The sequence below is a fragment of the Brachypodium distachyon genome, chromosome 4 (assembly GCF_000005505.3).
Source record: "Brachypodium distachyon strain Bd21 chromosome 4, Brachypodium_distachyon_v3.0, whole genome shotgun sequence".
Taxonomy (NCBI): domain Eukaryota; kingdom Viridiplantae; phylum Streptophyta; class Magnoliopsida; order Poales; family Poaceae; genus Brachypodium; species Brachypodium distachyon.
Genome location: NC_016134.3, coordinates 29733730 through 29801846, shown reverse-complemented (window position 1 = coordinate 29801846; position 68117 = coordinate 29733730). Strand labels below are relative to the sequence as shown.

Sequence of the window (68117 nt, the reverse complement as noted above, 5' to 3'; positions counted from 1 at the left end):
GAGTCATATACTGCTCTACTTCTTGCATCCGCCCAAAAGACATTCTTAAGTCGGGATTCATCATCAACATCCATAAGACTAAAAAACTTTGGATTGTCGGATTGCATTTTCATAAAATAATCACGAACGGCCTCAGCATCACCACTTCCAAATTTCAGTCTTCTTGTTTTCTCTAGATAATTGCGACATTCTTTCTCACCAAAGGTCAGGTTTTCATGACCATCCGCTGCCACAACAAGAGAATTGAAATTCTTGTTTACTCGTATTCCAGCCCGGTCATTCAACTCAAGCCTTCGCTTAACATTAAAGTTCAACCTTTTGTTGCATCTAAATAACCGAGATGTATGTGGACTTAATGTATGATTATGATCTGAAATGACCGTTGAAAGATGAAACGTTCCATCTGGACCACGAACAATATTAACTTTAGCTTTACATCCTAACCCAGCAGTTGGATTTGGCTTCAACATATTCTTTGAGTTGGACTCTGTTTTACCATGACAAGAGCAACAAAGTGTTAGATACTTTAGCTGTCCATTATCATCTCTGTTTGAGCTTCTTCTCGTCACACCAAACCCTTTAGCCTTAGCGTAATTTTTGTAGTACTGTCGCACATCATTCTCAGTATCAAAGGTCATCCCCAATTCAGGATCTTCAAGTATCACATCTACTTGAGGTTCACCTTGGTTCTCTTCAACTCTCACGTTGTTTTTCTTTTGTTGCTCAATGCCATCATCATCGCTTGAAATGGACATGTCACTTGATTCATGAACATTACCAGTTTGATCATCCATTCCTACAAAACATAAAGAGCTAAAACATTAACGATATTATGCTAAGTGTGATCAATAAAACCAGATGAAAGATGCAAAAACGATTACATAAATACTATAATTACCTGCTAATGCTAATGTTGAAGATGTACCTGTTTGCAGCCCTGGTCAATCTGAGGTTGTCGCTCGCCGTCTTGCCAGTGCACGTCGAACAAAGCGCTCGCCGCTGCTCGTCGAGGTGCACGGCGTTGGTCAATCTGAACGAGGACAAGCTACTGTAATCGCTTCTGTACACATGATCAACGGCAATGTCGATCGATCATCAAGCGTTGAAAGCGATACAAGAAAACACGAAAGGAGGAACAAACCGTGAAACAAACCGCTGGCCGCCGATCACCGAGGTGCTCGTCGCGTCGCTGGTCAATCTGAACGAGGACAAGCAACTCGTCGCCGCTCCTAGATAGATGATCTGTCGATCGATCAACAGGTATTGAAATTTATACGGAAAAAGACGGCAGTCGGTCGTGCTAGTAGAGATGGCGCAGTTCTCATCGCATGAAGGGAGGCGGCGCCCTGGTCAATCTGAACGGAAAGACAGGAGAGTTGTTTAATTAGCGGAACTGTCTTTTTATTTAGTATTTTTCGTTTTTCTTTTACTTCAACGCCACGTAGTACTTTTTTTCCTACTCAGCCCGTAACATTCCGTAAATTGCCTGTACGTGTAGCATTATTGATTTTACTACGGGTAAGTAAGACCTGAGAAACGATTATTTGTGCGAGGCTAGCACACTTTTTTTTTCTTTTTTGAGGGGACAGTAGTACACTTTTATACTGGGTGCGGCGGCACTTGTGGAGCTAATGGCACATGTTGGGCCGCGGGAGCCCAATCAACTGCTGCGGTGGGCACAATTGCTTTTTTCTTTTTTGAGGGGAGGGTGGGCACAAATGCTGATCTGCATACTCCTACCGACCGGCCCAGAATGAAGTTGCAGCGTGTTCGCTGAAATCGTGTCCAGCCCAACGAGCAATGCCTTGAGTTTGGATTAGGCATGCGACAAGTCTCGGGCCTGCTAACAAAATCATCTCTGATATTTAGTGTTGACTGCAAATTGATCTAATTATCAGCTCCTGTAATTCGTGCAGTGTCATCATACTTTATCCTCGTACTTATTACTTACGTGCTCGTATATGGAAACCCTAGCCGTCGCTGTTGAAGAAAATTTCGATTTCCAGTGGTTCCCCTCGTCTCTCACTGCCGATTCGGCGTTGAGAGATGGGAGGTACCACGGATCAACGTCTGACATCAGTTTTGCTATTTTTTGAATTCTGATTAAGTTTGTGTGTTCTTCGTGGTGGCATCTTGACGTATAGAAGATGCATGTCCTGCCTCCGTCCTCATCGGTTAGACGATGCGAATTGTTCTTTTTCTGCCTCCTCCGCCCGCTGGCGGTGGCCGGGAGGTCTTCAGTACAACTGCCAATTTGCAAACAGAGTTTGACAGTGGCATTTGTTGAATTTGCAGGAGTTTTGTTCAAAAGAGGACTTTTTTTTCAGATTGAAAACAGAACATTTTTGTGCTATCTGGTATACCAAGAGGGCAACGAAGGCTGGATCATCTCATGCTCACCGATCCATCCATCCCAACAACGTCACACCATCATGACTAGCCCAAACATAAGACTACTAATTAAACGGGCGCAAATGTACAAAAAGCTCATACATATTTAGTTAAGATTGAGTCGCGAATAATTACCCTCGACGAATACGGTTCAAACTACTACGTAACATATTTTTAAATGTACCATCATATCGCTTCTGCCGTCTTCTTCTTCATGGTTTGGTGAAGACTTGGACGTTCCTCCACCGAGATTCCATGCGGTGCGACGGTTGGTGGTGCGACTGCTTGTACACTCCGAACTTAAAGTAGTGCGGGGCGTCCTGCGACCCATGGCCTGGCGACTGAAGCCTCTCGGTGCCATCGACAAACACGGTGACCTTGCGGGCGGCAATGTCATGGACCACGTTGAGCCGGACCCACCGGTCGTAGATGTCATCGGCGAGCACCCTCCGCAGGTCGTGGTAGAAGGTTAGTTGGCCATCGTACACGTGCAGCATCAGCGTCGTCGCCTGCCGCTCCGGCTTCGCCCCGAATATCTGCATGATGGACGCGCCGGATGTCCCTGTCGGCACGTACACCTCGCCGGTGAACTGCCACACCCCTGACCTGTACACCACCTACAAGCACGCAGGTCGAGAGTCGAGTCGGTCACGAAAGGAATTAGCACCCTGCCCACCTGACAAGGTTTTCATGAAGAAAAAGAAATATAGAGAGAGTGCGGCGATACATTGATCTTGGTCTCGGTGCGGGCCCCGCCAGGGTGGTTTCTGCGGATGGACTTGTCCGTGGAGAAGACCCACATCCGCCGCACGTCGCCGGTGTGCTCGTAGCGGTCCCCGAGGGTCACGTCGTAAGGCTTCTGCACGATAAACTGCGACTCCGTCAGCCTCACCGGTCTAAAACCGGCGGTGAGCGGGTCCTGCCGACATCACCGCCCCGAGCCGCCGCCGTGCCGACGACCACCGCCAGCAGCAGCAGGGGCGGCAGCAGAGCGCACAAGCTGGAACAAGCCATGAAATCAAATCTAGCTAGTGATCGGAGGTAATTCCTGTGAACTGTCGGACGAAGCTAGCCGATGCTGTATTTATGCAAGTGATTGAGGACGTTGTAATAAACGGTCGTGCGTGCCTGTTTACTGTCAGGACAGTCTTCGTTCATCGGCCAGTCAGTGCATGCTCCTGTCGATTTGCGTGTGATCAAAATGATCATTGTGTACTCAAACGGAATAACTCTTGTCTTATGCCACTGAAGAATTCATTGGTCCAATGAGACGCCCAGAATGTGAGGTAGCACTCAGTAGGTGAAGAAATAATTGGTCCAATTAGACAGAATGGGAGGTCGTACTCACTAGGAGTACATCATAATAAAATCCATCGAATAAGGCTGCATTTGGCATTAACGTTGATTATGATAATCCAGCATTTTCATTCAAGTTTTGGCTATTTTTTGTTTGGCTAACCAACTTTTTTTGTTTTCGTATGTATCTTTTCGTATCAGATTATAAAATAAGTTCAGCATAACACAGTTTAGCAATGCCAAACTAAGCTAAGTCACTGTAGAATGCTACTCCCTCTCCTTTCCAAACTATAAGATGTTATAGATTTATGTGAATCCAAATTCTCGTAGTTTGATTGAGTTTATAGAAAAATGTACCAACATCTACAAGTCTAAGTAACTTGATTAAAACAAGAATGCTCCCTCTGTGCCTTGAGTGTTTCAGTTTTTTTTTCCTTTCCCTCTTTTCTTTTCTATACCCTTTGCTCCCGGTCGACTTTGTCGACCTTCTTTATAAGAATAGCACATCGTGTTGTTTGGTCGAAATAAAGTAGTCCGATTAAAACCGATTAAGTTCTTAGTAGCAGGGATAAAGTAAACAAAATACACAACACTTTTTAAATTTGAGGTAAATGCACCATCAGTTTATTAACTTGGTGCGTATGTGCAGATTAGTCACCGTACTTGCAAAATGCTAAATTCGAGTGTTACAACTTAGCATGTATGAGTGTGCGCGGTCAAAAATACGAATTCGTATGTTTCAACGCTGACGTGAACAAAAACGATTCGACTTATTTACAAAGAACACCCTGAATTAATACGGGAGGGGATAAATTGCAAAATCACGACAAATAAAAAAGCGATGTTTCCCTTCTTTCCTCCTCAAAATCCCTAGCCCGAGGTGTCCCAGGCTTGTCACGGCCGCACTGCGCTGCGTGCACGACCCAGACTCCTCCGCAGACCCAGACTCCTTGGCCCCAACGCCCGACCTCGCCGCCTACCTCCTGGCTCTGCTCCTTCGCCTCCTGAAGCTCCTCTGCAGCATCGCATCGACAGGCATATTATCACCGAGATGCTCTCGCGTGGAACGGAGATGCAGGGGAGGCTTTGGAGGAAGGGATGTGAGTGCGGCAGCGGGCGGGGAAGACGAGCGGTGCACGGGACGTCCAGGAGATGCGCGGCGACGCAGGCCTGCATGCGCGCTGGAGTTGCGGTCGGCTTCATGCCAGAATTGGAGATGGGCGGCAGCTACGGTAGGGAGAGGCAGAAGAGAGACATAGAGCTTCGGGGGAGAGGAAGGGGAGAAAAGAAGATGGGGGCAGATGGGGCGCTCGGGAGGAGGACTAGGCCGGGGGGAGCGATAAGAAGGGAGGGTAGCGAGGGGACGGGAGGAACAGTGACGCCTGTCCGGCCATGGACGGGACAGAGGCAAGTCAGGGTGACGTGGGAATGACGTTGTGCACAGTGGGGAAGACGCGGGTGGGGGCCGCTTGGCAGAGAAAGAGAAGACGGGTACGGCGCTCGAGTGAGTCGACATCGAGTCCAACTACCTCCGCAGCATCGCATTTACCTATATCTTCCGACGCAAGTACTGCAAGCTCAACGAGTACATTGTAGGCATAGGGCTCCATCGTCAGAACGCCGGTCACCTGCCTCCTTCACCGCCAACTTCGGGACGAAGTCGCTGCAGGACGCCTTCTTGGAGTGCTCACTATCGGGTTTCGATGCAGGCTCACCGACAAGCACGCCGTGGCCACGGACGGCCTTGTGTTTGAGGATGTGGTGAAGATGATGTGTTACATGTTGAGACCAGAAAAGGAGGGCCTATTTGTAAATATTCCATGGCCACATGTCCACGTGGTCGTCCATGTCAGCGTCCAAGCCTACAGATTCATATTGTTGACCTCATGCGCTCATACGTGCCAAGTTGTTGCACTCGAATTTAGCATTTTGCAAGTACAGTGACTAATCTGCACATACGCGCCAAATTAATAGACCGACGGTGCATTTACCACTTTAAATTTTACCGGTGCCATTGCATATTTTCAAGAGCATTTTGCTATTTCTAAAGAGAAATAACAAAATACAATTGGTGCCATTTGACAGCAACAACTATGTGCTACCTCTGTTGCTGCTTCTTACTCTAGTATACTTATTTGATAGCGTAGGTTCTAATATGTAGATTTTTGTGGAATGGTTCGGTTCTGGTAGGATGAGACACTTTCGTGACAAAAAAATTGCAGTAATCAAAGTTTAGGAAAATGTTTTGCAGAAATAAAGAGAACATACTTACTATTGCACTACTACAAAACACAACATATATGACGAGTCATCAGTGACGGGCCCTTTGCGCCCATCACTCATGACCTTCATCAGTAACGGGCACACCACGCCCGTCACTCATGAGTGGTCATCACTTTTTGTCAGGCTACTGTTCTCCTATTCTGTCGAATCTATGAAGTAAGACATTGATTTTGCAATAAGATCCATTATATTCATTGCATAATAAGCTCCTTTGAAAAGCATTGGCGCACGTGTAAACGAGTTGCTCTACCGAACTGAGCTATAGCCCTTATCAGAGATATCTTAACATATAGATAATTTATTGTCAAGATGAATATTCTCTAATGCCAGAGGGTATCTCTTTAAATATGTATATGTTTAGTATATAACATACCAATAAGGAAGCGTTATTGCTTAGAAAAGGGATTCGATATATAATCAATCGAAGTAATGGGTCTTCCTTTGTGATCATAAATTGCCTACTTAACTCAGTGGTTAGAGTATTGCTTTCATACGGCGGGAGTCATTGGTTCAAATCCAATAGTAGGTAGGTAGGTAGAAAAATTACTAGATAGCATTGGGCTTATTTCGCTTCGCTATCTAATAACTTTTTCTACCCCTCTTCCCTTTATCTTTGTATCAACTATAAACCATTGGATTGTCTTCAATTGGATGGGGGAATCCAATTGACAGCCTCGATTCGTATCCTAGCTCGTCTGAGAGCTAGTTTCGCTTCAACCAATTCTTTTGTACCCTCAGCTTTACTCAAGTTATCTTCGGCTATTTTAAGTGCCTGTTGAGCTTCTTCCGGATCAATATCACTACCCAGTTCCGCATCATTTCGCCGTTTCGATTGTTACTGATACTGAGCCCGCTAAGCCACATATAGAGGGGCGCCTCGCTGGTCGGTCTACCGAGCCAAGAAAGAGCACAGGTAGTAGCCAAGGGAGGGATACTTTATCTTGATTCAAGTGGAATGCCAAAAGAAGCAATGGGCTCTCGATCGTAATACAATAGATGGGTCAGGAGCGGCTCAGAAATTGCTATCTTAATTTCCCCTATCTTAACTGAATTCGATTTTTGAAAAATCGATCCAATTTGTTTTTGGGTTAAGCAGAAGAAGTTAATTACTTAAGTTTCAAACCCTAATTTTTATAACTAATGTGACGGGTGCGCACATGACCGTCACTGATGAGGAGTCATCAGTGACGGGCCTTGCACTGATGACCACTCATCAGTAACGGGTGAAGGAGGCCCGTCACTAATGGTCAAATGTCAAAATTTGCAAAACTCTCAAAAACACTCATCAGTGGCGGGCCAGCATCTAAGCCCGCCACTGATGCACCGTTGATTTTTCAGTGCAAAAAAAGCACACGATCCGTGTGCTCCCTCCCTATTGGTTGAGCAACAGGGCAATCGGATCGACTGGCCCACCCTCCCATCCCCTCCCGAACTTATCTCATGTGCGTGCCCCAATCTCCTCCCTCCCTGCCCGACGCCCCAGTCTCCTCCCTCTCTCCCTTCTCTTCTCTTCTCAATCCCAAGCGCTGCAAAGCCCATCCCCTCCCCATTCCTCTACACCAACCCATGGCGCATGGAGCAGCAGCAGTGGGGGCGCATGGAGCAGAAGCGGGGGCCGGATCCGTCGGCCCCGCGTGGAGGAGCCGGCCCCTCGCCCCCGTTGAATCCGGCCTTCTTCAGCCGCCGCCGGTATGTCTCTCACCCTCTCTCTCTCTCTCACCCTCTCTCTCTCGCAGATTGTTGGTGGCCAGCCTCCCTGCCTCGTTCCGCCGTCGCCGGATCCTGCAGCCCCGGCGCCAACCGGCCATTTTCCCGTCTCTGTGTAGAAGCAGATCGAGATCGAGGAGCGCCGGCCATTTTTTCTTGATTATTTTTGTGTTTTTTCATGTTGTAATCCTTGATGCTTGATCTGTGATGTGTGATTTGTTCTCCGATTTGTGTGATTTGGGATTTGTTGGGGTACGCTGGAAAATGTGCAGGCCACTGGCCTGCTTTTTCTTTAATCAGGAAAATAGTATCACTGTCGGTCCTGCTAGTTGCCCGCCACTGATGGGGATATCATCACCTACCAGCTAGTGACGGGTAGTGTTGGTAAGCCGTGATAAACAAATTATTTCGAAATCGACTTTTTTTTTCCGAATAACCTGTGACTTTATTCAAACACGAGAATTATTACGGGTACAATGCTTTGAATCATAGACTCTAGAAATTATAAGATAACTCATATAATTAAGAATTACATTGAAAATCTTTTAAAGGCATCTTCTCCTTGATTTTCAAACTTTGCAACATGAAATTCTGTTGAGGTTTCAACATAGAGATTTCAATCAGACTGTAGCAGTAACATCGTTACTGGTATCTCTGGACGAACTTGACTATGTTCAAAGGTTTCAAAAAGTCTCTTGAGTCGCTCGTTCTAAAAGATCAGGAAACGTATTTGAGTCAGAGACGATCCCCTAAACGAGTAGTACACTTGTTGGGTCGCGGCACTTGTTGGGCCAACGGCACATGTTGAGACGCCGCAGCCCAATCAGCTGTTGCGGTGGGCACAGGCGCGTCCTCCTTCTACCGACCGGCCCAGAATGAAGTTGAGGCCGGCGTGTTCGCTGAAATCTTGTCCGGCCCAACCCAGCAAGATTACACAGCAACGCCTTGGGTTTGGATTAGGCATGCGACGGGTTTGGGCCTGCTAACAAAGCCATCTCTGACTTTTAGTGTTAAGCTTGCGTTTGGATTAGCGTTTCCCCCAACAAATCATGTGGCTTTTCCTCGAGCGAATTAAGCAAATTAAAGTGGGCTGTAAAAAAAAAAGCAAATTAAAGTGGAGTACGTTCCATGGGAACTGAAGGCTAAAATCTAAAAGTTAGATGCAGATAGGCAGGGTAGCTTGGATGATTAATAAAGTTGAGCACACATACATAGAGATTATTACATCATATACTCGCTGTCTGGGAGCTTATTCAGCAGCAGTACGTAGCACAACACACCGAAGCTGCAGATTAAACACATGTACAGAGACCTCGTATACCCACGGCCTGGCCCGCGCCTCAGAAAAACACACACGCGCACACACACACAAACAAACTTCGGCGCCAGCGAGCTTACGTGGAGTATCGATCGGCGGGTCTAGCGACGTCGCTTAGCCGAAGAGGTGGTGGCCCTTCTTCTCGCCGCTGACCTCCTGGGCCTCCTTGTGGTCCTTCTTCTTCTCATGGTGCTCGTGGAACACGAACCCTCCGGCGCCCACCGCCGCCGCCGCGCCGACCTCCTCCGCGATCTTGTGCCTGTGCGCGTTTTCCGGGTCCTTCTTTGCCTCGTGCTTCTCGTACTACAATAAAATCAAACAATCAATTTAGCACCGTTGTTGTCGTCGTCCAACAACACTTAGTATATATAAGATGATGACGTGTTCATGTGTATCGTACGAGGGCGAAGGCGCCGGCGGCGACGGCGCCCATCTCGCCGAGGTGCTCCTTGTGCTTGTGGTGCTTCTCCTCCTTGGTGATGCGCTCGTACTCGCCGTCGGCGCCGGTTGGGGTTACCACCGTCTCCGCCGAGTACCCGTACTCGTCGACGGCGCCCGTGGTGGGGTTGACGACCACGTCGGTGTCTTCCTTCTTGTGGTGGAACAGGTGGTGCTTCTTTTCCTCCGCCATGGCCGCCGGTTGATCAAAAGCTCGAGGAGCTAGCTACTGAGCTGGCTTGTACACCTGTGTGTGTGTGTGTGTGTGTGTGACAACTGACAGTAGGATGCTGTGTGCTTGGTTTGTGTAGCCTTCCTTCTGGCCGGGTTTTATAGCCAAGATAGGCTTCTTGGCTGGCTACTTGGGTGATTAATGGCACGATTTGACTTTGGTAAAAGACTGTTATTAATTAGCGTGGTAACACTGACAAATCAAACAGCCACGTGTTTCAGTCTTATTGGATATAGAACTGGGCCCCACGTCTTGGATGGACGGTGCGGCGCCCCACCGCCCATCTGGCGAAATTGCAGCTTGGGTAGCTTTCGGATGAGCAATCAAAGGCTTTGAATTCTGTCGGCATACATACACTCTACGTACACGTACGTATGGGATGATGGTGACGTGGCATCTGCTTGCGCCATTTCCCTGGTCACCGCGTCCACGAACTAGCAAATGAAGCAGAAAATTAATACTCCATAGACCATAGCTAGCTAATTCTACGAGCTCCTTTGAAACTACCCATGTTTCTGGGAAATTTTAGCCAAAGAGCCAAATAAAAATCGATCGGTGATGGTGAAAAACTATACTCCATACAATGAAAAACTACATGTAGGCAAAGAAGAGTAATTTGCAACTAGTGATTCCTAGACATCTTTAAATTTCAGGAAAACAATAAAAAAGAATTTTAAAATATCTTCAAACTTCAAACAGAATTTTAAAACTCTCCACGGATGATAATTAAGGTCCGGAATTTTATCTACAAGTCAGGAAACTAACTAAAAGTCAGGGGAAACCAGCAATTAGTTAATGGATACGGGACAAGTTTTGACAAAGATAGCAATTGCCTATAGCTGAAGTAATCTCCATCTATTGGAGGTTGGGAGAAAATGGAGCGAATCTGATAAAGTATTAGCACTTGATCATAAAGTTGATTCAGTACTGATCGTGATGCCAAACAACTGATTAAAGCCCATATGTACATGCATAATTTTCACCGCTAGCCTTGTGCAATTTCTCTCGACACAGGACAAGGCAGACAAACAAAATAGTCTTCTATCAAGACTACAACAAAAATGAAAATAAATCTTCGGCTGTAGGCTTAGTATTTTTTCTAGCTTCCCAAAAACGTTTAAAAAAAATCTGTCTTTTACACGTATTTCATATACTCTTTACTTTTTTCTGCAAAGGTGTATACGATTTAGGCTCAATTTGACATTGCTAAACTGTGTTGCACGGAACTTATTTTATAATCTGTTGCGGAAAAATACACGCGAAAGTAGAAAAAAGTTGGTCAGTCAAACACGAAAATAGTGAAAAACGGATGAGAAAAACAGGATTATGAGAATCCATCACGATGCCAGACGCAGCCTTAAATCACGGGTACATACAGATTGTGGGCCAGTTGAATGAGCACACAGAAAATAGATGGTCGATCTTTACGAAGGAGACGCTTCGCCTATATACACATATCATTAGCAATCTTAAACTCTTAATAAACTCTTGTACTCAAAGGTGGTGTTGTTGCTCTTTAGTGATGTGATTCGATCGTAGGCCATTGAGGCCAAAAGAGGTATGGTTTTACCTCCTGCAGAGACATACAGGCCAGATGGTAGTTAAGCTAGGTGCTTCTGATCCAGGTCAGTTTGGCATCAAGAGGATTCACATATATGGCCGTGTTTTATGTGTATCCAAGAAATTAACTTCAACTCATGTGGTTAATTGGATCATACCATCTCGATCAATCGAGGTATTAGCACGCATATAAATGTCGACACTGCTGATCCAATGCCAAAAAGAGAACCTAATATAATTAACCAAATCAAATCACGATCATTTCGTGGCCCGTCCCTTGCTTGCAAAGCAATCTCAATTATTCGGATAGTCCACATGGGGCAATAATTAATTAGTGCAGATGTGAATCTGCAACCACTCCATGATCGCTGCACGTATATCCATCTTGTCTGTACGATCGATTTCGGAGAGGACGTGAGTGCGTTTTTTTTTTTGAGAGGACGTGAGTGCGATGCATATCGATCTCTCTCCCTGAGCGGACGGTGCATTGTGGGCTTTGGCGGTCTGGCCTGCTTCGCAGACCTGGCCGCATCGGCCCAGATGGATGGGCTGACCCTGACCGGCTGCTGGCCCATCTATGTTTTTTTTCTTGATTATATTTATTTCTAAAAAAAATATGCTGCCTTTTTTTCGAAAAGGGACCCAAAATTTTCGATTGCAGGCTTATATCGATTTTGTGCCACTCACGAGACAAACAACGTATATATATGCACGAAATTGATTTATTTCAAAGGCACCTTTTTATTCCTACTAACAATTATCGCACGTGCAGCAGATCAGGACTGCACTAGCTATAGTCGTCCGACGGTTCATCTCAAGCGTGCTTGGCCGGCGCCGGCGCCGTTATCGTAGTCGCAGGAGACGGCGGAGGCGGAGGCGCCCCGGAAGAGATCTCGGCGTCGCAGAAGCCGCGTAGGACGTCGGCCTCGCGGGCCGTGAATCCGACGGCGTCGAGCATGGCGGGCCAGCAGTGGGCCGTGACGGTGCGGATGGCGAGGCAGCAGGGGCGGCCCAGGTAGGACTGGCCGTTGAGGAAGAAGAGCACCATCTCGTCCGTGCACGCCCGCAGCTCCGCCACGGCCCCCCAGCACTCCGCCAGCCAAGACCACCCCCCTTGCTGCTGCTCCCCTTCTCCGCCCGCCGTCTGCGGGAAGGAGGAGAAGGACGCCGAAGCCAGGCGGACGCGGTCGGCCAGCGGCGGCAGCGCCGGGCCGGAGGAGACACTGGCGGCGGTGGCGCCGGAGACGACGAGGAGGGTGGACGCGAGCAGAGGGATCAGGAGGGCGGCGGCCGCCATTGGTGACGAGGTCTGAGATCGAGGGATACGTTGGCGGCCTTGCTGGGTGTTTGGGATGCGTTGGTACGTACGTACACTGGCTTGGGCGGCTGGGGCCGGGGGTTTATATATGAGTGGTGCCGGGCGGCACCGCGGCAGAAGGCTGAAGGCAGAAGGCCCGGGATTGAAGAAGGCGTTTTCAGGGAGGCGTGCGGGCGGACTGATGAATTGGATTTGATGGGCGTATTATTAATTAGTCCATGCATATTCCGGCTGTGACACGATCGATCGAAATGTAACGGGGGCCATGGCTTTTAATTCGTGGCATCATGCTGTCAAAATTATAAATGGTTTGTAAACTCATCATATGCTGCCTAGCTAATTGTGCTGTGTCACGAATTGGTTCATTCAAAATTCGCACGCGAAAAGTCACGCACACGTTCTTATGATGTACTAAGTGTATGTATTGGTAAAATGAAGAAGAAGAAAAAAAACTATTTCTCTCATTCTATGATAGGATCTCATTCTATAATAGCACATGTCATGGTTATTTGGTTATTTGACCGACAGCGACAAACGCCGCTGCGGAGGACGGGCCTCATCGTCACCATACCCCCCAGCCACGACGAGCCTCAAAGTCGCCGCCCAACCAAGAGGACACGTACTGCTCGCCAAGGACTGTTGGATTGTGATGAGAATGAAAACTATGTTTGATTCGATGATGTTCTGCCTAATATGTAGGCTTACAAAGGGTTGCGTCTTGTCCAGAGGGATGCGAGCAACAGCCGCGTCCGCTCGGGAGAGACACGCACGTGCAAGGCGTGCAGGCCCGACGGTTTGCACAAACGCAACCGTTTGGGGGTAATTACAAGGGATGATTAACATTAAGCTAATTAATCTTAACACTCCTCCTAATCATGTCTTGTCTTTGCTAGTGATTCATCATCTTGAATAGAAATCTCCTCCAAAAACCCTGTGGGAAAAATACGGGGAAAAATACGAGGAGAATGGTGTATGATATGTTGCTAAAACTCCTTCAAACCCAGTGGGAAAATAAGAAGAAAATTATGCAACATATAATGGTTATTGTCTCCATGATTGCCCATACGAGAAAAACCTTTGAAGGAAAAACTCATGATGAAGTTTAGAGAACAATAAAAATGTCATGTATACATCCTTTAAACCTCCTGTTGGGAAAAATGGGAGGTACGACATTTGTATTTGTGTTGATATTACCTCATTAAAAACCTTTGATGGAACCAAGATAGTAAACTCATAAAGGAAAAAAGAGTGTAATATGATGTTTGAATAAGTTATATTTCAGGAAGGTACTCCCCCTGGCCCATGCAAGTCTCGAAGTCGTCTCATACCAATTCCAGAAACGTATTTCTCGAATGTTGAACTTGGTAGAGATTTCGTGAATAGATCAGCGAGATTATCGCATGATTTGGCTTGCAAAATGTTTATTTCCCCACTCTGCTGAAGTTCATGAGGATAAAACAATTTGGGAGCAATATGCTTAGTGATGTTGCTCTTGATATAACCTGTTTGCATCTGTGCAACACAAGCTGCATTATCTTCATAGATAATGGTTGTTGATGCAATGTGACCAATAACACATGATTGTTGTATGTGGTTTATCATTCTGCGTAGCCACACGCATTCGCGTGTTGCCTCGTATAGGGATATGATTTCAGAATGATTAGTGGATGTAGCCACTAGGGTCTGTTTGGAAGACTTCCATGAAAAAGCTGTTCCACCATGAAGGAACACGAAGCCGGTTTGTGATCTGGCATTGTGAGGGTCTGACAAGTATCCAGCATCAGCATATCCAATCAAATTAGAGTCCAGATTTCTCTTGAATTGAAAGAATAAACCAAGATCTTTGGTGCCCTGGAGATATCGAAAGATATTCTTGACTCCCGTCCAATGACGTTTGGTGGGAGCAACGCTATGTCTAGCAAGTAGATTCACTGCGAATGCGATATCAGGCCTGGTGCAGTTCGCAAGATACATAAGCGCTCCAATGGCACTGAGATAAGGGACCTCGGGTCCCAATATCTCTTCTCCATCTTCCCTTGGTCTAAATGGGTCTTTCTCTACGTATAGAGATCGAACGACCATGGGGGTTTTAGATGGATATGATTTGTCCATGTTAAATTTTTCCAATATTTTCTGGATGTAAGCGGCCTGGTGAACCAAAATACCTGAGGGAAGGTGCTCAAGTTCAAGACCCAAGCAAAATTTGGTTTTATCCAAATCCTTCATTTCAAATTCCATTTTTAGGTGATTGCGTGCTTCATCAATATCTTGTGAGTTGCCAATAATGTTGACATCATCGACATACATAGAAATGATGCAAAATCTTGTCGAGGATTTCTTAATAAAAACACATGGACAATCATCATTATTGGAGTAACCCTTTTGTAAAAGGAACTCACTAAGTCGGTTATACCACATCCGTCCCGACTGTTTTAAGCCATATAATGACTTATTCAGTTTTACACAATACATGTTGCGTTTTGCGTTAGGATTCGGGATAGGGATTCCGTTAGGAACCTTCATGTAAATATCCGAATCAAGTGACCCATAAAGATATGCGGTCACTACATCCATCAACTGCATGGATAGATGATTTTGGACTGCCAAAGATATAAGATATCGGAAAGTGATCCCACTCATTACTGGAGAGTGTTTCATTGAAATCAATGCCAGGTCTCTGCGTGAAACCTTGCGCTACAAGCCTTGCTTTGTATCACACCACCTCATTGTTCTCATTCCGTTTCCAGACGAAAACCCATTTGAATCCCACAGGGAAAACATTGCGAGGTGTAGGTATTGCGTCATTGAATACCTTCCTTTTGTTAAGCGAGGCAATTTCTGCTTGGATTGCATCTTTCCATTGAGGCCAGTCGGAGCATTTTTCACACTCAGCCATGGTCTTTGGATCATGATCATTTTGAAGGTTGTTTGCAATCGTAGTTGAGAAATATATGTCGACAATTGTAGACTTTTGGTCATATGATTCTCCAGAATCAATGTAGTTGGTGGAAATTTCATTTACCCTTAGTGAATGATCGTTATCTCCCAATACGATTGAGTCTGGGTATTCCGATGTCCCAGTTAATTTGTGCACCACTGAACTGGGTTGTGGAGGTTGCCCTTCCATCGGGCGAATAGTGCCCATTTGGTGTTGATCAACGTGGAGTTGACTTGCATTTACTGATTCAGAGGATTTCTTCCTCAGTTTCCTTTGTTGCTTGCAAGGAGCAGGATCCTGGGTTGCAGCCGTACTTCTCCCCCTCTTATTTTGAACGGGAGGTTGAGTGGTTTTAGTTGGTACCTGCACTCTTTTAGGCGCATTTCTCGCAGGATTGTAGGATTTTGTAACACCTTTATAGTCAGTAAATGAATCTGGCAGATTATTTGCAATGTGTTGCAAATTGATTATTTTCTGAACTTGGAGTTTAGTCTCTTGAGTATGTGGATCTGAGGAGGAAATGTCTTGGGCATTCCAATTGATTTACCGGCATTCTTTCTGTACTTGAAATCTCCCCCTAATGCCGGAAAATGGTCCTCATTAAAGATGCAATCAGCGTGCCCTGGCTATGAATAGATCCCCTGTTAGGGGCTCTAGGAACTTGATAATCGACGGCGATTTGTACCCCACATAGATACCCAATTTCCGGTGTGGGCCCATGGATGTACGCTGCGATGGTGAGATCGGCACATATGTGGCGCATCCGAACTTACGCAGTTGGGAAATATTTGGAGTATTTCCACGTACTAGTTGTAGAGGGTAGGTCGCAGCATGTAAAACTGCATGACCCCAACATGAAGTTAGTAAATTCCAATTCATAAGTAAGGGTCGTGCAATGAGCTTGATTCTTTTAATCAGAGATTCAGCCAAACCATTTTGCGTGTGAACGTATGGGACAGAGTGCTGAACTTCAATCCCTAGTGCCATACAATAATCATTGAAGGATCTTGAGAAGAATTCTGCGGCATTGTCCATTCGAATTGATTTAATTCGATGTTCGGGATAATGGGTTTGTAACTTAATAACTTGCCTCATTACTTTAGCAAAAGCATGATTCCGTGTGGATAATAGACACACATTGGACCATCGTGTAGATGCGTCAATTAGAACCATGAAGTACCTGAAAGGTCCGGTTAACGGTTGGATGGGACCACAAATGTCACCTTGAATGCGTTCAAGGAACTGAAGTGGTTCCGCTTGGATTTTGAGATGTGAAGGTCTCAAAATTAGCTTTCTAGTGGCACATGCAGTGCACATAAAATCTGAAGACTTTGGGAATTTAGCATCAATTAAATCAAGACCGATAAAATTGCTGGTGATTTTCCGCATCATCCCTATTCCAGGGTGACCAAGGCGATGATGCCAAGTTTGGAATGTATTGACATTCTGCAAAATTACCTTATACGCAACATGTGTTACAGGTTTGATGTATGTATAGTACAATCCAGACGTTAAAGAAGGAATTTTCTCAAATATTCATTTGCCACATCCGCTATCTTTGGTAAAGAGAAGATACTCCTATTTATCGTTATCATTGGTCTCAATATGGAAACCATTTTTTCGGATATCTCTATAGCTTACTAGGGTACTGGTTGAATCTGGATACAATAGAGCATCCTCGATTACCAACTGAGTACCCATAGGGAGGGTAATTATGGCACGTCTAGAGCCAACAATTACCGCATCACGCTCGGCGATTGTTAAAATCTCTCCACTCTTTTTAGTAAGAGTCTGGAAATATTTAATCTCCCTTAGTATAGAGTTTGTGGTAGCATTGTCCACAAGACATAATTCCTCTTCCATCAGATTCACTCCCGTAGAAATCTCCAAAATGTAGAATTTAAATCTTATTGGATATATAGAATACATACAACTTTATTTATATCAGAGTGCTGATACAATATTGTAATATACAATATAAATTGATAACGACAACAACGACTATATGTTCTATTACAATACATCAATATATGTAATGGACTTGGTATCCACAGAGTGATGAGATTATTCAAAGTCCGCAAACAGGTCGTTTGAGGAATATTCAATCATCATGTTCTCCGTGCCCAAAGGCTCCTGTGACTACTGGAACGTCTCGTTGTTGCTTGGTTCCGGAGGAACGGCTTGCGAACGATCAGCTTCCTTGATGCTGTCGGACTGAAGATTGAAGTGTGCTTCATATCTTTGACCTTGGGGAGGTTGCTTATGTCACAGGGATTGTTGATACAGATTGACCAGATGTCGTGGAATGCGGCATTTTTTCGTGGTGTGCTTTTAGCATCCACATTTCTGGCAAAGATTAGTTTTTTCAAACTTAGGCTTTGCGATGCCCTTCCCGCGGTTTGAGTTCTGTGGCTTGCGCTTCTTATTGCGTTTGCGATTACCTCTAAAGTTCGTTGGTTGGCTTTGAGATGAGCCATCGAACTTGGTATTCTGAAAATTTGCATGTACTTCAGGGAGAGGAGCAGCGCCAATAGTTCGCTGTTGATGATTCTTCCAAAGAAGCTCATCATGTTTCTCAGCTTGAAGAAGTACATGAATTAAATCGGAATAAATTTGGTAATCCCTTGCACGATATTGTTGCTGTAGAATCCTATCAGCCGGGAGCATAGTAGACAGAGTCTTTTCTATTTTTTTCCGCATCTGTAGGTTCCTTTTGCAAAAGCGCAACTTTGAACAAATTTTATGAACTTCATGATTGTACCCTCCGACAAACTTGAAGTCCTGGAGTCGGAGTTGAGTCCATTCATGATTAGCTTCAGGCAAAATGACTGCCTTTTGCTGTTCATATCTTGTTTTAAGTGCTTGCCACATGTACTTGGAGATTCCTCCATTAAGTATTCAGCTTTGAGATCTGGATGAATATGATGCCTTATGATGTATAAGGTAGAATATTTCTGCATTTCAGTTAGTTCGGCAACTCCCTCCCGAGGAGGTTGGAGTGCAGCAGCAATCCCTCGAGATGCGAGGCTGATCTTTACGTCCATCGCCCATGTAGGGTAGTTGTGACCGTTGAGCGCTAGCTCAGTGAATTCTTTTGCGGTCATCTTTGCCCGCATGGAGTTAAACCAGAGATTCGATTAATTTACTTGTGAGTAAATTAAATATCGTCATGGTTATATTGTAATAGTATTTGCAAGATTTGAAAATAATAATTCAAGTGATGACTTGAATAAAATAGTGTAAACCTCAAATTATTGATATAACATGTTGAAGATAGTCACCAAAAGTGGTGCAGATCTCTCAGTACTACGCGAATAATTCGCTGCTTTCAGTAAGGTGTATGTTCCCACGGAACTTTCAATGCCATTTAGCATTTACCGTTATTGAGAGACTATAATACCTTGTGTTATATTCAATTTAAATATTTGAGAGCACACATTGAAGGTAGTCATTATGTCAATTTATGCCATAATGTAGACCTCTCAGCAGCACGCGAAAATTCGATGCTTTCAATAAGATGTATGTTCACACGGAACATTCAATGCCATTTAGCATTTTACCGTTATTGAAAGACTGTACTACCTTGTGATCCCAAATATACTTTTGAGGTAATCATCCGTCAAATTGCAAAGGGTTCGAACTTAAGTCGTCGTACCAAATCCATGTTGTAGGTATTGCTAAAAGCAAATGCATTGAACATGGATGTATTTACATTTTGTACATAATTTTAACATACAGATACCGGTACTGTAATATAAATATACACACCTGAAATAATCTAGTGTAATCTAAACAGTAATCAAGTGACTCTTGTATCTAGTAATTAGACAGTGCACGTGAAAGAAAATAATAGAAGCTATTCTATTTTCTATGCCTTTTAGGCCCATCAGGCCTACCAGCCCATGTAGTCCACCGATTAGGCATAACAGACCACGAAGCTTCGTCGTTGGCGGCAACTCCCTCCTGTCATCGATCTATGGCCACCGAATAGGGGAATACAGAAGGGGGCGGTTGGATCCTGCGGATTTCGGCGGGGAGTTGACCGGAGTAGACGGAGCCACGGGCAGAGCCGCCTCAGCCGTAGGTGCAGACGGAGCCACGGGCGGAGCCCCCAAGGGCATGCCGGACAGAGCCACGGGTGGACCGGCTTCAATGGCGGCCAGCCATGGCCCCACGTCCCTGCTGTGCATCGGGTCGGGGATGGAGGCCAACCAAGCACCGGCGACGTCGATGTCGTAGGCAGGCGTAGGCGTGGGGATTGGAAAATCCCAAGGGGCCGTGCGTCGAGGGCACGGTCCATAGCCATGGACGGGGCACCAATCCGGTGCCATAGGCACACCAAGTGCCGGATCCATGGCGTCATCGACGAGCGGCGGTGCGGCTGGACCCCCTAGAAGCCATTCCAGTGGTGGATCTTCGGGTGGTGCATCTTGGGGCACCGGCGTCCTCGGTGCTTGGCGACGACCGGAGCGGCGTCCATGATGGCGACGGTGACGGCGTGGGGCAGGGAAACCAGGGGAAAACGAGACGGTAATGTTCATCTCCATCTCACTTCTTAGTGTTCTTCTTTCCCCTTTTTCGGTTCTCCTCTTCATTTCTTCTCGTTTTGCTCTCGGTAGAGCAGTTTTGCTCTCGGTAGAGCAGTGCTGATAACGTGTTGGATTGTGATGATAATGAAAACTATGTTTCATTTGATGATGTTCTGCCCAATATATAGGCTTACAAAGGGTTGCGTCTCGTTCAGATGGATGCGAGCAACAGGCGCGTCCGGTTGTGAGAGACACGCACGTGCAAGGCGCGCAGGTCCGACGCCTTGCCCGATGCATCCGTTCGGAAATAATTACAAGGAATGATTAACATTAAGCTAATTAATCTTAACAAGGACGAGGGGCGGATCGAGGAATTGGGGGAGAAGTGTGGCGTCGGATCATAGCTGCAAGCATCATACAATTTTTTATTTTTTTTGGAAACAGCATCATACAATTGAACCGAATCATAAGTAGCATAACCACTTTTTAAGCAGCATAACCACCAAAAGTAGTACAAGCAGCGGAAGACAGATCCAACATGGGTTTCTTCATGAACAGGATTCACCTTCCTCCTGCTCTTGGGAAAGCGCTTCCACATTTCAGGGGTTTTGTTTGATCTTTTGCTCTATAGAATATGCCATAATCCCAGATAAACACAGCTCATACATTGTGTGTATACGAACTGGCAAGACAAGTTCAAAAGCCGACTGTACACATTGTCCTTTATCCCCTCAGGCGAATCAGGACGGCATGAGTAGAGGGATCTTGGGTACAACTTACTCAGGCATAGAGAAGGGATCACACATGGATTAACCAAGAAGCTCTCAATAAAGACGAAATATCCGGTGAAAACTCTATCGAAGAAACTTCAATTTTTTTTTAAAAATCACATATGTTAGAAAAGTTTCAAAAGATTTTTAAAAAAATCACATGTTAGAAAAGTGATGTTTTATATATGTGTAAAATTTCAAATCCAAACTCAATTTCGTTTGGTAGCAGCGAAAAAACAAATTCTGCATGAATAGTGTCTTTCAGTGTTTGACACTATTCATTGTATTTTTCTCTTTTCAATTCCTTTCAAATGCTTTTGATTTTAAACTTGAAATTTTGCAGGTCTGTAAAACATCGTACTGCCAACATATGATATTTTTGTAGCTTTTTTTTTGAAACTTTTAAACAAGGTTTTTATGAAACTTTTAAACATGGTTTTTTTGAAATTTTGCAGGTTTATAGAACATCACACTCCCAACAAGGTTTTCACCGGATACTTCACCCTTAATAAAATAAAAAAATCAACAAGACGACATTGCAGACAAAGACGTCACATAATCATACGTAGACATAAAGCAATTCTCATAAAGCTGCAAATGCCTTCTCTAATCCAACAGTTTATAGCTGGGTGCAGAGAACGAACTTGACAGCATGACAGAATTTAAGTACTAACAGAGAGATATCCTTTGATCATACAGAAGCATCAAGTTCAAAACAGTACATCCTAGAGAAAAGCCATCGCCAGGAACTCGAAAATCTTTACTCCTGAATCTCAGCCTCACCAGCCTTCTTGTTGTGCTTCCTCGAGTACCTCTGGTTCCTCAGGAACTTTGGGTCCATCTAAGAAAAATACAGATGATTGATCTGTTAGCATAAGCAGACAAACATAACAAAACCTAATACATAGGAAAGAATCAGTAAGAACACCATTTTGACAGAAAAAACTTCAAAAGTCTGGTATAAATTCTTAATGCAGACAATTACAAAGCAAAAGGAGGCACCAAAAATCCAAAAGAAACAAAATGCAGGTCATACTACAACACAATACACAAGATTTTTGGGCCTACGCAGTAGTAAAATATCAGTTGGCTCTTCTAATTATATACAGTAGCATGGAACAAAGTCATGCCAAGCAAAGAATTTTTGAGCAACTGCATGATATAACATGCAAATCCAACTAACTCATTTAACTCCTGATGGAGGCTGATTGATAATAACTAAATTAGAATAGAAAGCCTAGCAATTTGCATATAATACAGAATCATTCATGCAACACTAGCACACTGTGACAGCTTAAAAACTTGGACCTGCCAGCGAACATCCTACAAAACGCCAAAATTGTCCTTGAACCTCTCAAAGTTGCAAATATAGAATCACATTTCTAGCCAAACCAGACCAATTTGCATAACCTGATCCTCCTTCTACTAACACATTTAAATCCTGATGGAGGCTGATTGCTAGTAATTAAACTAGAATAGAAAGCCTAGCAATTTGCACATAATACAGTATCCTTCAGGCAACACGACCACATCTTGACATAGGCCTAAATATTGGACCTGGCATCATACAAAATGCCACAATTGTCCATGAACCTGTCCAAGATGCAAATATGCAATCGCATTTCTAGCCTAGCCAGACCAATTCTCCCAAATTGTTTAACAAACTAAAACCAAAATTTCACAGTAAATATATAGTTATCCTTGTTACATGAGCAAAAATCCTGACGAACAAGTACAGAAACGTAAACTAGCGATCAAGTTTCGGATCTTGGGAGATTGCTGGCGAAGCGGGATAGAACATACCCCTTTGGTGGAGGTCTGGCGCTGGCGCTTGGGCTTCTTGATGCCGTTCCTGTGCGCCTTGTACGACTGGTTGTGCGCCGTGTGGTTCTTCGACTTGGCCATCTCGCACCTCTGCTGCTGCTAATCACAAAATCAAACGGCGAACGGATCAGAGGACCGGAAGAGGATTAGACGAAGTGCGAGGACGACGGGCTGGAAGATGCGACGGGACTCAAGGAAGGCTTCCTGCGGCTCTCACCTGTGGCGTTGGCGGCGGCGGAGGAAGAAGAAAGTGTGCTAGGGTTTCGAGCGGTGGCGTGCCCTGGATGGCTGGATTTTATATAAATGGAAGGGATTCATAGCCCATATGTGCATGGGCCGGATCCAGCCCATTCGAGGACCAGTGGGTAAAGAGGCCCATAGACCATACCTAGATTACCGATTGGCCCATTCTATCTGGGCCACCAACCGACCGTCCTTCCTTGTCCCCGTTGCTGCTCTCTCTCTCTATCTCGCCGACGACGCCATTGCCACGAAACCAAGCGGGAGCGGAGAAGAAGGCGCCGTCCCTCTCCCATTCTCAGGCCTCAGCTCGTCGCTGCCCGATCGGGATCTGGTCCGGCGAGGAGCGGGAAACCCCTGCGATGACCCCCGCGCAGGACCCCTTCTACATCGTCAAGGACGAGATCCAGGACTCGGTGAGCTCCCCCGGCCCCTTCCTCGGTTCCTCCCTCGCTAGGCAGTTGTTCCCTAGTAGAGTTTAGCCCGAGTTCGTTGCGCTCCTGCCCTTGATCCTTGGTTTTGATGCCGGCGATGATCTTGTTCCCGCGTGTTCTTCGCTGTCTGAATTCGAGCGGTTTCGTTTGGACACTTGGATGTAGTAGGTTGTAGAGGAGATTGCACGAAATATATATGGACGGTACATGAATCTGAGTTGGGCCACTTCAGTCCTTTGGCTGTGCCCTGTGTGTACTGCTTTGTACTGTATATGCAATAGATTCATGTTGTCGCCCAGCAGCATTGTTGTTGTGCCATTGCGTATGACCTCATGTGGCTCTGCATAGAAGCTTGCTAATGGTTACGGTTTGCATCGTCCACTGGTATTTGTTCATTTGACATAGGAGGGTTTGTCTATGACAGTACAAATGGTTTGTTCCAGTTCTCTGCACACATTTACTTGCTATTCCTTGGTTCAAATTATCAATGATCTGTAGACTGTAGGTTATGTTGGATTCCTAGAACCAGTCCTTTCATTTCTTCTGTTAGGTCTATATTCTATAACAACTTGTGTTCTTGCAAAACTGTTGCACAGATTGACAAAGTACAAGACACTTTTCACCAATGGAAGCAAACGCCTGAAAACACAGGAGAGTATGTGCATCTGACCAAAGAACTTGTAACCAGCTGCGAAAGTGTCCAATGGCAGGTAAACCGTAAACGAACTTGCCAGTTACCACCATATCTATAGCGTATTCTAGTTCTCTATCCAGGATCTTTAGATAGAGTCCATGTTAGGAATATTTTTGTTGCATATGTGTCATATTTTTTGGCAATGCTATTGACAAGGTTCAGAATTGGCAATTGTAATAACCGTATGCTCCTCCATTCTTTTTTCTATTGCCACATACCGTCTCTCAGCTGTTTTGCTTTAATGATTCAATTAAGGTGGATGAATTGGAGAAGGCAATTTCAGTTGCTGAGCGAGATCCAGCTTACTATGGTCTTAATGAAGTTGAAATAGGAAAAAGGAGAAACTGGACTAGCAGTGCCCGCAACCAGGTTAGTTTCGCACAACTGTTGTCAATGTTGTTGCTACCACAAATGACTAATCTACAACCTCAAGATCTTTAGCAAATTGAGTATGAAGTGGCATGTAATGAACTTGAAAATGCCATAGGTGGTTTCCATACGGCGGAATGTTGAAGCTGGAAAACACAAGACTGCCTTTGGTCGTTCAGTCAATCCTTCTGAACAAAGCAGATCCAAACAGCACATTACTCAAGATAACGATGATTTTATTGCTTCAGAATCTGATCAGCAGATGCTCCTAATGAAGTAACTTCTCTACCAACTTAGCTTTTTTCTTAAGCAAGAACCTCGGACTTAAAGACAAATTGACCTTCATGATGGTCCAGCTTTTATTATTTTTGTTGTTATATTATCTGTGGCGTAAACAATCACTGATAAATGGGTGTCCAACTGCTATAGGAGACAGGATGATGAGTTGGATGCGCTTAGTGCTAGTGTCCAGCGAATTGGAGGCGTAGGTCTCACGATACACGAAGAGCTCATTGGACAGGTACTCACTAGATTCCCTTTTTTGTTCTCTACTTTATACTTTCTTGCCTATTTATATACAGGGGAGCCCAGTTACCTTTATTGCGTCTGTATTTATGTTCACATTTTACAATGTGCAGGAAAAACTTTTGGGTGAACTAAGCCTTGACATGGAAACTACTTCCAATAGACTCGATTTCGTGCAGGTTTGTCTTGTACCTTTTGATTTATCCCAATACGCATAATTAGGAATTTTGTAATCAGCTGAGCATGCCTATCATGGAATTGCATGTTCATCTGCATATTACCACAACAAGAATAATTCCGAGTAGTTTCTTCGTACTGCTGGATTCCAAGTTTCCAACGGGCTGAAACTTCTCCCAACTTTTGTTTTGTGCAGAAAAGAGTGGCTATGGTCCTGAAGAAGGCCAGCCTGAAAGGGCAGATCATGATGATCGCGTTCCTGGTTGTTCTTTTCGTCGTCCTTTTCGTTCTGGTATTCCTGACTTGAGGGATGGGTTTTGAGGCTTGCGAGTTTCTTGTTCGAGCAAGCCCAGGAGGACACTGGGAGTGCAGGGGCATTGAGTACCCTGCATCAAGTGTAGAGAGCGGGAGAGTGAGAGCATAATTACAGCAAAGTACAGTTGATTCATGTTATTGTGGCTGGTATAGTTTTGCTCCATGGGGAGCGCATTGTAACACCATTCTTTTGTACTGTAATATTGTGTATTCCAGTTGCATGTATCTCAAAAGGAGTATTGTTCTTCTGTTAAATATGAGACAAGGCAATAAGGCAATCAATTTTTTTAATGAAATTTTCACTTTGTCATCTTTCAGTGGAAAGCTTAAGACACGTTCCCTTCTCCATCCTGCTTCCCCTTCCTTCTTTCTCCTTTCATCTTCTCCGCTGATGGCGATGATGGTGCTATAAGGCCTTTGCATGACTGTCGAACATCGCACATACTGTCGTTGGCCACGTCGTTCGCACCCTAAGGCTATCATGTGATCGCACATACTTCTGGCCACGGCGTTTGCATCCAAAGGCTATCATGTGATCGTTTGCGATCGTGTTGTTCACGCTCTAAGGTCATCACGTGAACAAGAAGCACAATTTACAAACAAAAAAAATACAAGAAGCACAATTTTCCTTTTTTTGGGGGGAAGAAGGATAATTTACAAACAAAAAAATACATTGGGCCGGAGCCCACACCCATACTGCTAGATGAACGGCCCAAGCCTCATTTAGCCCTGGTAACACCTCTCAGGGGCATTTCCGTCCGACCGAACAGAAACCCTCGGCCCTGGGGTCCCCTTTATATAAGCTCTCCTAGGGTTTACGTGCCCTCTTCCTCCACACACCAGCCTACCCCCAATCCCCCATCCGCCGCCACTTCTCCAGGTAAACCAGAGCTCCCCTTCCCTCGTCTCGCTTCGCTTCTCAACGGCGGCGGCGCTGGCGGCGGCCATTTCCTCGCCGCCGCATCCCCAACTCGCAGATCTGACGGATTTCTTCTGGTGCAGGGGAAGGAAGGATGTCGCACCGTAAGTTCGAGCACCCGAGGCACGGATCCCTCGGCTTCCTCCCCAGGAAGCGCTGCTCTCGCCACCGCGGAAAGGGTATGCTTGCCTTGCTTGCTTGCCGACGATATGCTGTGGCTTGTTCGTCAGTGTAGCTTTCTAGGATGGATTCGTCATTCGTGTGTGCTCTTCTACGATTCATGTCGTTGCCTGAATCTTCAATGTGCTAGTGTCCCTGTCTTGTGATTCATATAGTGCAGATGGTAATTACGTTTCTATTGCTTTGTGTCTTAGCGGAAGGCTTATATGCTTGTCATGGCAAGTCTTGTTTGCGGAGATTGTGATATGGCTGGCTGCAATAAACTTAAATTAGTTGCTTCAGTTCGTGCCGATAACGTGAAAATCTGTACCATGTTTCTTTTTGTTGCTCCGGTTCTGTTTTTGTAGTACCATGTAGACTATTGTGCACTGACACTTGCATGAGTCAACCTGGTTGTTTGGCAGATAGTTTGAATTGATAACAAAACTAGTGCACTTGTGCAATCTATATTAGATTACTGAAGTTCACCAAATCCACAGCGTTTTTTATTTGACTAGCATGTTACTGTAATTATCATGTTTAGATCCCTATTTGTTTGTATCTTTATGCAGTTTCCAATGATTCCACTGGCATTCTGATGTTGTTTTTTGTTGTCATTGCAGTGAAGGCCTTCCCCAGAGATGACCCCCAGAAAAAATGCCACCTCACTGCCTTCCTTGGCTACAAGGCTGGGATGACCCACATTGTTCGTGAGGTGGAGAAGCCTGGTTCCAGTACGTTTACTAATCCTGTTCTGTTATTGCTGACTTTTAAGTGATAATGATCCAATTCTAGAAGGCCATATTTTGCATATGCTAAGTGATCACTTCAATGATTACTTTTGGAATGCCTGCTTGTCCTACTGATTTTGAAGGTGAATAATCTTCTTTACCAAGTCTCACTGTGTTTGATATTCTACAGAGCTGCACAAGAAGGAGACTTGTGAGGCTGTCACCATTGTGGAGACACCCCCAATTGTCATCGTTGGACTTGTTGCCTATGTGAAGACTCCTCGTGGCCTTCGCACTCTCAACTCTGTCTGGGCTCAGCATCTCAGCGAAGATGTGAGGAGAAGGTTCTACAAGAACTGGTGCAAGAGCAAGAAGAAGGCTTTCACCAAGTATGCTCTCAAGTATGACAGTGATGCAGGCAAGAAGGAAATCCAGTTGCAGCTTGAGAAGATGAAGAAATATGCTTCTGTTGTCCGTGTTATCGCCCATACCCAGGTTGGAAATTGTTTTCTAGTTTGCATTTGTGCTCAGTTACGTCTCTGTGCTCAGGTAAGAAATATTGCTTACCTTCTGTACCATGTTTCAGATCAGGAAGATGAAAGGGTTGAAGCAGAAGAAGGCTCACCTCATGGAGATCCAGGTCAACGGTGGCACCATTGCTGATAAGGTGGACTATGGCTACAACTTCTTTGAGAAGGAAGTCCCCATTGACGCTGTGTTCCAGAAGGATGAGATGATTGACATCATTGGTGTTACCAAGGGTAAGGGATACGAAGGTGTTGTGACACGTTGGGGTGTCACCCGCCTTCCCCGCAAGACCCACAGAGGTCTCCGCAAGGTTGCCTGTATCGGTGCCTGGCATCCTGCTAGGGTTTCCTACACTGTTGCCCGTGCTGGTCAGAATGGATACCACCACAGAACTGAGATGAACAAGAAGGTTTACAAGATTGGCAAGGCTGGACAGGAGACCCATGATGCCTCCACTGAGTTTGACAGGTATGTTGTTTCTCTGCCGTCACATGAAAAATCTTCCAAACACCATCAATCGTTGTCAGTACAGCTGCATCTGACATGAATTCCATTCTGAGCCATACAGTACAAAAATGTTTATTGTATCTGGTAGATAATTTTATCTGTTGAATGATTTCTATCTTGCAGGACCGAGAAGGACATCACCCCCATGGGCGGCTTCCCCCACTACGGTATTGTGAAGGGTGACTACCTGATGATCAAGGGCTGCTGCGTCGGCCCCAAGAAGCGCGTGGTGACCCTCCGCCAGTCCCTCCTGAAGCAGACCTCGCGTCTGGCCCTCGAGGATATCAAGCTCAAGTTCATCGACACATCGTCCAAGTTCGGCCACGGCCGTTTCCAGACCACCGAGGAGAAGCAGAGGTTCTACAACAAGCTCAAGGCCTAATCCAGTTGAGCGTCCGATATATCATTTTGTCAAAAAGAAAACGATCATCATCGCCTGATACTAGCTACATTTCCCCCCGCCCTAAGTTTTGTAGTGGATGTTTTAAGGATCTGTCTATCTATGAATTTCAGAGTGCTCTGTGATTGTGCCTGTGGAGTTTTAACTGTTGGAAATCTTGGGTGAACATTTTTATTTGAAAGGATCCCTGCAATAATATCAAGGTGGAACTGAAGTAGCTCCACTGGTCTGTGGATGTTACAACCCAAGATAAGGACCGAGGACAAGCTAGATAAATGAAAATTACATCAACAGCTTAAGTGAACACGTGTACATACAGACTAGTGAGACTCCAAGCATCCATCCGCCTTGCCTGGGTTGCATGCGTCCGATGGACTGATCTGCCGCCGACAAACATTCAATTCGCCATGGGCGAACGTCGTTGAGGTCGGCCGCCACAAGCTGACGGAGAAGCCAATCTGACTGAGAACCTCCCGAAGGTTGAAGATGCCGTCAAGACTGAAAATGTTGGAGAAGATCCTTGACGGCAATTGAAGGAGCCGTCGACGCCAAGACATCCTTTTGAGCGCAAGCATCAGACGGCTGGTACTACCACTAACCGGGTCCTGTGAAGAACCACCGCACCGGTGGCATGTTCGCCATGCCCAAGAACCGCGTCGCGGGCCTCCGAAGTAGAGGTTGATAAGGGCAGTGTCGACCAATCAAACGGATCCAGTAACATTGACTAGCTTTGCTCCAATGCAAACAATGAGGAAAAACTTCATCGGAGCAAAACAGAGAAGAGACCAAAGGTATGAAGAGCAAAACAGAGAAGAGACCAAAGGTTTTAAAGGGGAAATATGTCTCAACTCAAAACCAGCCCACAAGGAACCCATAGTGGTTGAGATTGAAGATTTAGAGCAAGCTAGCCGGAAGGCAGATTTTTTGAAGATTAAATCCGGCAGGTCAACAATGGAAGGATTGCAAGGCAAATTATTGGATTCGCTGGGAAGAGAGAGGCAATTATTGATAGAGGATGCAGGGGTATAGATCAAACCATCGGCATCCTGTCCGAGAGACCCGAACCGATTCCACCAGCAAGAACTACCACACTTCCATGCCGCCGGAGCCTCCCCGCCGGCGACAAGAACCCTCCCGAAAACGCCTCTAAGGCAACTGCAACTACGATAATGTACAAGGAGATGAAGGTGGCTGGCCTGGCCTTCAGGGTGTGCGTTCGGTTTTTTCGGTTCGGTTCGGTTAAACGGCTTTTTGGTTAGTCCAGTTTGCATTCTTCAGTTAATACAGTTACATATAAAGATACGGTTCGGTTTTGGTTATAACCATTTATTTTCGGTTCGGTTTCCGTTATAACCAAATTAACCAAAATTGACGCCAAATTTTTGAAGGACACATAAATTTTTATACACATGTTTGCTTCCCTAAAACAAAAATATTGTACCGCGTCATCAGTCCGTCTGCAGCTGGGCTGGCCGTGTGGCCTATTTTGGTTTGGTTTCGATTAATTTCTTTCGGTTTTTGGTTTCTGGTTCCGTTTTGCACAGGGTGACATGACCTCCCCTCTCCTTCCTCTCTCCGGGCAGCAAAGCCGCCTGAGAGTTCGGGGAGAGGAGGGGGCGAGAGGGCTCGGAGCTGTAGCAACACGAATAGAGGAGAGAGAAAAAAAAGGAGGAAATGAGCCCTCATCTTCGGTGAACTGAAACTGGTAGTCATCTTTGCTGTGACATCTTGTCCAAACTCCAATGGCATTTTGATGCGCGGTTTGAATGGATGACACGATGGCGATAACTACAAAGTACTCCGTAGACAGTATACCCTACTTCTGACATGCTGGGCCCCTACCTTTTGTCCCCACCTGTCGGTGTCATTATTATCCTCAAACCGGCGCGTCCCTGCTCGTCCCACATGTCAGCACGCGGCCGGCGCAGCACATCTAAGCCGTACACCCGTGCGAACGTACGTCCAAAACGCCTCCACGTCACCGAAGGAGACGAAAACGCAGTTAATGTTTTTTTAGATGATAAAACCGCTGTTAATTCACTAATAACTCCTACACCACGCCAACAGAGGTTCCCTTCCCCTTCCGAGAGAAGGCGAGAATCCCTCTCCTCCCCAACCCTCACTCTCTCCGGCGTCTCCGCCTCCGCGGGGTGCCGAGCACCGACCAAGCAAGGTACGATCGCTTCCCCTCCCCTCGACCCTTCCCTCGATTCCTCGCCGATTAGTGCGCGCTTAGGCCTCGCCGCGCCCGTGGAGGCCCGTAGAGGCGAGAGAAACCGCCGGCCGGGCTGCTTCACGCGCGCCGCTTCCCCGCCGGGGGCGCGAGGAGTTATTAGAACCACCACGGCCGGGCTGCCACCACCGCGGTTCGCGGGCGTTTCGTTCTGGAAGATTGGGGCCTCCTGCTCCACCTGTTTGTTATTAGAACCACCACGTCTCATTTTTTTAGGGCTTGGATTAAGCTTTTCCGCTGTGGCCTTCTGTGCCCCGCCCTTGACTCTGCGTTCTGTGGTCTGTTGAGAATCCTCAGATTTGGTTTTGCTGGAATCTCCATCCACTGTGTTTTACGCAACTCCCGTTATCTCTCCCTGTGCTTTACGCAACTCCCGTTTGCTAACTCGTCTCGATTTGATAGGCATGGATAGGTACCAAAGGGTGGAGAAGCCCCGGAACGAGACGCCCATCAGCGAGAATGAGATCAGGATCACCGCGCTGGGACGGATGAGGAACTACATCGGCTACGGGATGTCGTTGCTCGAGGTTGATCCCTGTTGATACGGTTCGGTTTTGGCTTTTTTCATTGTTCTGGTGTAGAATAACACAGTTATCATTTGCGTTCCATGTTTAACGATTTATGGGGGAATGCTTGCTGGAAATCTTGATAGTGGGTGATATATATAGATTTATGGAGATTGCTGGATGTGCTGTGTCTGTTGCCCCCAAGTTATATGATTTTGTTTTGTTTATCGTTAAGTGTCTCTCTTTACCTCTGCACAAAGATCTTTGATTATTTTAAATTCGACAGCTGCTTTACTCCAACTTTTAATGCTAAATTAGTGTAATCATAATTTTACTTGGCTTAAAGGCCCCTGGACTTTTTGCATCTCTGCATTAGGCATACTTGCTCATTTTATTTACACCTCAAATGTACAGCTCAATCACACACGTTTCAATATATCACATTTGCTACTTTCCTGTTATGATTTATGACTTGCAGTACATCAGATGAACATGTGGGTTTTTTCTGGTTCTTGTTTCATATTGCTTCTCCGTCCATTACTTCATGTTCGATCCTGACACTGGCCTATCAGTTTGTCTTTCTTTCACTTGCCCATTTGATCCTGATGCCTGAACTATGCGAAGCTAATCAGATTGTTTGGTAAATTGGCGTGAACGTTATTGCCATTTGTATATGTTGTTTCTATATCGTGTCATCTCATCTCTTTTGCTGAGAATTTGTTGGTGGTTAGTGGTCAGCAAAGTTTTTGGCTGACTGCATAATGGAGCTACATTTTATTGTTCTTACTATTCTTTTTCTGATGTATTCTCTTTCAGGAAAATGGGCATGATGAAATTATTATCAAAGCCATGGGACGGGCCATAAATAAGACAGTCATGGTTGCTGAATTGCTCAAGGTTAATACTCTAACCTCTTCCACCTTATATGGTTGCTTGTTTTGCTAACTGACATGTAGCTGTTCATCAGAGAAGGATTGCTGGTCTACATCAAAATACTTCTATCCAATCTATTGATATCACAGACACATGGGAACCTTTGGAGGAAGGCCTTCTCCCGTACGGATGTGTATATAATATATATAAAATTTCTTTCTTTAGACATAAAAAAGGATTTATCGTCACACTGATGCACTTTTGTCACAGGCTAGAGACAACTCGTCATGTATCTATGATTACCGTAACATTGTCCAAGAAAGCATTGGATACATCATCTCCAGGGTAAGTTAAACGCTGTCCCCTTATTTGTACAGCCCGAGAAGAACTTGATTCATATTCAACCACTTTGCATTCCATTATCTGTCTATTATTGTTCAAATGTTCAGTATTGGAATCTGCATTAGTTTGTCTGCTTATTACACGGTTATGGCCTTAGGTACCAGCCACCTATACCAGTTGAAGAGGTGAAACCTGCTTTTTACTATGAACATGAAGGTGTTACTCTGAATTAATCCTCTTTATTGATTTTTATTTTTGTTATGTATCGCTGTTGGTAACAATTTTTTCATGGCAATTTAGGATCCTTTCCTGCTGCTCGTGGGAGAGGTCATGGTGGACCTCGTGGTGGACGAAGAGGCAGAGGCAGAGGTATCTTTTTTCTCGTCTCTTTTCTAGTGCATAACTTTCCAACAGCAACCCATAAGTTTAGCTAGATTGCATGCCTCCTTTTACATCTTATGGACAATATGTTTGCTAATTCTTGGATGGTAAACATGTAGTTAGCAATGGCCCCCCTGCTTATGATTTGGGTGAAGAGTGGGAGGAGGAAGGGGATTATTACAACGGTAGAGGCAGAGGGAGAGGTCCACTAAGAGGAAGAGGAAGAGGGCGTGGCTTCTACAGAGGAGGTCGGCGTGGTGGCTATGGTTATGATTACGGTTATGGTGGCAGGGGTGGCTACTATGAAGAGCAGGACGAATACGGTGATGGTGAACAATATGGGTATCACCCCCCTCCCGGCCGTGGTAAGCTCAGTCTGAATATCATGTTTCTATTTTTTTTTTTGCATGCCCCACCTCTCATCGATCATGTTCCCCATGGCTTTGCAGGACGTGGCAGGGGCAGAAGAGTGGAGCACAATGAATACTTTGATGGCGAGCCAGATGAGTATCATCCGCCTCCAAGCCGTGGTAAGCAGTCTGATATAGTATCATGTTTCTGTCATTTTTGTATGCGCCTTCCTCTCATGGCTCCTATCCTCCACCGCATCACAGGGCGTGGCAGGGGAAGAAGGTTTGAGCAGAATGAATACTTCGATGGTGAGCCAGATGAGTATCCTCCTCCTCCAGGCCGTGGTAAGCCCAGTACGATATATCATGTTTTTGTGGTTTTTATATGTATGCCCCTTCCTCTCATGCCTCCTCTTCTCCATGGCTTCCCAGGGCGTGGCAGGGGAAGAAGGGTGGAGCAAAACGAATACTTCGATGGTGAACCAGATGAGTATCATCTCCCTCCAGGCCGTGGTAAGCTTGGTCCGACATATACCATGGTTCTGGTTTTTGCACCCTCCCCTACCTCTCATAGATATAGTTCGTATTTGGCGGTCCACAGGTCGTGGCTTTGGAAGAAGGGGAGGACCATGGCGTGCGCGAGGCCGTGGCCGCGCTCGAGGCTAGATCAAAGTTGGCAAGCCGAGCACTGATGTTCTTAATTATCTGCTAGTGTTTGCTCCCTGTGTTGTTTCGGTGTGTGGGGCTGTTTGACCTGAACCTTTGTGCCCTTGAGATGTTACCTCTGTTGATGATGTGCGACTTGTTGGGCAAATTTTGTGGCCTACTCTGTTTTTGTAGGTAGGTCAGTCCGCAAAGTACTCGAACACTAAGTAGTGTAGCATTCTCTCATCAGCATGTGAAGTACCAGTCTCCTGTTTATTTGCCCCTTTTTTTTTACCTGATCTGAAGTCATGAATTTATGACACATCTCGAATAGAAATCCACAAATCAATGGTGGTATGAGAGACAAGGATACCAAGGGACTTATGCACACGGAACATTCTGAACATAACATAGTTGAAACACAACACTTGAAACTACGTACTGTGGGATCAAGGGGTCATTGCCAACTTGCCAAGGAACTCCAGAAGGCCTAAAACCTTTACGATTTTGTGCAGATGGTGCAATACTGGTGGTGTTCCAACTTGAAAGCCCTGGCCATATTTCCTTGGCTTGGTACGGCAGCCCGCCCCAAGCTGAACGGCAAAGCAGGATGTTGAATTCCAATCACAAAAATAGCCAGAACATGGTCTACAATGGAATTGCTAGCAGTGTACCTCCCTGGTAACTTGCTAATTCCAGTAAGATTTTGCTGCCACAGCTTAAAAATATGTCTTCTCAATCAAAAAACTGAAAACAAAGTTGCGAATTGCATTTTTCTCCTTTTGGTATGAATGAATATCCGTAAAAATTATCTTTGTAAAATATCCATGTTCCCTTTTATCCAGGTGGGATGGATCATGGATGTGACAAGCGAGTGTGGAAAAAGGAGCCAGGGGGACCGATGAAGTCACCGGTCAAAGTCTCCCTCCGACTCAGGAGAAGAAGCGCGCAACCCGCCGAACGCTCTTGACTCCCTCTTGTTCTTCTTCCTCCTTCGTCTTCTTCTTCCTCCTCCTCCGAAAGAACCAAATCAAGAGCTCAGCTCGTCTTCTCTCCCAAGGTCCAGGCCCAGCCCGGCCCGGCCGCCATGGACGTCGTGTACAAAGCCCTGATCGCCGCCGTGGCCGCCTTCGCCGCCGTCTGCTTCCCCTACCTCCTCCTCGCCTTCCTCTGCCGCCACCGCAAGCACCGCCTCCTCTTGCCCCGCTGCTCCTCCTCCTCCTCCTCCTCGCCTCCGCCGCGCGCCATGGACGCCGCCGCCGAGCTCTCCCTCTCCCCCTCTTCCTCATGGTCTCTCTATGGCGGCTCCTCCTCCGCGCTCCAGAAGATCTCCCTGGACGACCTGTCCCGCGCCACGGGGGGCTTCTCCCCGGACAACATCATCGGCGACGGCAGCTTCGGCTTCGTCTACCGCGCCGTCCTCCCTGGCTCAGGCGCCGCCCAACCGGTCGCCGTGAAGCGCCTCTCCGCGGACCACGGAGGCGGCGCCGGGGACCGCGAGTTCCGGGCGGAGCTGGAGGTGCTGGGCGGGCTCAGCCACCGCCACCTGGCCCGGCTGCTGGGATTCTGCGCCGCCGGCCGCGACCGTGTCCTCGTCTACGAGCTCCTCGAGCGCGGCAGCCTCGACGCCTGGCTCCACGGCGCCGGCGCCGGCGCCGGCGCCGGAGACGGAGACGGAGAAGAAGAAGCGATGCGGCTGCTGCCGTGGGCGGCGAGGGTCCGGGTGACGCGTGGCGCGGCGGCGGCGCTGGCGTTCCTGCACCATGACCGGCAGCCGCCCGTGCTCCACCGGGACGTCAAGTCCAGCAACGTGCTGCTGGATGAAGGGTTCGAGGCGAAGCTCGCGGATTTCGGGCATGCCAGGGTCGTCAGTGGTGGCCCGGCCGCGTCGCACCTCAGCACGCAGGCCGCCGGCACCGCCGGGTACTCAGTAATTTTGACTTTCAATTCGGCCGAATGATCGAAATTCTCACATGGAAACTACTAAAATCTAATCAAATTTGAGATATTATTGAAATATTTTGACCCAGAGAGAATTATTTCGACCTTCACTAAAAGGACTGAAATTTTTGAAATTTCATTGCAAGTGAGAACCATTATTGGGTACTACGGAGTAGTTTATACTACTGCACTACAATGCTCACATTTAGGAATTCAATTTAGGGACAATGATTTTTTTTTCTTTTTAGTAAAGGTCTCTAGTAGAATTTAGGCCATTACTGATAGACACTATACTCGAGGACACGTCTGATCTTAAGTTTATATCTGGAAAGGTACATGGCCCCCGAGATACGCGAAGGAATGGGGGCGAGCGTGAAAGCGGACGTGTACAGCTTCGGGGTGCTGATGATGGAGACGGTGACCGGGCGACGGCCAAACTGGCCGATGAAGAACGTCAGTGGGAAGGAGGTGTCGCTGCTGAAATGGGCGAGGGAGAAGGTGGAGGCGGGCATGTCGTCGGAGATCGCAGACCATCGGATGGGACTAATCCAAGGGGAAAAGGAAGCAGAGGAGGTGAAGGCGTTCTTGGACGTGGCGCAGAGTTGCACGGAGGAGTGCCCTAGGTACCGGCCGTCGATGCAGGAGGTGGTGGAAATGCTCAATAGGCTTTGAGAGTAGTCTCAAATCAAATGGCTCTATGATATATAGGTACATATGTATTATAATGTATATATGAAGATAAGACTGTAAAAAGTTGAGTGGATTACATTGTTGTGCTCAATAGGCTCTGAGAGTAGATCGAGTTCACGCAAGTGTGAGGATCAAGCAAAGTTCAGTTGGGGATTTGAGTCTCCGTTTACTGCATACACAATTCAAGTGTATTTGAGTCTTTGCAATGTAATCCATGTGCATTACCCTCTTGTCATTTGTTCTGTAGTATTATACTCCTCTCAGCCAAGAGATCACTTCTGAAGGTTAGATCAAATTTGGTGCCGTTTGTATCTGCGAACATCAGGTTCTTGCTTGCATGGCTTCTTTGTACAGATCTTCTTACTGCTGCAGCCTGCAGGGAAAAAGAAGAAAAAACAGGAAGAACCATTAATAGCATGCATGTTTCTGCACTGCAATGCATGAAATCCAACCTCAAGTTCAGGCCTTGGCACTAATTAATAGAGGGGAAGAGTCTTTCTTAGCCGTTCCACTTCACAGAAGAACACACAAAAACAGGGATCGTTGTTCTTGAGTGTTGGTGTAGGTATGTAGATCTGCAATTCTGGGCAAGAAACACCTCAGGAAATCAACAGAACAGCTTATCAAAAGCCAGAAACACTTCCCAGATGAACATACCATTTTCATGATAAACCAGGCAAACAGAAGTGTCACAAAAATAAACTCTTAAATGTTGCCATTACTAGCTGATCAGCTTCCACGCATCGCACTGCTATATGATTTGACATGATATGCTACAGATATTATTCTAATCCAATGCAACAGTTTAAATAAATGATGTACTTGTATGCATTTGCAAGAGTCATACTGATACAGGCCACTCCTTGTGTGATCTTGTTAAGGATCAGTCTTGTCCTTTGGCTGGATCATTGTCTGAACTGAATTCGATGACAAGAAACAAGCTGCAAATTGGTCAGCCAATAAAAGGTAGATGTGCATCAGCTGTTGGTCCATACTTCAGTTTCTCGGAAAAACTTTGTTTGCTGATGGCCAGCTCGCGATGTTTGCAGCAGTGACTTTGGCATTTTGTTTCAGAAACTTTGAGGCTATAAATAATATCATATCGTTAATTTGTCACAAATGTGGCTGTAGTTTAGTGGTGAGAATTCCACGTTGTGGCCGTGGAGACCTGGGCTCGAATCCCAGCAGCCACAATATTTCGCGGTTTTTCATCAATGACATTTTTTTGCCTTTTTTTTTTCCATCAATAACATGTTTTAATTACCAATCTTGAAACCCATTCTCTATCAAAAATCCTCCAGTACTTGTGGATGCAACATTACTTTGCTTGTTCTAAAAAGTAATTTACTTCTCTTAAATATCTCCTGGGATGCGGTTTTTCGAGGAGCATTTCTCTATGGAACATCCTCCAGTATTTGTGGATGCAAATATTATTTTTTCTTTTCTAAACGTAGTTTACTTCTCTTACCATATTCTTTAAGTATATCTTCCGGTCTGCGGTTTTCTAGGAGCATTTCTCTATGCAATATTATTTATCCTTTTCTAAAACGTAGTTTACTTTTCTTACCATATTCTATCACAACAGTCATGGTCTGCTTAGAAATAGGATCCCAAAACTAATGCAATCTATTCAAAACGCGGCAATATGAGAAAAAAAGAGAGCAGATTCCTTCTCCTGGATGGTGAAGGACTCCTCGCCACTTTGATCCTTGGGCCGTTCGATTAGCGTCCTCCTCTATTTTTAACCACTTGTTTTCGGTTGCTTTTACCTTCCAAGGTTCGATATGCCTCACATAGAGCTGGTGTACTTCTTCTGGCTGAAAACGTACATTGTCGTCTTTGTACATGGATGGATGGATTGGCCAGCACCCAGCAACGACGTGGATCAATCCAGCAGGAATGTTTTAGCCGTCTCCTCATGGGAAAGCTCAAAAGTGCTTATAGAACCCAGAAGTCTGATGCGGCTGAGGATTTTTGCCTGATTGCCTCCTATTCCCACGATAATTAACCATGGAAATGACCGTACTCGTGTCTAGTTCTCCATTCTTTTATCTTGGCTACTGGCACTCGTTGCATTGGAAAGGAAACGTGGTATATATCAGGTCATGGGGCCAATGATTTTGGAAGTTTTGTATTTTTCTTTAAAACCATTTCTTCAAGAGAATCTATACATAGTGCTCCAGAACAACCATCATTCGTTCTACATCTTCATATTTGAACACACATTCCACCCAATTTATTAGCAGCGATGAATATATAGGGATGTGGTAACTTGGTTGCTCACATTGAAAACACATGCCACTCTTTAGTTTTTTTGGGGGGCCCGGTCCAAAGTAAATCCTTTTGAGGTCCAATGGAATAGGCCCCATGTGGCTTACTAAAGACTTTTGTGAACTCTAGTATGGAACTAGCTAGCAGTTACCAGTAAGCAATTGAACTAAATACAACATTGCTTATGGTCTTTGAAGCGAGAATTGTCCAGCCGTATAACTGGCTTATATGTCACATCTACTTCAAGGGCGAGATTTGTGCTCCTTCCAGAGCTCCAAGCAACGAGAATGGCGAGCGAGAACCCTCGGAAGTTCTGCCGGAGACGAAAAGCACATGGTCCTAGAGGGTGACCAGAGCTAGCTAGGGGGCGAGAGAAGTTGAGGGGCATCCAATCCACTGCCGAGCGACATTCCAAACCCGCTTGGAGAACCGGCAGTCAAAAAGGAGGTGGGCGGCAGAGTCAGGGACTCAGCGACAGAGCTAGCAAATCGGAGTATGGAGCCACTCCCTAGCCGCTAGCCTGTGAGCAGTCCAAAAGCAGCTTTTTCGATGCCAACCAAGCTAAAAGCTCTAGCGAGCAGCTTGCATTTAAATAGTTTGTTTCTAAAGGTTTAATATCCGTGAATCTTCCTAGGCCCTAAGATAATTTAGAACTCTAACAACTTTGGTTCAATTGCGTGGAGCAACCTAATGCTGCAATGCAGATCCTCTATGTCTCGCCGATGAGTTCTTCCCTTTTGCCTCCTACTCCCATGCATAGTCCATCCAAACATTCAAACCTTTTGCCTCCTACTCCCATGCATAGTCCATCCAAACATTCAAAATATTTACTCATTGTCATTCTACTTGTTTTATAAGTCGGCTTCTTAGAACTTGTTGTGCTGTGTTGAAATGAAAACATTATATAGGGGGTCATACGCTCATACTTAATTTAGGACAGTAAAATTGGGCACCCTGGGAGGCCTCTCACGCCATCAGCGTTTTCGACCATCCAATCATGCTGTCTGGGATTTTCTGGTCGTCCGATGGCGCGTTCACTTCCGGTTGGACCTGCTGTCCTACGGGCTGCTGCTCCCGACGGAAAATCCGCGATCTGTGGTTGAATGAGCCAGTTTTGCGGCCCATACGTCCGTTAAACTGCAGCCGCTGGAAAAAACAACCGTTTCTCAGTTGCTTTCTCCTCCCGTACGAGCTTGTTGCCGCCCCTCGATGGCTCGATCCCTCTCCTTTGGAAGGCACCGCCGCCGTTCCCTGTGGATCACACCCGCTCGCCCCCTCCACTGAGATCCACGAGTCTCCTCATCTCCTTCGTTCTCTTCTCTCATGGTGCCTGGCTCGTGAACCCTAGCAGCTTTTCCTGCTCTAGGCACAACGGCGGCCCCGTCTCCGGCTCGGACATTGGGAGGAGGAGAAGAGAGCAGGCGGCCATGGCTCTCGTCCAGGCGGTGGCGGCTGCCCCTCCCACCGGCGGCTTCTTTTGGTATCAGGTTTGATTGCTTTTTTAGGAGATCTTTACGGATCTGATCTATGTTTGTTTGTGGTGTTGGTGAGACTGCGTCAATGGTGCGTTCTGATCTGGTGAGTGATTAGAGCCCAAGAACATTTTACTAGCGTGAAGGATCGTTTTTTCTGCTCTACTAAATTGACAGGATAGAGATTGACTGTCTAGTCTAATATGAATATATAATTAATTAAACTATTTCTACGTAGGCACAATAATGATCATCTAATTCTCATTCGATGCATCACTTATCATAGTGGTTCTGTCAAATTTAAATCAGATGCTTATGGTAGTAGTACTGTAGGTCTGGAACTCTGCCATTCATTCATGTTAGCTCATAGATTTCTACGGATATTTGACAACCATAAGAGATGTGTACATGACACCATGCCTAACTATAGCTCATACAAACGCTGAGAAATTTGTTTCTATAAATGCAGGGACTCGGGCAACCCACACTTTTGCAAGTAGTACGGGGTACGTACAAAAAGAAAGTAACTCACACATTGAAGAAAGAAGTCATATCAGTACGACTGATGCTGGAGACGCCTGGTCTTTTTCTATTCAACTACTTCTCCAAGATCATCTCTAGTGCTCCATGATCGGTGTCGGCTCTACTAGCTATTTATGTAAATATAAGATGTGGTTGCTTTATGCGACTGTAACAATAACAGTTTAAGCTAATTTGCAAGAAGTTTGACGTGGCTGAGGAATTTTGCCTGATTGCCTCCTATTCCCACGATAATTAACCATGGAAATGACCATACTCGTGTCTAGTTCTCCACTCTTTTCTGTCGGCGTATGCATGTTGGCTACTGGCACTCGTTGCATTGGAAAGGAAACATTGTATATATCAGGTCACATGGTGCCAATGATGTTGTAGTTTCATAATTTTTTTTGACGGGCCTGCCAGTTGTACTGACTTTTCAATTAGAAGAAGAGAACAAAGGTCATCTAGTACAAACTAAGAACACACCATCATGCAAACACCTGGAACAGAGATCACCTAGTACAAAGCTCAAAAGCTACGGGGGACAACACTTCACAATTTAACTATTACTCCCTTGCCTCCATAAGGAGACCATATTCATCCTCAATCATTCCATAGAGAGCAGCCACATTCATTTCTTTCTGTTGAAAAAGTGTTGGGGGGATGACCTCGGGTAGGGTCAGGACGACACACATTAGCCGAGATGACGAAGGCAAATCCGGCACAAGCATGTACGCCGGCATCCTTAAGCCGAACTAATACTAAGCCGGCATACCAAGTGTATGCCGCAAATCTATCTTGTCTTATGTGATTGCAGGATAAGGACGAGTACTCTGATCTCGGCCAGCGCCGATATGTCTCAACAGTCTTATCCTCATCGCATGGCGCAAAGTAAAGCAGCGCTATCTTTATCACGGGAAAGCAGTCGCTGCTTACGTTGTGGTGCCAGGCAACTGCGCAAAGAAGCACCGAAAGAGAATCAATGACGGAGGATGGCAGGAGGCTGCAGTACTTGTTGCCAGACGCCAGCAAAAGTAAAATTGTCTTGTCCCCTGCGGTGCCACCCGGAGGGAACCAAGGTGCGTGCCCGGTGGGGCCCGTAGAAGATAACGTTAGCCTTTGGTCCACATGTCAGTGTGACATGGACGGTTCATAAATAGGAGCACTACCCATCCCTGGAGAGGGATCCCCACACTTAGACATCTAGGGTTTTCCCCTTCTTCTTCTTCTTCCTCAAGGAGCATCATTGTAGATCTTGGTATCTCGGCTTATAACACAAAGTAAGAGTAGGAGTCTTACCTTGACAAGAGGGCTCCGAACCTGGGTAAATCTATGTGTGCTCGCGTGTTTGTGCGTGTTTCTCATCACGTCCTCCCTCCTCCGGTTCCTCCTTCGTCCATCGGCCCCAACATAAGCCATCCTATGGCATCTGCCGTGACACCACAACCACAGTTGGCGCCCACCGTGGGGCCAGCAGCGACGCTGGCTAGAGTTTTCATCCGGACGGGAAGCTTCCTCGTTACCGGAGAGCGCGTGGTCTCCGGTTTGGTCCAGAGATTCGGCTCTCTGGGCTTCATCAACAACAACATGGGCTGCTTCAACAACGCACCGCTTCCCTGGGCGGGCTGCTTCATCAACTTTGGCATGCATGAGGTTTATGTCGCTACTGACAGTCCCTGCAGGTACCCAGAGCAGGTGATGGTGGCCGAAGATCCTCCCGCTGTCTGCACGGTTCGCGGCCGGCATGTCGACTGCCTCGCTGACCGTGTTGAGGTCATGGTGACGGCTCACGACGTCAATGCACCACAGAGAGTGGCGCGGTCCCAAGCAAATCGGACAGAACGACGAAGTTCCCCTTGGAGCCTGGTGGCAAACGGGACAAGAGTGTCAGCTCAGGCCGAGATAAGCGCCTAGAGCATTATGACCCGGCTCTGGCCGAGAAGCAAATGGTCAGGAGAGTTGATGACAACCAGAGTGGTCTGCGTCTCAACAACAATCGCCGAGATCAGCAAGAGCGTCACTCGGCTGGTCATGGACACCAACCTCGGGGTCCGGCACCCAATACTGCTGCAGGTCAGCAGGGTGTCAGGCGCAACCCCCTGTATCGAGGTGAAGATCGCTGGCAAGACCGTTACGATGACGGGTACTCGGCCATGGGTGATGAAGGTTATCTTAGGCGAGAACGTGATAATCTCGGCCCGCTCAAAGCCCGAGTTGGGAACAGACAAGTGTCGCCGCTGGATGCCCGACATCGGCTTGACAGAATATATCTGTCGGAGCTTTTGGAAGAACAAGGCCCTCCGGGACCGCGTTGTTTCGCGCACCGGATCATGAGGGAGACACCAGCCCAGGGTTTCCAGCTGCCTAGGGGTACGAGAACATATGATGGCAGTACTAAGCCGGAAGATTGGCTGGAAGACTATGTCACTGCGGTGCATGTGGCAGGCGGCAACCGCAGATGGTGAAGGGGCGCGTAGAGATAAACAAAAACTTTTCCTACGCGAACTCTCAAGATCTAGCCGAGGTAGAAGGCCACGAGGATTACCACTAGATGCGCAGTTGCGGATTATCGATGTAGCGCCTTGATGCAGTGCAGTCCCTCGATCCGATCCAGCCGATCCAATCCCGCGATCGTCGAAGTGCTGAACGTACAGCACCTCTGCCGATATCCACACGTGCGAGGAGGAGCTCCGGCGGCGGACTGCTAGGTCTGGTGCGACGGTTGGACTGAATGGGGCTAGGGTTCTCAACGCATGAGAGTGGCGAACCGTGCCCCTTGGGCATCCCACGCCCCTGCTTATATACCGAGTGGAAGTGGGCTCCAGCACTTGTGGCCCATCCACTCTGCGAGTCCAACTCGCATTGTCAGTTCATTTCCGGTTCGGGTCCAACCCGACCAAATACTTGCTCCCGCTCTTAAGTGTGTGACCCCGCAGGCTCATGGCGACTTGGACACGATTGGAGTCCGACTCTCAATCGATCAATCGGCAGCGGCTCCTAGCAGAACGTGCCGATTCCCAAGTACCATCGAGTCATGACGACGTACCTTCCAATGTGACATACGTCTTAGTCCCTTTTGCCTCACGATATACCTTGTCGAACTATAGACGATTAATCGTCCTCCCTTTAATAGTTCAACTCTCTTCTCGATCCGTGATATATGATTCATCCGACTAACTCTTAGTCGATCGACCCGGTTAACAGTTAACCGAGTCGCGCATGGCCATGCTTCCCGAATCATATCACTCGAGAGGGCCCAGAGAATATCTCTCCAGTCGGAGGGGCAAAATCCCATCTTGGTTATCCACATCACACAGCTTGATTCTCAGTCAACCCGAACTCTGCCTTTATAACTGCCCTTACGGAACAACGTTTGACAGAACCTAAGTTGGTGATCCACAACTCGGATTGTGCGATAACCTCAAGTCTAAGGATCACATTAATTGAGACATGCAAATGATGACCTACTCGTTGCAACTCAATATGGGTCAGTCCGACTCGCTAAACTCTTTAGCCGAGTCCGTGTAAGCTGGAATGACATCACCATGCCCATGACAAGTGGAACCGAGTCATCAGCCAACTTTCACATTAGTCTAGGTTATGTGTCCAGCACAACCTCAATGACTAAGGACAATTTAGTATGAACAACATGAATACATAGTTCCACAATCAAATCACATATTCAATGATACATATCAGATGTTCAAACAAGGACAACTTAATAATCTTTATGAATACATTGGGAATTACATCATACGTGATTGCCTCTAGGGCATATTCCCAACAGATGGGTGGTACGTTATGTACCCCAGATGCTGGTAGGGCCGGCATGGATATGGCTGAACAATTTGCCGGACGGCAACATCAATTGCTGGATAGACTTTGAAGAAGCTTTTGTCAGCAATTTCACTAGCACTTATAAGTGGCCAAATCGCCCTCAGTAGTTGTCCATGTGCAAGCAAAGAGACAACGAGACTGACCGGGATTACCTGACAAGATGGAACAACCTCCGCAATTCCTGTGAAGGGATAGTGGAGTCGCAAGCCATAGCGTGGTTTGCCCAAGGATGCCGGCATGGCAGCATGTTGTGGCAAAAGCTGCAAAGAGAGATGCTGGCCACTTTGTCTGAGATGATCAAGATCGCCGATATGTATGCGCTTGGTGATCCGACTCAGCCATCGCTGATGCCGGCAGAACCGCAAAGGGAGCAGCCGACATACAATCCTGGTGGGGCATTCCGGAGGAACGATCATCAAGACCACCGCACCAAGAGAAGGGAGGACAGGCCGGATTACCGGTATGGGCCAGCCCATGTCGCCGCAATTCAGGATCAACCTGATGCCGGCTCTAGCCAGCGTCAAAAGACTGGAAATCAACTGTGGGTCAAGAAGGGAGAGCAAAAGAAGCCCTGGCAAGATAAGTAGAAGTATACGTTTGAGGTGATGCTGGATCAGCCTTGTCGTTTTCACACGACTAATCCCAGCAAACCGGCAAATCACACAACCTGGCAATGCACCTGGATGCAGCGGGCCGAGAAGGGTGAGGCAAGTCGGCTGCCCCCTCCTCCACCGCTCATAGGCGCTAACGCCCAGATCCAGGGACCCCCTCCGGCAAACGATGCTGTCAACCAGGTGGAAGACCAAGGTATCCCGGAATATGCCGGAAGAAATGAGTACAAGGAGCATCACCAGAGCTACATGATCTTCATCACGGAGCCGACTGACGAGCAGAGTCAGCGCAGGCGAGAGATGGAAGTCAATGCTGTGATGCCGGCAGTTCCGAAGTTTATGTACTTGTCAAAACAGGAGCTCAACTGGAATCGGGCAGATCATCCCAAGGTCATGCCAAATCCTGGTGGATATGCTCTGGTGGTTGACCCGACACTCATCGGGCTCGACATTAACGTCAAGTTCACTCGGGTTCTCATTGATAATGAGAGCAGCATAAACATCATGTACCGGGACACGATGCTCAAGCTCGGCATTACGGATAACATGCTTGAGCCTAGCCGGACTACCTTTCATGGTATTGTGCCGGGAGTGTCTTGTGCCCTAGTAGGCAAGATCCGAGTTGACGTCTTATTCGGCACCAGGGAGAACTATCGGACCAAGAACCTGGTATTCGAAGTGGTAGACCTTAGCAGTCCGTACCATGCGCTACTTGGCAGACCGGCATTGGCCAAATTCATGGCAACTACCATACATAAGCTATCTGAAGATGAAGATGCCGGGGCCAAATGGTATCATAACCATTACTGGCAACTACAAGCGTTCGATGGAGTGCGTGTCGGCAGGGTCTGCTTTGGCTGAGTCACTAGTCATCGCTCGCGAGAAGAAGAAGTTACAAGAGGCTGTTGCGTTGGCCCAGGCGGCACAGATTGGCCTGCCGGCTATGACCAATCCCCATGAAAGTGTGGCTTTTCAGGCAGCCAAAGAGATGAAGAAGATACAGGTCGACAGTGAGTCCCCGGACCGCATCGTCATCATTGGTGCCGGCCTGGGTGCCAAATAGGAAGGCGAGCTCACCAACTTCCTCCGTGAGCATCGGGACATCTTCGCATGGTCAAATCAGGACCTGCCGGGTGTGCCGAGGGAGCTGGCTGAGCACTCGTTACATGTCAGACCAGACACAAGACCGGTGAAGCAGCCCCTTTCGTGGAAGTATTGCATCCCGACTGGCTGGCAAACCCGGTCATGGTCGAGAAGAAGAAAGACGACCCAACTACTGCCAAGGTGTGGCGCATGTGTATCGACTACACCAGCCTAAACAAGACATGTCCCAAAGATCCTTTTTCATTACCTCGAATCGATCAAGTGATCGACTCCACTGCCGGGTGTGAGTTGTTGTCTTTTGTAGACGTGTACTTTGGTTTTTACTAGATACTGCTGAACCCTAATGATCAAATAAAGACATTATTTATCACCCCGTTTGAGGCTTATTGCTATCGCACTATGCCGTTTGGTTTGAGAAATGCAGGGGCTACTTATCAAAGATGCATGCAGAAATGCTTGCATGATCAACTCGGCAAAAATGTGCAGGTATATGTCGACGATGTCGTCATAAAAACCAAAGAAAGCGCCACGCTGCTGGATGATATCCGGGAAACATTCGCAAATCTGAGGAGATTCCAAATGAATCTAAACCTGGCCAAATGCACATTCGGTGTGCCGGCAGGAAAGCTGCTTGGGTTCCTGGTATCAAGCCGAGGTAATGAAATGAACCATGTGAAAATCGCCGTTATAGAGAGAATGAAACTGCCAAAATGTCTCAAAGATGTGCAGAAATTCACTGGATGCCTAGCATCGCTAAGTCGTTTCGTCAGTCGGCTGGGTGAAAAGGCAATGCCCTTATACCAGCTGATGAAGAAAACCGACAAATTTGTGTGGACGCAACAGGCAGAAGTAGCCTTTCAAGAGTTGAAGAAGATGATTGCTACGGTGCTGATATTAGCCTCGCCGATGGAGAAGGAGCTGATGTTGTTATACATAGCAGCAACAAACCGAGTCGTTAGTGCCGTCATAGTGGTGGAAAGAGATGTAGACGACAAATCGGTGCAAAGGCCTGTATATACTTGAGCGAGGTGTTATCGTCGTCTAAGCAGAATTATCCCCATTACCAGAAGATGGCATATGGCATTTATATGGCGGCAAAGAAGCTGAAGCATTATTTTGATGCACATCAGATCCGGGTTATATGTGAGGCGCCCATCTCGGAAATTATGTGCAATAAAGATGCAAACGGCCGGATAGCCAAATGGGTTATTGAGTTAGCACCCTACACGCTGCAGTACGACAGACGAGATGCCGTAAAATCTCAGGCTCTGGCGGATTTCCTAATAGATTGGACCGAGTTGGAATATGAACCACCGCCACCCGAAACTAGCTACTAGAAGATGCATTTTGACGGCTCCAAAATGAAAAGTGGGCTTGGTGCTGGCATAGTCTTAAATTCGCCTAAACGCGACCAACTTAAATATGTGTTGCGGATTCATTTTGCAGCGTCCAACAATGTCGCCGAGTATGAGGCACTTGTTCACGGATTGAAGATGGCAAAAGAAATTGGAATTCGCCGGATTCAATGCTTTGGCGATTCCGACTTAGTGGTCCAGCAAGCCTCTGGCAATTGGGATGCCTTGGAAGCCAATATGGCGCTGTACCGCTTTCATGTTCAGAAGATTAGTGGCCATTTCGAAGGGTGTGAATTTCATCACATACCACGAGCGGAGAACGATGCAGCCGACACTCTGTCGAAGGTTGGCTCAACGTGACAGGCCATCCCGGCTAGTGTGGCGTTGGAACATTTACGCAAGCCATCCATCAAGCCATCACCCGAATCAGAGTCAATATTTATCCCGGCGAGCTCAGAAGATGGCGATACTCCAATGGACATTGACAGCGGCAGTGGTTCTGGTGACCCGGGGACTAAGCGCCCTAACTCGGCGGAAGCAATGGCGGTTGAGCCAATGGAGATAGATGCGTCAGACGAACCGGTTTTTGCCACTCGTCCCGTGCTGGTTTGGGCACAACCGATAATGTCCTACCTCAAAGATGGGAATCTCCCGGAAGAGGAAGTGTTGGCAAGGCAAATTCAGAGAAGGACGAAGGCATACACTATCATCAATGGCGAACTATACAAGAGAAGTGTTACTAACGTCTTGCAGCGATGCGTTGAGCCGGCAGAAGGCCAAGATATACTCCAGGATATTCATCAGGGAGAGTGCGGTCATCACGCATCTTCAAGAACGCTGGTAGGCAAGGCATTCCGACACGGTTTCTACTGGCCGAGTGCGCTACAGGAAGCATTGGACATGGTCCAGAAATGCAACGGTTGCCAGAGATATGCCAGCAAGATTCACATGCCGGCATCTGAGCTCAAGACTATCCCAATTACTTGACCGTTTGCTGTGTGGTGTTTAGATATGGGGGGACCCTTCAAGCGGGCATGAGGAGGTATGACACATATCTTGGTCATGGTTGACAAGTTCACCAAGTGGATCGAAGTGAAGCCGATACGGAAGTGTGACGGCAAGACCGCGGTATCATTTCTGAAAGACATCATTTTGAGGTACGGTTACCCGCACAGCGTCATCACGGATAACGACACAAACTTCGCGGAGGGACCTTTCGCGCGATTTTGCACGGAAAAGAAAATCCGGCTAGACATCGCCTCCGTGGCACATCCTCAGTCCAACAGACAAGTTGAGAGAGCAAACGGCATGGTTCTAGCCGGCATAAAACCTCGGTTGATTAAGCCACTGGAACGCACTCTAGGATGCTGGCTAGATGAACTCCCGGCTGTGCTATGGAGTCTCAGGACGACTCCAAATCGCTCCACAGGCTATACGCCATTTTTCCTCGTATACGGGGCGGAAGCTGTCTTACCAGCTGACATTGAACATGACTCGCCGCGAGTGACCATGTATACGGAAGCCGAGGTAAAAGAGGCCCGAGAAAATGATGTCGACCTGCTCGAAGAAGCACGGGAACTGGCTTTATCTCGGTCGGCCATCTATCAACAACACCTAAGGCATTATCACAGCCGGAAGGTAAACCCGCGAGTGTTCCGAGAAGGAGATCTCGTGCTCCGACTTGTACAGCGCACAGCCGGCATGCACAAACTGTCGCCTCCATGGGAAGGACCCTTCATTGTGAGCAAAGCGCTACACAATGATTCCTACTATCTTATAGATTCGCAGGATCCCAAAGCAAACAGGATGGATCGGTCAGGCGAGGAGACCAGGAGGCCATGGAATGTAGCTTTGCTTCGTCCGTTCTATACTTGAGAGATGAGTATTTGTATCGTTTTTTCCGTATGTTGAATGTTTTGAGACAATGGAATTATCCGTCGGGTTCTTAAAAGGGACTCGGGGACTTACATGCTATTTAAGTGTTGAATTGCATTTATCTATTTGTATGTCGGCATGGCTTAGTTGTGTAATCTTATGTCGGTTTAGTAGTGTGTCGATATTGAAAATCCCCTCTATTACTTCGCTGTTGTCCGCAACCCGGCTTCATGGCAAGCTAGAGATTGGGTACGAGATCGTTGGACACATGAAAAACGACCGCGGAAACAAACAAAGAAGCGAGCCGAGATGCGTGTTGTTTTACCTAACCCGGCATTTCATTCCTATCTCGGATGTTTCCAAGCGAGTTTGTTGAGTTTAATTTTTTGAAAGGGTTGTTCTATGACTTCGTGATTCATACGCCGAATGCCGACAAGGCAGACAAAGAACCAGAGTCATAAAATTTCACCAACAGAAAAAATAGACTCGGGGACTCGGTTGGGAACTCGATATTTAAAAGACTTAAGCAAATTAAAGATATTGTGCTTCAAAACCAAAAGTATCTCGAACTGTTTACATCTGCACCCGGCATCCCGGGGATCTGATAAGCTTTAAAGTGTTTTTTCGACATATTTAAGACGAGACAGAAGGATTGTTGGTGCCGGCACTCGGAGCGTCTGTCGCGGTGGAAGCCGACTCGACCACAATCTCCTCGTCGACGTCCTCTTCATCTTCCTCGGCCATTTCTGCATCTGCCTCTGATACCGGACCCTCCACAAATTTATGCACATCGGCATATTGAATAAAGGAGTAGGCCCGCTCCTGCCGCTTCGCGATAAGCTTCGGGTCTGAGAGGAAGGGGGAGCCAACACGCATCGACTGCAGCACGTCGAGGTTGATGCCGTCGTACCAAGAAAGTACGAACGACAAAGCCTCGTCGGCACCGATACGAGCGGCCGACTCCCGCCACTCATTCAGCCGGTCCTCCACCTCCAGAAGGCGTTTTGCCAATTCCGGGATGCCGGTCGGGGCTTCTTCTCTAGGCCAAAGAGCTCGGAAGGCCCGGATGCCGGCATTGAGCATGTTTACCCCGAAAGATTTCAGAGGCTTGACCCAGCTCGGAATGCTGACCAAGTAATCCTCCAAGTCATATTCCGAGGGTACTGCGCTGGCTGGATCCCTCCTTTTACGAGCCTTGATCACGACAGCTTGAGCAGTCTCGATAGATTGTGGAAAAAATTCTGACAAAGACAAAAAGGACGTCATGAGTCTCGGAATCCTATTGCTGTTCTCGACAAATGATCAAAGGGAAAAGATTTGGACAAGGGCAACTTACTAGTCAGCATCGCGTCGATTCTGATGAGATCACGCCTGCACACGCTAAGCAGGCGGGCGTTCTCGGCCTTCTCCTCCTCAGTAGCAGTGGTGCGGGTCTCGACCTTGGCGACAAGATCCTTGCATTTTTGCACCTCGCCTTCTAGACAGATCTTCTCGTCAGCTTGGGTAGAGAGAGCCGAGGTAAGATGACCTACCTTGGTCTTGTGCGCCTCTGCCTGCGCTTCGAGCTGCGCCTTCAGCCGGGCCACTTCATCCCGGTGCTGCTCTTCTAGCCGAGTCTTCTCATCTGTTTAGCAGACGTATGTTACAGAAGCTTGAGTTTAAAATGGATGAAACCCGGGATAAGGATAAGATTATACCTTGCACTTCAGCGACGCGCTTCAAGAGCTCCGACACTTGAGCATCGTCCCCGGCTGTGAACAGAGCACATATCAGTTTTCACAGTACATTAATACTCGGATGTAGTTTCTATGTCGGTGGAAATGTACTTACTCTGGCTCTGGTGCTTGGCTAACAGAGCCTTGTGCTCCGCCGCCAGCTTCTTGTGTTTTGCCAGCAGGACTTTGAAGGTGGCAGTGCGCTTGTTCATGCAGGTCTGCAAGACAGTAATCAACAATTAATTCTATTGCAGTGGGAGGTCAACAGTTATTAGCTTCAGGCCGACTGTTCTGAGCCTGGCCTGAATCTCGGGGAATAAGTGTTTGAAGTTTTTAAGCTTCAGGCCGACTATTCTAAACCCGGCCTGAATCTCGGGGAATAAGTGTTTGAAGTTTTTAAGCTTCAGGCCGACTATTCTAAACCTGGCCTGAATCTCGGGGAATTGTGTTTGAAGTTTTTAAGTGTTGCAGAGTGTTTGAAGTTTTCTAAGATAAGCTTCAGGCCAACTAATTCTTACTCGCCCTAAACCTCGGGGACTAGGAACATGGATATTAGAATTAGAAGTGAAAATCTTCAAAGGAGTTTTTCGTACCTCTGCGGCTCGGCTGGACTCAAACAAGGCGACCCTTGCCTGGAACATCCGGGCCAACACGAACTCCGGAGTCGCCGCCATAGGTGCCGGCCCCACCAGAGGGCTCTACCACGCCGTCTACATGGTGTCGGAGTTCACCTCATAGCTATCGGCGATGTTCCAGTCCTTTACGAACTGGCCCATCGACCCCCAGCCTTGCCCGCTTCTTGTTCTAAGGGGAATCCCCTAGTTGCCCCGGGCAGACTGTGAGCTGGAGGAACTTGGAGGCGCTTGTCCTGCCGGGATAGCGGAGCTCATAGTTCTCCTAGCTTGCGCAGCCGCTAGTTGGGTAGCTTGCGGCTGCGGCGGCGGCGATGGCGGTGTTGATGTCGTCTGCGGTCCTTGGGGTTCTTGGGGCTGTGTGGCCGGCTGCTGAGGAGTCTCCGGGACCAGCGGCTCCGTTTGCATCTCGGTTGCTGCCGATGAAGGAGCAGCCTCGGCTGCCGAAGTTCCGACTGCGGACGTCCCGGCTTGTGTGACGCTCGAAGCGTCCGTGCTCGGGCCGACATCCCGGACGGGGGATGTCAGATCCGCAACAGTCTCGGTCTCTCCTGTGGCCTGAGTTGCAGGCTCAGCACGAGGAGATGGAGCTGCCGGGATCTCAGACGCAATGAACGTCTGAGACTGAGTGGCCGTCAGAGCCTCCCTGCAGGAATGAGAGTTGGTTATTTTCATGATAGTTAAGAAGAAAACTAACATCAAGCATTGAGATGCTGTAAGCCTTACCCAATGACCATGGGCTTCGGCTTTGGTCCACGACAGGCGGTTTTCTTCCGCTTTACAGTTCTTGGAAGATCCTTCTCGGCGATGCGTTTTTCACGGGCCAGCGCAGCAGCAGCCGCTGGACCCGATGCCACAACATCGGCGGGATCGTCCGAGTCAGCTGTTCTCGGATTAATGCAGGTGTGAGCATTTTAATAATAAGTGTTCTAATAACTATGAGAGGATGCCGGAAGTCATTACCTTCGATGCGACGGGGCCCGGCATGAGTGATCGGCATGTGATCCTCCGAGTCCGGATCTTCATGGTCGATGGTCACGCGTTGGCTCCCAAAGCGCTTCTCCGGGGATTTCCCGTCTTCATTGCGCTGAAGGATAAACCTCTGCACAAAGAAATCAAGTTGTGCCGAGATAAGTCTTTGTCAAATGAAAGCCGGCATAACCATATGTCGAATGAGAACTGAAGACACAGATAAACAAAAACTCACCGGGGGCGGACGGTGCTTCCGGCTGTACGCCGGCATACCCCATTCCCAGCGCTCAGGCAAACTCGTCTTCGCGATCGCCTTAACTCGGCGTCGGACTTCAAGCTTGTCTAGCCGGACGGCCGACACCCGGTTCGGGTTGAACTGGCCGCCGTAGAAACACATCTTGTGTGTTCGGCGTTGGAGCGGGCACAACCGCCGGTACACAAAGGTTGCTAGCAGGTCATCGGCCGTCATCCCGTGTGCTTTGAATTCGAGGATGCCGACATGGATTTTGTTGATCTCGGGAAGGGTGTCCTTCGGATCATCATACTTCCAATTCTTCTTCTCCTCCGAAGGGCTGACTACGAATCTTGGCAGATTAATCTTGTCGCTGTCGGAGGAGTTCTTGATGTAGAAGAAGGTCTTGAGCTATTTCTTGCAGGACTCAAGACCTTGGATCCAAGGAAAGGCCGAACCTCAGCAGAGTATGATGGTGGCGGCGCCGCACTGGGTCATGGGCTTAGCGGCGCTGGGATTATTTTTGTCGGGAAGAACTTGGGGCCGGAACATAAAATATTTGGTCCACAAGTCGATGGAAGGCCAGAGGCCGAGATAGGCTTCACAGCAGGTGACAAACGCCGAGAGAGTAAGGATGGCGTTTGCCGGAAGGTGGTGCGGCAGAAGGCCAAAGAAATCTAAGAATTTCCTGGTGAAATCACTAGCCGGTAGAGCAAACCCTCGTTCAAAGTGAGCAAGGAAGACGACATGCTCACCAGATTCGGGTGTCGGCACGATCTCGTCGTCGGGGGATCCGGCACTCCACATCTTCCGGAATCCGCCGAGAGCGGCGGAGCCACTCGATGTCCGCTGGGGAGACGTCGGAGTCTTCCCAGCTAGCTCGCTCCGAGCCTGTCTCCTCCTCGGTATGCTGAGCAGCGGGGTCGACGGCGGTGGCGTCACGGGATGAAGAGGCCATTGCTCAAAGAATAGATCTAGGGTTAGGTTTTACGGCGAAGAGGCGGTGGCGCAAGGCTTGAACGGGCAAGAAAAGCGGTGGCGGAGAACTGAGCTAGCGCGCGCGAGGATGCGGCGGTGAGTTCGGCCGCTGGGAGCTAGAAGGCGCAGTAGCAGAGAAGCTTGGAGCTCACGGTAATGGCGGAGCGCACGAAGAACAGAGGAGAGCAGAGAAGAGCGAGGGCGTTGGGGGAATGCGAAGGGTTTTCAACCTCGCCCCCTCCCCTTATTTATACCCACAACGCACTAATGCGGCGCTGATCTTCCGCGCCCACGATCTCTGTGGCCAACGGAAAGGCCACGCACGATCATGGGGGCAATCAACCCCATTAACGCGCACGCGCTTGGTTACCGCGCGGCGTGGCACAGTAAATCCCGTCAAACTCGGGAGGATAAGGATCCGCGTGGGAACCGATATTTCCCTCTTAATGGCCTGTCGGTTTTACTGTCCGATGGGACGACACGCTCGCCTCAAAAGGCGTGCCGGGACTACTTTGGGGTTTATCTTCCCGTTATTTAAGCGAAGTGCAGAGTACAAGCGATAGGTGGCACTAATGTCGGCAGAAACGAGTTTTCTACTATCGGCCATGAAGGAGAAAGGAATCTCGGCTTAGAGCTGAATAAGCGCACCGACTCAATATGTCGGAATAACTTGATCTCGGCTAAGTGAACTCGGGGTTGTCTCGGCATCCTTTTTGGCTAAGCCCTGGTGAGCTTCGGTGGTTTGTGTGTGGGAAACTGTCGTGGCCCGACATTCTTCCCTGTCGGACCGCAACAGCTTCGGGGACTAGTGTCGGGGGGATGACCCCAGGTAGGGTCAGTACGACACACATTAGCCGAGATGACGAAGGCAAAGCCGGCACAGGCATGTACGCCGACATCTTTAAGCCGAACTAATACAAAGCCTGCATTAAGTGTATGCCGGCAAATCTATCTTGTCTTATGTGATTGCAGGATAAGGACGAGTACTCTGATCTCGGCCAGCGCCGAGATCTCTCAACGGTCTTATCCTCATCGCATGGCGCAAAGTAAAGCAGCGCTATCATTATCACGGGAAAGCAGTCGCTGCTTACGTTGTGGTGCCAGGCGACTGCGCAAAGAAGTATCGAAAGAGAATCAATGACGGAGGCTGGCAGGAGGCTGCAGTACTTGTTGCCAGACGCTAGTAAAAGTAAAGTTGTCTTGTCCCCTACGGTGCCACCCGGAGGGAACCAAGGCGCGTGCCCGGCGGAGCCCGTAGAAGATAACGTTAGCCTTTGGTCCACATGTCAGTGTGACATGGGCGGTCCATAAATAGGAGCACTACCCGTCCCTGGAGAGGGATCCCCACACTTAGACATCTAAGGTTTTCCCCTTCTTCTTCTTCTTCTTCTTCTTCTTCTTCCTTTTCTTCTTCTTCCTCAAAAAAACTGCTCAAGGAGCACCATTGTAGATCTTGGTATCTCGACTTATACAACAAAGCAGGAGTAGGAGTCTTACCTCGACAAGAGGGATCCGAACCTGGGTAAGTCTGTGTGTGCTCGTGTGTTTGTGCGTGTTTCTCATCACGTCCTCCCTCCTCCGGTTCCTCATTCGTCCATTGGCCCCAACATAAGCCATTTTATGGCATCTGCCGTGACACCATCACGACAAAAAGTCTACTATTCCTCTCTTTCCACTGAGGCCAGGCAATAAGAGCTGCCATTGCAATCTCCTTGTCTTTAGAAGCAGATTTTGGCCCTGAAATGATTTGCCTCCACCACGTTTCATAATTTTCTATTCAACCATTTCTTCAAGAGAATCTATACATAGTGCTCCAGAACAACCATCATCTGTTCTACATCTTCACATTTGAACACACATGCCACAAATTTATTAGCAGTGGTGAATATATAGGGATGTGGTAGCTTCGTTGCTCACATTGAAAACAAATGCCACTCTTTAGTTTTTTTTGGGCCCAGCCCAAAGGAAATCCTTTTGAGGTGCAATTAATGGAATAGGCACCGTGTGGCTTACTAATTAAAGACTTTTATGAACTCTTGTAGTAAGCAATTGAACTAAATACAACATTGCTTATGGTCTTGTGAGTCTATTATGCATTGAAGCGAGAATTGTTCCGCCGTATGTGTGGCTTATATGTCACATCTACTTCAAAGGCGAGATTTGCGCTCCTTCCAGAGCTGTTAGGCAACGAGGATGGCAAGCAGGAACCCTTGGAAGTTTTGCCAGAGACGAAAAGCACATGGTCATAGAGGGCGACCAGAGCTAGCTAGGGGGCGAGAGAAGTTGAGGGGCATCCAATCCACTGCCGAGGGACATTCCAAACCCGCTTTGAGAACCGGCAGTCAAAGAGGAGGTGGGCGGCAGACTAGCGGAGACAACGACGGATACCTGGCAATTCAGAGTATGGGGCCAATCCCTAGCCGCTAGCCTGTCAGCGGTCCAAAAGCGGCTTTTCGGTGCCAACCAAGCTGTGTCTAAAGTGTGTTATCTTTGAAGGTCCTAGATACTATAGAACTAACAACTTTGGTTCAATTGCGAGGAACAACCTAATGCTGCAATGCAGATGCTCTATGCCTCGCCGATGGGTTCTTCCCTTTTGCCTCCTACTCCCATGTTACTATCCAAACATTCAAAATATTTACTCATTGTTTGATAAGTCGGCTGCTAGAACTTGTTGTGCTGTGTTGAAATGGAAACATTATATAGGGGGTCACACGCTCATGCTTAATTATGGTAGTAGTACTGTAGGTCTGGAACTCTGCCATTCATTCAAATATACTAGTGAAATTAATCCTTTTTTTTTATCTCCAGTCATGTGTTGGCTCATAGATTTCTACAGATATCTGACAACCATACGAGATGACCCACACTTATGCAAGTACGGAGTACAAAAGGAAAGTAACTCACACATTGAAGAAAGAAGTTATCAGTGCGACTGATGCTGGAGACGCATGGTCTTTTTCTATTCAACTACTTCTCCAAGATCATCTCTAGTGCTCCATGATCGGTATCGGCTCTGCTAGCTATCTATGTACATATAAGATGTGGTTGCTTTATGAGACTGTAACAGTAACAGCTTAAGCTAATTTGCATGAGTCTAGCGTCGCCTGAAGCAACTTCTTTCATAGTTAATATGAAGAAAAAGATCTTTTAGCTTTGGTCATGAGCTAATGAAGTTAATGAAGTTGCTCATGAGCTTCCGCGCGCTTGGCGAAGCAGAGTGCCGCTTCATCTTGGTTTGATATCCTCCCACCTAACATTGTACTTCTTTTGATGTCTGATGTAACTTCCTTTTTGAATGAGTAATGAAGAGATAGCGTGTGGTCCAGCAGCAGGGTCTCAAGCCGATGTCTATCTTGATGCATCTCTCTTAGTTCATCTTTTCGATTGGACATAAGAATTTGCTTTCCAAATTAGACGGGTCGGGTGACATGTATTACCATGTCAATGTAAAAAAAACTTTGAAGTTATATGTATGGAACAAACAAAGTGTTAGGTGTGTTTTGGATTGAAGTCAAATGATGGAGTCCAGGGAGAATGCTGTCTAAAATCTCTAAGTTCCCAGAGGGCCTATTGCAAAAATATCTTGACACCTTGCAAGGGCAGAGACCAATGTTTTTCCCTCAGATCGAGGGTTCACTATTGCTCCTATGAGATTTGTGAACATCATCGTAAACCTACAATTCCTACTTGCACATAGGTTCAAAGGATTGTGCTGTGAAAAATTGAGCCAAATAGTCTTGATCCCCAACTCAAAATTTGATCCGCATCCAGAGATCTATTTCTCCATATCTCCCTGGAGTAGAACCCCAAGAATGGTCACCAACCTAATACAGTCATGCAGGGTATCTTGGATATCCCAATGGGTTCTTTCTTTTTGCCTCCTACTCCCATGTCAATATCCTAACATTCCAAAGTTTCACTAATTGCCCACCGTTTCCCAATCTATTTGTTTCTGCTAGAGCCATGTTGAGCTGACTTGAAACGGAACTTTATATACTCCCTCCGATCCATACTACTTGTCTCAAATTTGCCCAAATATGGATGTATCTATGTTTAAAAAGCGTTTACATACATGTAATATTACGACAAGTAATATGGGTCGGAGGGAGTAGTAGCGATGGCAGTGGTAAGATAGGTTTTGTACTTTTGCCATTCATTTATATAGAAAGTTACTGATAGCAGTCATAATGTAGGTTTGGTACTTTTGCCATTCATTCGGTACTAAATACTACTGAAGCGAATCTTCGATATTCATCGATGAAAGTGGACTTACAGATTTTTACACACATATGACCACCATAGGAGACGGTATGGTACCATGCCTATCCCTGTGCGGCCATTAGTAGTTACTAGCTTAAACTTAACATGTGTTACAAATGAATTCGATACACAGATAAATTTGTATCCATTAACATGAGGACAACAAAAGCATGTTGGAGCGCTAGGTCCTCTAGCTAGTGGCGAGTTTCTTCGGCGACCCTAGGTCCTCTAGCTAGTGGCGAGTTTCTTCGGAGACCCTGACGATGGAGGATGAACACATGTCGATTTCTTCTCCGAACTCGGAAGGACCTCGGCCTTTGTTGCAATTTTATTTTCTGTAGGTGTGTTTGTGTTTAAGTTCCAATAATTTGTTCCGTTTATGCAAGGCCTATATATGTATGATATAGTCTCAATAAAATATCACATATTTTGCTTGCTACATGACCACAAAATAACCTGTTTGATTCATAGTCCGGTCTAACTTCATTCGTTGTCGTAACAAAACCTTTCTATTAATTCATCAACGTGAGCATAATTTACGTTTGTCTGACTGAGCATAAATGCTGGCATTTAAATAGTTTTGTTTTGGATGTCTCGTCACGAGGAATATAATTGGTCAGATGAGTGACAAACTAGCTAGGACGCTCAGCTCAAAACATATTGATCTTTCTATATTTGAAATAATATGGTTCTTTCAAAACATGAGGCGCGGCATGCTCATGTTTTGTGCTAGATGTTTTAAAAAAATCATAGTGCACGTAAAATGCACTGTCAAGTTAATGAATTAGTCCACATTGCTCAGTGGCAGTCAGATCACATGCACATATATTAATCATTCATGCGTGGGATCAATTTTTCCCATCCCACCACGGGTTCCCCATACCCAAGTAAGCAAATTTAAATTAACATGCAACTATCATTACCATGGCAGTGAGAAGGATAAAAATGAAGGTTTAACTGAGAATAAATATATATAGTGGGAAATTGGATGGCAAGTCACCTGATTAGAGGGATTAATTGGATAGCAGGTCACCTTATTAAGTAGAATTTTACCTGATTTTACTAATCTACTAATCTGGGCCATGCGATGTATCATTACCATGGCAGTGACAAGGGCTTTAGTTTGTAGAGGCTTACTACAGGCTTTTCTGAAGTCTTGTATGGAACTACTAGTATGCAATAGAATAAAATGCAACATGCCTCAGGCTCTACAAGTCATCAAATTTATTACGCATCGAAGCTGGGGAATTGTTCAGCCATGCGTGTGCTTATATGCATGCCACATTTCCTTCAAAGGGCTATTAGATACGCGAAGATGCCGAAATCATACGTAGGGTAAGATGCTGGCACGGTCAACCACAAATACCTTACACAAGGTTAGCTAGAGTGATCCCAAAATTAAAGAGCCCATGTAACAATGTATCTAAATAGAAACAACAGAAGGGCACGGGTGTTTTTTTGTTCTCATGGAGGTCACGGAGTACTATATAGCAAATCTGTTGACTGTTGTGCAGCGGCATTTGGATATGATGGCCTCGATGTTCTTAAGTTCTACAGCACTGTCATCTACTTATAGACAAACATACCTGTGAATACACCACATTGTACTCCGTCCGATTCTAAACTATTGTTATACAACATTTTAGAATCGAAGGGAGTACTTACTAAGGAGCTTGTCCTTTTCTTCTGCAGCCAGCACTTCATGCTTGTGATTCAGGACAGATGGAAATGTTGACCAGTAATTCAGTGATCTAACATTTGGAGGGCAGAGCATATATCAATTCGAGTATGCAGTATATAACACGTGAAACCATCAACTTCGTATGACTGAAGTCATGAAACTGTGAACAGAATATTTCAGATTAAAAGCATAACCGGCAGAGAAGACTTCTCTAACAAATTCAAATTCAGATACTAAGCAATATGTACACAATACTATATGTTCAGTCCCAAAACTGAAGGAACAAATCAACAATGGTTTTCTAGTGGAATCCCATACACACATATTCAAATTTGGACTTACCCGAGGTGAATGTGTCCTCTTACTCGAGTGAGTCCCTCATCCCATGGTGAGAACTTCACTGGGTGCTTTTAAGAAAGAAAGAAGTCACTCCGGCGTGTGATTAGGGGAGATCAGATCGGTGAGACGGCGGACGAATCGATCTCCGGCGAGGGATTTGAGGAAGGGATCGACGGAGATTTGAGGAATACATTAGTTTTTTCAATAGAATAGGAATTAGTATTATTATTACGAGTGGAGTTGAAGAGCAGGTCCAGGCTCACTTGTTGTTCAGTTGGAGGCCCAAGCAAACAATCATATTAATTGCACCGTCGCCAGAACAGCTTGTTTTTCAGGTCCTTCAGGTGAGGTATGAGCCGTTTCTTGAGCCATATATGAGGATTAATTGAGGAGCTTCTGGTGCTTCTGCTTCCCTGGTAGCGTCAACGTTCCAGTATTGATGTGCTTTTACAACAGGATGGTACACGATCAAGGTTTAACACTGTCTAATTTGGATCCGAATTGCATGATCGTATTCTACAGGAAGGATGACTTTGGTAACACAGTTCAACGGCAGTAGTAGTCACTTTTGAGCACCATGTCAAGCCATCGGCTCAGCTCGTCGGTTGGGCCAGGTCATAGGATCTGCCGAGTTTTACATTCTTTTTTCTTCCTTAGATCTGATGGACTTGATGTCTAGGACGAAGCACCGGTCTTGACATATTTCCCTTTGCCTCACATTCTCATGCGTGATACAATCTTCTTTCCGTATATGTGTTGATTGCTAGACTTTGTGTTGCACTGCTGAAAAGTTAACATTGCACTATAATGTTTACTAGTCGAAGATGTCACGAGCAGAACGCAAAGACAACACTAATGGTAGCGTTCGTCTCGACTGGCTTCAGACGAGATAGTTGTTCTCTAGGGACTTATATCCGGTGAAAACCCTCATTCAATGCAAACCGTGCAAATTCCATAAAAATCACGTTTAGAAGTTTCAAAAAAATTCTAAAAAAATACCATATGTTGAGACTGTGATGTTCTACAAATCTGCAAAATTTCAAGTTCAAAATCAAAAGCATTTGAGAGAAATTAAAAAGAGAAATTTACAATGAATAGTTTCAAGCACTGAAAAACCACTACCAAACGAAATTGATTTTGGACTTGATATTTTACACATACATAAAACATCACTTTTCTAACATATGTGATTTTTTTGAAAAAAATTTGAACTTTTTTCGATGGAGTTTTCACAATTTGCACCGTAGAGGTGGTTTTCACCGGATACTTCGCCCTATATATATACAAAAGAGTAGGATGTTAGTTGCTTGCTTATGAATTCATATGCACATGCATCATGAAACTATTAGGTCGTCTAGCTGTATATATGGTACATGCCAAAGCCACCCTTTTAACCTACTATATCCTTTAATCGGACACGAAGTTGGAGATGGTCGACTGCGTCTATATATCTTCTAACAAGAAACTTTATTAAAAATATATTAGGTTTTCAGAATAGCAAGACAGCATAACATCTTTTCTCGGCGGTACTACACAAAGTTTTTAACCTTCTACTCTCTTTTTTTTACGAAAAAGCAGGAGCAGTGCTAATATCGTTAAAGTGGAAAATAGTTCGTAATCTTCTACTCAATCTCTTTTATACAACAATACAATATTTTAGAATATCCATTAGGGTTCCAATCTTATATTTTTATATGATATCAGAACGGTTAGACTAATATCACCGATCCTTAGCCACATCTTCCGCATCGATCATGCCGCCTCTAGGGAGATCGTCCTCCATACTCTCCTCGGAGGGCTCACAACCTTAATTTTTCTTCAGATCAACTATATTAGATCGCTTTGCATAGATAGATTATTAAAATTCCAATCTCCAATTTCATTAGTCGATTGATTATCCTTTAGCCAAATAAAGCTTAAAGGATCTATCCACGACCCTCAAATTCCGCGTGGCCGCAATCACAACGCCAAAGATGGAAGTCCGGTCGATGAGTGGACGCGACGCATGCGGAGCAACAGAGATCAATCGAGGAAAAACCTCAAAAAAGAGCTCGGTAGTAGATTCTGCCGGATGAACCCGTCGTGTGGCCGTCGGCGGAGAGCCGCAGTCCTTGATGCCGAGCGTCGCCGGATGGGGACACCTCGACAGATGCGTGACAGGGACTAGCAAGCACTATTCATTGCGGACGAGTGATTTTTTCCTTCTGTCTCCCATTTCTATGCATGGTCTGGACGTCATTAACTTCCTCTCAAAAAAATAATAATCCAACTTGACCTTTGTTACTCATTCTCCTATCTAATGATCTGATTTACTGCATTGAAAAGAAAACACGATGGAGGTGATTGTTGGTTGGTACCTTTTGTATGCTAAAAGTTCTGGCAATTGTTGGTACCTTTTCGCTACATGATAGGTTCATATAAGTCTCCAGCAAAGCAATAACAGAAGTACCTCTCGACCGAAACCAGGCGAGCTAGACGAGCATTACTGACGTTTCCTGCATTGCACTTATGCGTCATCTTCTGCCAATAAACAGTGCTTATTTTTTCAACATAGCACCACAAAATCTAGCAACCAACAAATATACAGGAAAAGAGAGAGTGGGAAATGAGTAAGAATCCAGGGGCAACGTACGTTCCCATGATCTGTCATATATGCCCGTGCATATATACACGTCCAACTAGATAGGACTAGACCTATAAGGATTAGTAATCACACACGGTAACACTCGCCAAAACCCAAACCTAGTACTATTCGGACTAGATAAGATTAATTCCTAACAATCTCCCCCTAATCTTGACTCATGTCTTCCGTACTCCTCGTATCTTGACTCATCACAGCTTCAGGACTTGTCGATTCAGCTCAACGCATGATCTTGACTCCCAGTCACGCTAACCTTGTGCACAACACCATACACCCTGTGGCAACACCTTCCACTCCTAGCGCAAAACGTACTAGGTAAACCCATAGCTCCAGGTAGAGACATGTCCTCATTGAAGAGACTCACCTTCACTGGTACACCGTCCCACTATACGCTTGAGCTTCCGTCTTCTCGTCGAGACACACAGATTACACCCGCCACCTTGTCTGCACGCACATCTTCGCCCTCAGTGATACACCTCACTGGACAACCCTTCGACTGTGACGCACTTCCGCTGCAACAGAGTCCCACACAGACGAGCACTTGGACATAACCATGACTCACAGACGCTGACCTGGACGTACATACGCAGCTTAACCCGATGTCGAGTACTTTCCGACGATCAGGATGATCTCCCGTTACTAGGAGATCGGTCCACTGTGACGATAGCCCTATCTGATCTGCTGAACGTCGCTCCACTTCACAGCACCGATTGCCCGATCCAATCCGCTGAACACCTCTTCACGCACTGCCATCGTTTGCCCGCTCTTATCCGTGGACACCGCTCCGCCGCTGATTGCCCGCCCCGAGGCGCTAGCACATCGCTTCCCCGGGGCAAGCGCGTCTTCAAATCTTGGACCTCGCTCTGATACCAAATGTTGGGTTTGCCTAAAGATCAATCATAGGAGAACTCACACGCTCACACGATAATCACAGGATTATAGCCAAAGGCACCTGTCGTGTCTTTCTTTATTTCTTATCTCACAAATCACGTTACAACCTTCAGCTATGCTCGTGTATATATACACGTCCAACTAGGTAGGACTAGACCTACAAGGATTAGTAATCCATAAACCTAATCCGATCTGAACTCACACACGGCAACACTTGCCAAAACCCAAACCTAGTACTATTCGGACTAGACAAGATTAATTTCTAACAAATCCGGCGTGGGATTAGGGGAGATCAGACTGGTGAGACGGCGGAGGAATCGATCTCCGGCGAGGGATTTGAAGAAGGGATTGATGGAGATTGGGGATTTCTGACGAGTGGAGTTGAAAAGCAGGCCGTTAGATGCAAATTAATAGACGAGCGTCTCTCAGCCCAGGCCCAGGCCCAGTTGTTTACTTGTTTTCCCCTCCGCGGCCCAAGCCAAGAATCGCTCTGCTTCTGCTCCCGTCGACTCCTGATCTTCGCTTGCCCCAAGCCCCCAAGTTTCCAAATCCTTCAATGCCTGAGTAGTCAGCTCAGAGATGGCCGTTTCTTGAGACATGAAGAGCTTCTGGTGCTTGCTCAGTTGCTCAGGTAGCGTCTACATTTCGGGATTGATGCTCTAATATATACCAGAATGTCAGGACCAAGGTTTGAGTTTTGGGTAGACAGTTTGAGGAAAGTGTAGAAGATTTTGAAATAATTCTCATTTCTTTTACAATGATACCTTTTGAACACCAAGTCGACGCGTGGGCTCAGCTGGTAGGTTAGGCGGGGTCACTACGTACCAGAAATGGGAGTTTCCTTGTAAGCTGAAGTTATCCTTGTCAGTCCAACGAACAGCCCGCAGGGATATACCTGTCAATTGCGGCCCCACAGGGATTATATCCTGACGGGTTGCCTTCTACTGCTGTCGGTCCCGAGCCCACAGGGAAATTCCCGTTTCTGGCAGTGGGTCATAGTGTCTGATGGGCTCGTATCCAGTCCTGACATATTTCCCTTTGCCTCACATTCTCATGATACACTCTTCTTTTTGTATACGCTGATCGCTAGACTTTGTGTTGCTATATTCAAAAGTTAACATTGCACTTTAATGTTTACTAGTCGAAGATGTCATGAGATGCAAAGAGAACAAGTATTGTCCGTCTCAACCGGTTTCGGCCGAGATAGTTGCAGTATATTCCTTTTCTAGGGACATCCTGAAACTAGTAGGTACGGTCTAGCTTATAAATATGGTATATTTTTTGTGTACAAAAATGACATGATTAATTACTCCCTCAGATGTACCATTTTACCCTGCAAGTTTGATCTTTATCCATTTGTCACACGAGATGAATTCGTGCCTGATACAGGTGTGGCTCATGGCACACGGCCTGTGATGCGGTCCTCATGGCACACGGATAGTGATAGTTGACCGTCTGTGCTCCTCCTAGTGCTTTCTACCAGTTAGTGGTGCTCACGGCAGCTCTGATCCTCGCCAGCAGAGCCGTGCTTGCGGCTGAACCCGCTATGGGGTCGCCGTCATGATCCCCCCTGAAGCTGGTGACCATAATGGGCTGCACCGACTTAGACTTGTCCGTGTCGTGACGCTGTCAGGGTCAGATGCTTGCGTGGTTGGGCCTTGGCATGCGTGCACGGGCCCAAGAACCCATCTCAACATCTGCAGGGACACCAAGCAAGAAGCAATGGGGAAGCCGGTCAAATCAGAATGAGCCCTGGGAATTTTTCCCGCTTGCCTCCTATCCCCATGGTACCACTGAAACACGCTCGAACGCTTCACTCATTGTCCACTCTTCTTCATCTAGTCATATGTTGACGGACCGCTAACACTTGTTGTGCTGCACTACACAAGACGTTATATAGGAGAGCTAGGCCATATCAATCAATGCTAGCTACCGGTGCTGGAGAATTGAATCAATTTATTGGTACTTCTTCCGATCCATAACAAATGTCCTTGATTTAGTATCAAAGTTTATACTAAATCATAGACGCTTATTATAAATCGGAGGAAGTATATGCGATATACGAAAGATGGTACTCTGAGGCTCTGCCCAAGTATACTAATTCTTTTCGGCTTCTTGAACCGGCTTCTCCGAGACCCCTCCCTCCTCCCCCCCCCCCCCCAGCTTCCTAGAAAAGTCACCACCTAAATTTGATTAGGCTACGAAACTAGTTTGGCCTAATCTACTTTGAAAACCTAGCTAAATCTGAGATGCAGCTTCTCTGGAAAGTTAGATGAGGACAGGTTTTAAGAAAAGCCGACCCTAGAAGACGAAAAGAACGCATAGATGGGGCTGGATTGCTGGTTTAACCAACTATAAAAGCCCAAGGCAAAACTTGCAGCTTCGAGCGTTGAAGTTTCCGTTCGATCTGTCTAAAGCCCAGAGGATTTAGTTGAAGTCGCCTACTACGGCCCAAGTCCCGTCAATGGGCAGAGCAAAAACGATGCGCTGAAGCGCTTAAAGAAAGCTGGGCTTTTCAGCCGTATCACACGGGCTGTAGAAATCGAGAAGGAAAGCCGGGAAACGCAATCCACTGAATCCTCTAAAGAAACAAACGCAATCCACGAAACGAAAACGAAGGAGCGACAAGGCGGGGGAAGGAATGATGAAGCTTTGAAAACTGAAATCTCTTCAAGTTTCGATTCCTGAATGAATGCAGATAATAGAAGGAGTAGCCGTGACAATCAGTCATACTGTATGACTGCATTTAGCCGGCCGGCCGATGCTTCTTAACATTCCAGAACACGATACTACGCAGTAGAAGATTTACTAGTCATTAAAACTGAAAAGCACCCGAACAGAAATACGAAAGCAAAGCGCTTACATGAGATAGACAAAGCAGGGGCCCTATCCCCGAACAAAGGGTTAAGAGACGAAGACCTAAACACTTGGACGATTGCCAAAAACTAGGACGATCCGGCCAATGCATTAAGCCACGTTCTGAGCAACTGAAAGCTCAGATGTTCCACGAGACCACGACCCACGCGAGAGAAAGCACGTCTACATCGGAATGCGTTGGGTGCCGGGTCCAATCCTTCTGCAGCAAAATCGAGATGTTGGTCGGACAGCATGAGCGACGAGCTATCTTTAGCGGGAGCCCCACTATCCATCTTGCCCTTGTTCCGAGCAGAATCTGCCACAAGGAGGTTTTGCCCAAGGATTGAGCAGATCAAAACTAAAGTACGCCAAGGTGTCGTCTGCCTGAGGGATTCTTCCCTTTTGCCTCCTGTTCCCATCATTCTCTGGTGGGAGATCGATCCAACTCTTTATTCATTCTACACTCTTATTCTACCTAGCCAACACTTTGTTGTGCTATCTGGACTAAAAGGTGTCATTATATAAAAGCTGCTGCTGGGTGGTCCTCACTTCGATCCATAATGAGTGTCGCTGTCGACACTTATTATGTATCGGAGGGAGTAGTATTAATGATGGTGATACCAGAGGTTGATCCATGGTTGTTTTGTGCGTTCTTTATATATTCAACCATTTCTCGTCATGAACAGCAGAACTAACAAATATAATAGCAGGAAGCATAGAAGATGTGGTAGATGAGACTAGCTTTAAGATGCAGATCTTTGCGTTGTCGTGCACTCGTAGTAACTAAAGCAGGCATGGACAAATTTTCGTAGTAACTAAAGCAGGCATGGAATTTTTTTACAAGCGTCTCACACACGCACGCGCGCGCTATTCGTTTCCTGAATCGAAATCAACCGCACATCAAAAGCAACTGCACATATCGTTTTCTCAAAGCATCAAATTTGCTCAGAAGATCATACTTGAAGGGAGGAGATGCTCCGCTCCTTCTCCCTCCTCTTGTTTTGTAGGCATGCGTTGTGGAGGGGGGCGCGCGGCACGCGAGCTCGGGCGGCGGGCGCGGGGGAGGAGGAGCTCGGGGAGTCAGGGGAGACGGGAAGAGGACGGGTCGTCAACTCGTCATAAATTCGCTCGGTGGACTGACTCACAGGGGGCTCAATGGGGGAGACGAGGACTCGGGAGTGGAGTTGTGGGCTTCACAATTGAGTTGGGCTGCTACAGTTCTTTCCGCTCGCGGGCTGGCCCAAGCCTTGCCTGACCCTGCCCGAAGGCCAAACGAGTCTGTTTTGGAAGCTTGGCACGGGCTGAAGAAA

At 46.7% G+C, this 68117-nt stretch overlaps 8 protein-coding genes, 1 long non-coding RNA gene and 1 other non-coding gene across 12 annotated transcripts in view; 5 read left to right on the top strand and 5 right to left on the bottom strand.

Moving 5' to 3' along the window:
- LOC112268678 (protein FAR1-RELATED SEQUENCE 5-like) overlaps positions 1-794 on the bottom strand; it is a 1740-nt gene extending 946 nt beyond the window's left edge. Inside the window, exon 1 of the mRNA XM_024454611.1 lies at positions 1-794. This exon is cut by the window's left edge and continues 946 nt beyond it. Coding sequence (XP_024310379.1) covers positions 1-794 — 794 coding nt within the window.
- Positions 795-2430: 1636 nt separating this feature from the next.
- LOC100824831 (citrate-binding protein) lies at positions 2431-3392 on the bottom strand. The gene is made up of 2 exons (XM_024455294.1): positions 3119-3392; positions 2431-3008 (listed from the first exon to the last, which is right to left on the bottom strand). Exons 1-2 carry the CDS (start codon positions 3191-3193, stop codon positions 2604-2606), a joined length of 480 nt encoding a protein of 159 aa, XP_024311062.1. The 5' UTR covers positions 3194-3392; the 3' UTR covers positions 2431-2603.
- LOC112268945 lies at positions 2487-6789 on the top strand. The gene is made up of 3 exons (XR_002960511.1): positions 2487-2500; positions 2857-2859; positions 6246-6789. It is a non-coding gene; the product is annotated as an uncharacterized LOC112268945 (long non-coding RNA).
- Positions 6790-8827: 2038 nt separating this feature from the next.
- LOC100844019 (abscisic stress-ripening protein 3) lies at positions 8828-9761 on the bottom strand. Its single transcript, XM_003577763.4, has 2 exons — positions 9396-9761; positions 8828-9298 (listed from the first exon to the last, which is right to left on the bottom strand). Exons 1-2 carry the CDS (start codon positions 9624-9626, stop codon positions 9110-9112), a joined length of 420 nt encoding a protein of 139 aa, XP_003577811.1. The 5' UTR covers positions 9627-9761; the 3' UTR covers positions 8828-9109.
- Positions 9762-10508: 747 nt separating this feature from the next.
- Positions 10509-12522, bottom strand: LOC100824523 (egg cell-secreted protein 1.2). Its single transcript, XM_003576213.3, has one exon. It carries the CDS (start codon positions 12520-12522, stop codon positions 12040-12042), a length of 483 nt encoding a protein of 160 aa, XP_003576261.1. The 3' UTR covers positions 10509-12039.
- Positions 12523-21316: 8794 nt separating this feature from the next.
- Positions 21317-22958, bottom strand: LOC100846456 (60S ribosomal protein L29-1). 2 transcript variants are annotated; one of them, XM_010239602.3, is made up of 3 exons: positions 22822-22958; positions 22584-22703; positions 21317-21621 (listed from the first exon to the last, which is right to left on the bottom strand). In XM_010239602.3, exons 2-3 carry the CDS (start codon positions 22683-22685, stop codon positions 21541-21543), a joined length of 183 nt encoding a protein of 60 aa, XP_010237904.1. In that variant the 5' UTR covers positions 22686-22703; positions 22822-22958; the 3' UTR covers positions 21317-21540. The 2 variants fall into 2 exon arrangements, with proteins under 2 accessions (XP_010237904.1, XP_010237903.1); XM_010239601.3 differs by having other exon boundaries at positions 22584-22700; positions 22822-22941.
- Positions 22959-23060: 102 nt separating this feature from the next.
- LOC100843714 (60S ribosomal protein L3) lies at positions 23061-28816 on the top strand. Its single transcript, XM_014902367.2, has 13 exons — positions 23061-23260; positions 23875-23988; positions 24228-24341; positions 24460-24617; positions 24771-24861; positions 24980-25045; positions 25240-25349; positions 26105-26238; positions 26361-26456; positions 27060-27170; positions 27358-27662; positions 27754-28163; positions 28326-28816. The coding sequence occupies exons 1-13, from the start codon at positions 23207-23209 to the stop codon at positions 28582-28584; spliced, it is 2022 nt and encodes a 673-aa protein (XP_014757853.1). The 5' UTR covers positions 23061-23206; the 3' UTR covers positions 28585-28816.
- A 1802-nt stretch (positions 28817-30618) lies between these two features.
- LOC100824218 lies at positions 30619-34226 on the top strand. 2 transcript variants are annotated; one of them, XM_010239598.3, is made up of 12 exons: positions 30619-30775; positions 31238-31362; positions 32158-32238; positions 32309-32397; positions 32485-32559; positions 32714-32772; positions 32857-32925; positions 33057-33302; positions 33387-33467; positions 33552-33632; positions 33720-33800; positions 33889-34226. In XM_010239598.3, exons 2-12 carry the CDS (start codon positions 31240-31242, stop codon positions 33951-33953), a joined length of 1050 nt encoding a protein of 349 aa, XP_010237900.1. In that variant the 5' UTR covers positions 30619-30775; positions 31238-31239; the 3' UTR covers positions 33954-34226. The 2 variants fall into 2 exon arrangements, with proteins under 2 accessions (XP_010237900.1, XP_014757373.1); XM_014901887.2 differs by lacking the exon at positions 33720-33800.
- A 568-nt stretch (positions 34227-34794) lies between these two features.
- On the top strand, positions 34795-36798 carry LOC100841679 (proline-rich receptor-like protein kinase PERK1). Its single transcript, XM_003577755.4, has 2 exons — positions 34795-35855; positions 36206-36798. Exons 1-2 carry the CDS (start codon positions 35020-35022, stop codon positions 36543-36545), a joined length of 1176 nt encoding a protein of 391 aa, XP_003577803.1. The 5' UTR covers positions 34795-35019; the 3' UTR covers positions 36546-36798.
- An 886-nt stretch (positions 36799-37684) lies between these two features.
- Positions 37685-37756, top strand: TRNAH-GUG. The gene has a single exon. It is a non-coding gene; the product is annotated as a tRNA-His (tRNA).
- The last annotated feature ends 30361 nt before the right edge of the window (positions 37757-68117 follow it).

What these genes read in the sequence shown, in the direction of transcription:
- LOC100824218 (XM_010239598.3), top strand. Translation starts at nt 31,240, where the DNA reads ATGGATAGGTACCAAAGGGTGGAGAAGCCCCGGAACGAGACGCCCATC. An exon ending in ACGGGATGTCGTTGCTCGAG is followed by an intron (nt 31,363 to 32,157) that starts GTTGATCCCTGT and finishes ATTCTCTTTCAG; the next exon opens with GAAAATGGGCATGATGAAAT. An exon ending in TCCTCCTCCTCCAGGCCGTG is followed by an intron (nt 33,633 to 33,719) that starts GTAAGCCCAGTA and finishes ATGGCTTCCCAG; the next exon opens with GGCGTGGCAGGGGAAGAAGG.
- LOC100844019 (XM_003577763.4), bottom strand. Translation starts at nt 9,626, where the DNA reads ATGGCGGAGGAAAAGAAGCACCACCTGTTCCACCACAAGAAGGAAGAC. An exon ending in CCGCCGGCGCCTTCGCCCTC is followed by an intron (nt 9,299 to 9,395) that starts GTACGATACACA and finishes ATTTTATTGTAG; the next exon opens with TACGAGAAGCACGAGGCAAA.
- LOC100841679 (XM_003577755.4), top strand. Translation starts at nt 35,020, where the DNA reads ATGGACGTCGTGTACAAAGCCCTGATCGCCGCCGTGGCCGCCTTCGCC. An exon ending in CAGGCCGCCGGCACCGCCGG is followed by an intron (nt 35,856 to 36,205) that starts GTACTCAGTAAT and finishes ATATCTGGAAAG; the next exon opens with GTACATGGCCCCCGAGATAC.
- LOC100824523 (XM_003576213.3), bottom strand. Translation starts at nt 12,522, where the DNA reads ATGGCGGCCGCCGCCCTCCTGATCCCTCTGCTCGCGTCCACCCTCCTC.
- LOC100824831 (XM_024455294.1), bottom strand. Translation starts at nt 3,193, where the DNA reads ATGTGGGTCTTCTCCACGGACAAGTCCATCCGCAGAAACCACCCTGGC. An exon ending in GCACCGAGACCAAGATCAAT is followed by an intron (nt 3,009 to 3,118) that starts GTATCGCCGCAC and finishes GCGTGCTTGTAG; the next exon opens with GTGGTGTACAGGTCAGGGGT.
- LOC100846456 (XM_010239602.3), bottom strand. Translation starts at nt 22,685, where the DNA reads ATGGCCAAGTCGAAGAACCACACGGCGCACAACCAGTCGTACAAGGCG. An exon ending in GCCAGACCTCCACCAAAGGG is followed by an intron (nt 21,622 to 22,583) that starts GTATGTTCTATC and finishes TATTTTTCTTAG; the next exon opens with ATGGACCCAAAGTTCCTGAG.
- LOC100843714 (XM_014902367.2), top strand. Translation starts at nt 23,207, where the DNA reads ATGACCCCCGCGCAGGACCCCTTCTACATCGTCAAGGACGAGATCCAG. An exon ending in CTAGCAGTGCCCGCAACCAG is followed by an intron (nt 24,342 to 24,459) that starts GTTAGTTTCGCA and finishes AAAATGCCATAG; the next exon opens with GTGGTTTCCATACGGCGGAA. An exon ending in GGTGGAGAAGCCTGGTTCCA is followed by an intron (nt 27,171 to 27,357) that starts GTACGTTTACTA and finishes GATATTCTACAG; the next exon opens with AGCTGCACAAGAAGGAGACT.